The sequence below is a fragment of the Helianthus annuus genome, chromosome 13 (assembly GCF_002127325.2).
Source record: "Helianthus annuus cultivar XRQ/B chromosome 13, HanXRQr2.0-SUNRISE, whole genome shotgun sequence".
Classification (NCBI taxonomy): domain Eukaryota; kingdom Viridiplantae; phylum Streptophyta; class Magnoliopsida; order Asterales; family Asteraceae; genus Helianthus; species Helianthus annuus.
Genome location: NC_035445.2, coordinates 155,066,672 through 155,138,760, shown reverse-complemented (window position 1 = coordinate 155,138,760; position 72,089 = coordinate 155,066,672). Strand labels below are relative to the sequence as shown.

Here is a 72,089-nt window from a genome sequence, read left to right as displayed (position 1 = left end):
AGAACTAGCTAAAAGAGGAGTGCAGGTTGGGTCTGTAAGTTGTCCATTTTGCGGATATATGGAGGAAACAGCTAACCATATTTTTGTTACGTGTATCACGGCCAAAGCTATTTGGTGGCTCGTGGGCGTTTGGCTGAAAAATACGGATCTATTAGCTTGCTCGACGGTCAAAGAAATTCTTGCCGTGGCATGGGGAGTCAATCTACCGACAATACAAAAGAAGGCTTTCTCTTGTGTTATCATGGCGGCTATATGGACTATTTGGATACAAAGGAACGAGAGGATCTTCAATAATACATACAAGTCCTACACAAGGATTGTCGAAGACATCAAAGAATGCTCGCTTTTATGGCTCAAACATAGAGGTCGAATAATGGATATCGTGAGAGATTATTGGAATAGCTTGGGTGTGAACGAAATTCATATATAGGTGATGTTTGTTTGTTTACTTACTTGTATATCTTTCTAGCTCCTGGCTAGATACATTATTTGTAACTGTTTGAAGTAATGATATGATCCTCTTTTCCGTTAAAAAAAACAGCGTCACATGGAGGAAAACCACATGATTTACCTTGTTTCTAACATCACGATTTTCTAGAATTTGACACGTGCATGATTCTGCATTTTCTCTTTCCTTTGCGACTCAGAATAGCAAAATCGTTCCCCATACGATTCAGAATAGCAAAATCGTGACTTGTCGGCTTTCTATTGAACATAGAAAAACTAAAACCACATAGTCGAATTATAGAAAAACCTGAAATCATGTAAATTAAGCAATTATGGTGACAAAAGGTTGCACACGGAAGAAGGAAATCTAGAATCACACACCTAATAAGATTTAGGCTTCTCAAAGTTGTTATTTGTCTGAAAATTTAGAATCACTTGATTTATGTATTTCTTTAAACGACAAGGCTTTCATTAGACAACTGTAAAGAGACAAAGGTCGGCCCAACATGAAACTGAGACCAACCCAGCCAGAGTACAAACAAAAAAGGCACTACAAACGAAAACAAAACGTTCAAACCTTGTTTTAAACATTGGGTTCGTTTAAAGTGGGTGCGAGGTACGAAATTGAGGGAGAACGCTCGAGATTTGTGTATACTTAAGCTTAAGTCTCTATTTATAGTCTGCTAAGTCCACTCCTAGCGGACTATGTGCAACTCCTAGAGGTCCTCTAGGAGCTTGGTTTAGCTGAGTCACAATCCACGTCTCAGTGTTTGGTTCAACTGTTTCTAGAGAATCGTTTACGGCTCCTAGTGGTCCTTAAGCAACCAACCTTGTCGGACGTGTGTCACTTTTTTCGATGCGTCATTGCCACTTGTCAAAGTGTCTCAACGCCACATTTTCTTCCTCGTGAGCTCCTAGCAGACCTCTAATAACTCTACAATAATTTTCATTTTAAACCCCGGACTTTAAATATTTCAAAAGCATTAGACTTTTTAGTAATGAAATAGACCATACATGTGCAAGAGAAGTCATCTATAAACAATAGATAATAAAGACTATGACTAAGACTTCAAACTTGCATAGGACAACAAAGCTCGGCGTGAATTAACTCTAGCTTCTTTGTATCTCTCCATGAATGTGACTTAAATGATAGTCATGTTTGTTTACCCATAATACACCCCTCACAATTATCAATCCCCTTTACCTTAGGCAACCCAATCACCATATGTTTGTCATGCAAATATTTTAAACTGATGAAGTTCAAATGTGCATACCTTCGGTGCCATATGAAAGATATAGAGTCCTGATTATTGGGGATGCAAACTTCTGCTTTCGTTGTGTCTAAGAGGAACGTATTCTTATTTGATACAGTAATTTTCATGAGACCAACACCCTTGCTTCTTATTAAATACTTTCCATCTTCGAACAAAAGAGAATACCCCTTTTTTTCACGAGTTCCCTAGCACTAAGAAGATTGTACTCAAGAGATGGAGCATAGTAAACACCTCCTAGAAATTTGTAATTCTTGTTGTCAGTGTTAATTCAGACAGTTCCTTTATCTTTAACACTGAGCTTCTTCTTGTTTTCTAATTGTACTTCAAGTTTGAATAACTCATCTAATAGTAAAACTTTCTCTTGAACCTGTCATGTGGTTAGAACATCCTAATTCAATGAACCATAGACTATTGGTATCACTTATTGTTACATTAGTCATGAGTGCAAATGCTTCTTCTGTATGCACCATAAATAAGTGTTGTTCCTCTCCACCTTCTTCTTGTTCATTTACTTCAGTAACCACATTAGCATGCATTTATTCATTATGTCAACAATCTTTGGACATGAGACAAATTTTTTTTGCAAACCTAACATTGGGCTACACGATTTTTATCTAGTTCACGTCCTCTACCATGGCCCTAAAGGATCCTCATCCTCGTCCTCTTGTATTGTTCACAAGATTTGGCCGAGTAATTGCTTTCTTGAATTACTTGCAAACCATGTTCTTCAATATCACAACCCCCGACCCCTACCCCGGGAGCGGGCGACAGCGAGATCCAGATTAGTGGTATCGGTGTTTCTTAATTTGACAGCGGAAATTAAACATCAGGACCGTAGTTAGGAAATAGTTTATCAGAGTTAAAACACCACATTTTTATAAATAATAAATACATGGGAAAAACTCACGTTTCCATTACAATATGTTTATAGGGATAAACCCTAATTTATTTGAAATAAAACTCCTTTCTTATTTAGGTAACTTTTGTAGCCACTTTTCCAAGCCTTCAGTGCTCTCTAGCTGGCTTCTATTTGGCTTTCACATTTTGTTACTTGAAACGCGTTTTAAAAAGTTTTATCAGCAAGAAATACTGGCGAGTGCATCCCGGTTTAATCAAAACATGATTTTATATCTTTACAGTATTGATTTTATATGTTTTTATCTATCCAATTACCACCTACGGTACTGTCAATCCCGACTTGTGGTTATACTACTACTCATAGTGTAGTAGCAAGTAACGTATACAAAACCCCAACATACCGACAGTAATTGTAGAATACATAGACTCAATCACTGTTAAATATACTTTAAAATAATTGAAGTTTTGTAAAAGCAGTTAATAAAAATAAGATGTACTCACAAATATTGAGAAAAAAGTGAATGTACTCACATTGCTGTTTTAGATAATACTACTGCTTTCTGATGACTTCCTGGTTATAATTTATTAAAATTAAACAATGCACACATGTTTGATATAGGATTAATGGTTCCTCCTTTCGTGGTGCTGTTAGGGTTGGTAACTGGATCAGACATTCCTTCATTTGTTAGAAAGCTTTCTCCGCTTCTGGAGTCCATTGGAAATGACTCTTTTTGGCGCAGTTGCGCAACGTGCTGATGAATGGATAAGATTTTGCGGCGTGATTTGCCAAAAATCTGTTGAGTGCTGCTAATCGACCAGTGAGACGTTGCATCTCTTTGACTGTTGCTGGTGATGGCATTAGTTGAATGGCTTCTACTTTCTCTGGGTTAACCTTGAAGCCATCTCTGGTTACTATGAACCCTAGGAACTTGCCCTCCTCCATTCCGAAGGAGCATTTTATTGGATTCAGCTTCAGATTAACGCTGCGCAAGGAGTCAAAGGTGCGCTGAATGTTTGCAAGCATAAATTCTTCTTCTTGGCTTATGATAATGAGGTCATCCATGTAAACTTCTACTGTTACAACAATATCCTCTCCAAAAACTCTGTCCATCAATCGTTGGTAAGTAGCCCCCGCGTTGTGGAGACCAAAAGGCATTTTCATGTAGCAAAAAATACCTTTGTCTGTGCGGAAGGCCGTTTTGTCTTCGTCTTCCTCCTTCATTTGCACTTGATGGTAACCCTTATAGCAGTCTAAGAAACACTTCCAATGGAAGGATGCTAAAGAATCGACTTTCTAGTCTATTTCTGGGAGGGCGTAACAGTCCTTTGGGCAGGCCTTGTTGAGATCTTTGAAATCGACACACATGCGCCACCCACCGTTGTGCTTCTATACCATTAATGGGTTGGCTACCCAGGTTTGATATTGCACTTCGCGCAAGATCCCAGCTTGAAGTAATTAGGTTACTTGTTCGTTCATTGCTTCTGCTTTTTCTACGCTGAGGCTGCACCTTCCTTGCGCGACTGGTTCCGCAGAAGGTCGGATATTCAAACATGTTATGCTATGTCTCTTGGTACTCCAGTCATGTCCGCCCGGGACCAGGTGAAGATATCCATGTTGTTAGATAGGAGTTCTTTTAACTTTATACGAATTGCCGGTGAGATGGCGTGTCCTAACAAAATGGTTTGTTCAGGATATTCCTTGTTGAGGACCCATTTTTCTGGTTCGTATGATGGTGAAGGTTTGGCGACTTTTGCCGGTGGCTCGTCGTCCACATACATCACTTCTTTGCTGGAATACAGAATTGCTACCCCGGTTTCTGTCGGGAAACCGCAAGCGGCGTGTGGTATGGAGGTAATCATGCTGAATTCTCTCTGAGATCGTCTCCCTAGTAATACATCATGACGCGATGTTGCTGGGATGACCATAAAATTGACTGTGACAGTGCGCGTATGCTCACCGTCTGAGAGGGTTACAGGAAAAGCGATTTGACCCAGCGGAAAGACAGCTTCGTTGTAGAAACCAGTGAGAGGGAAATGGACTGGTTTTAAGCGTGCCTTATCCTCTGGGTCCAATTGCTTAAGACATTGCTCGTAAATTATATCCATGGAACTTCCTGGATCTATAAACATATAATCAGTATGGTAATGGTCGAAGATACCAGTGATGATTACCGGGCGTTCTTCTTGAGGACCTCCTGGAATGACAGGGAAGACTACTTGTTGCTCTCGCCAATGCTGATTGTGGTTTCGTTTGTGTGGCCTTCGTGAAGGTCCTCCTTGTACCATACTTATCTGTTGCACCTTGGTTTCCTGATGGTCGATGCCTTCTGAATTTTGTATATATTTAAATGGTTCTGGATATCCTTGGCTACTAAGTTGGATGTTCCACTGTTGTGTTGATTGTGGGTCCAAGGTTATGGTGTCAGATCTCCTTTTTAACACGTACTCTTCTTGATCGTTAGATCTGTTATGCAATGACTCAGATCTGGAATTTAGTGTAAAAATTTGGTTCATGGTGTTATGGAACCTGGTGAACCAGTACCCTGGAGTTTCCTCTGGGAGTAGATCTGTGGGATTTTGAGCTCCTGACTGCATATCGGAACTCGCTCCCTTAAAACAATTTCTGCTGTTAACTATTTTTCCTATGATTTCGTCGATCTGAATAACCTGGTTTGGATTACCCTTGTTTTCGGATCGAGGATTTGATGGGTGAATCGACGAATTCTCTGCCATGGAAAACAGAGAATGAAGAGAAATGAATCAAAACGAGAAGATGTGAATAGAACTGAGAAATCGGTGGGCGCCGTTGAAGAAACACTTGTTTAATCGACCGGAATCAATTGAACCTGGGGGTTTGAATGTGCATAAAAGGGTTAGGTCTTCTCGTTTGATTCAGGGGTGAATAATCTCCTTCTTCAAACACCAACTGCAAAACAAACAGCCGTTAGACTCGGCACGGGGAGAATGGGGGTTCTCTTCGTGACCACCATCCGGCGTGAGAATAAGTACAAGTTTTGATGAAGAAGAAGAAGTAATAATAAAGTGAAGTGAGAGTAACTTGAGAAATTGATACCTGAGTTGTCTTATTTATAGCCGAATTTGGGCGTGAAGGTCTGTTGATAGAAAAGATAACGGAAAGTAATTTCCATGAGCGGTTATTTTCTCCACCGTTAATCACTAACGGATGTGTGTGCACACGGCTCATAGTCATGATCGACGACTGGGGAGATGCCACGTGGAAAGTGGGCAAGTGTGGATCTTCCTTCAATTTGGTGCCATCATTGTGACTTTGGGGAATGCCCAGGATGATGCCACATGGCTATTCGGTTATAACCGAATGGTGATGCACGATGAAGCCTTCTAGAAGGCTTACAGTTGTAATCTCATGTGGCTTTGCTTCATGCTAATTCTGTTGTAACAGAGAGGTTATTTTTGTCCAAGTCTGGGTGACCTTTGCGCGGAGATATTGTTAGAATTTTATCCTATCTGTTGCATGAGAACTTGCGCAAGGATATGTTATATCATTCTCGGCACGCGGATGTTGGGGATTGCTTTCCTTTAAACTCTCTTTTTTGGAACCCGTGCGCTGCCGCACAAGGCTCTTTGAAAGAGGTTCATTGGTGATGAAGTTGCGGTATAGTCCCAAACACTCGTGCAAGATTTTTGGGACCTTACCCCTTTAGTGTTAGTAAGATAACCCAATTTACATTAGCTATACCACCGAGACAGAACTCCAACGACTGAGTCAGGCAGAGCCTTGACATGCGTTATGGAGCTCTAGATCAATCGGGCAGAGTAACTAATACGTAACCGGGGGTTATAATACTTACAACGAGGCAGAGCTTCGCCTTTTAGGGGTATTATATCGAGCAACACTATTGCTATTATAGGGACAGAGAAAGAAAAAGAATTGAGCTACTGAAGACTGAGGCATCAGCCTCCTTTTATAGGGCTGATCAGGGTTCTCTCGCGCCCCGCGAGAGCTATAAGCTTGGCCTTCGCGGCCCGCGAGACCACTAGGATAGGCCCTAGCTTGATCGAGTCAACTGTCTAGGTCCAACACCTATTAGACACGTGGCGCAAGGAGGTCCGGCCTGGTGACCCTTGGTCGCGGCCCGCGACAGACTGGCCTGTCTGGGTCACGCCCCGCTGCGACATATAATTTTGTTTTATTTGTTTTTTAATAATATAAAGGTATATTAGGTCCGTTTTTCGTATACGGGGTGTATTTTAGGACGTATAGGAGTATTTTAATGGTTTTGGGAGAGTTGTTATATCCTCCCCACCTTGTTTTACATCTCGTCCTCGAGGTCTATTGGAACAGGTGTGGATATTTCCTTTGCATCTCTGACTCGAGCTCCCAAGTGTATTCTGGTCCTCTCTTGGAATCCCATTTCACTTTGACTAGAACTAATCTCTTGTGTTTGAGATTCTTGATCTTTCTATCTTCAATTTGCAGGGGTTTCTCCACAAACTTAAGTGTCTCATTTACCTCTTTGTCCTTAAATGGTACCACTAATGATTCATCTGCTAAGCACTTCTTGAGATTACATACATGAAATACATCATCTATTATTTCCTCTGGTACAAACGGTCCAACATACATGGGGCTTAGCTTTCCCCTTTTTAAGAATCTGACCACTCCTTTCCATGGAGAAACTTTTAATAATACCTTATCTCCTACTTGAAATTCCAATGGTTTTCGTCTGTTAACAGCATAGCTCTTTTGTGGATCTCGTGCTGCTTTTAGTCTTTCCTTGACTTGAATAATCTTGTCCGTTGTTTCCTGTACTATCTCTGGTCCAGACAGTTGCTTTTCTCCAATTTCTGCCCAACAGACTGGAGTTCGACACTTTCGTCCATAAAGCGCTTCAAATGGTGCATCATTAATATTGGTATGAAAGCTGTTATTGTAGGAAAATTCTATTAATGGTAAATGATCGTCCGAATTTCCTCCAAAATCAATTACACAAGCTCTAAGACTATCCTCCATTGTCAGAATTGTTCTTTCGCTTTGTCCATCCGTTTGAGGATGATAAGCAGTGCTTAGATTTAACTTGGTTCCCATTGCTTTTTGGAAACTAGTCCAAAAATGAGAAGTACAATGGCTATCTTTATCAGAAACAATAGATAAAGGAATTCCATATAATGAAACTATTTCATTTACGTATAACTTGGTAATTGTTCCATATTGAAAGTTTCCTTTATTGGTAAGAAATGAGCAGATTTGGTTAATATGTCTACAATCACCCATATTGTATCATTACCTTTTCGTGTCTTGGGTAATTTAGTAACAAAATCCATTGTTATCAATTCCCATTTCATTATTAGCATTTCTAGTTGCTGCAATAAACCTGAGAGTTTCTGATGTTCAGTTTTAACCTGTGAACATGTTAAACACTTAGCAACATAGGCTGCTATATCCTTTTTCATTCCTATCCAACAGAAATTTTTTCTTAAGTCTTGATACATTTTATCATTACCAGGATGTATCGTATACTTAGACTTATGGGCTTCTTCTAAAATTCGGTGGCGTAGGTTTCCTTGTCTGGGTATCCAGATTCTTTTCTTATGGAACCTCAAAATTCTATCTGTTCCCTGTTCTAATTCCTTAATCATCCCTTTTAATTATTCAGTACCGTCCTTGATTACTGATTCCTGTATTTCTCTAATTTGCTCGTTTGAGAGAACGTACTCGTCTTGGCTTTTCATGATACTTTCGACTTAAAGCATCAGCTACTAAATTAGCCTTTCCTGCATGATACTTGATATCACAATCATAATCATTGAGAATTTCTATCCATCGTCTCTGTCTCATATTTAACTCCTTTTGTCCGAAAACATATCTTAGATTCTTATGATCGGTGAAAATAGTAAACTTGCTACAGTAAAGATAGTGTCTCCAAATTTTAAGGGCAAATATTATGGCTCCTAACTTAGATCATGGGTTGTATATCTCTTCATGATTCTTAGGTTGTCTAGAAGCATAGGCTATAACCTTTTGACGTTGCATCAACGCACATCCATAACCTAACTTAGAAGCGTCACAATAGACTATAAAGTCTTCAGTTCCTTCTGGTAACGCGAGTATGGGTGCGTTGGTTAATTTTTGCTTAAGAATTGTAAAAGCTTCTTCCTGTTTCAGTCCCCATTCAAACTTAACTGATTTGCAGGTCAGTTTTGTTAAAGGAATAACTATTCTAGAAAAATCTCGGATAAACCGTCTATAATATCCTGCCAGTCCAAGAAAACTTCTTACTACCGTTGGTGATTCAGGGACTTTCCATTTAGTAATTGCCTCGATCTTTGTGGGATCCATATGAATTCCTTCATGATTAACTAGATGTCCAAGAAATTGTACTTCTTGTAACCAAAATTCACGTTTTGAGAATTTAGCATAAAGCTTCTCTATTCTCAGCAAATTTAAAAGTATATACAAATGCTCTGCATGATCTTCTTTACTCTTAGAGTAAACAAGTACATCATCTATAAAGAGAATTATGAATTTATCCAGATTTGGTTTACATATCCTGTTCATCATGTCCATAAATGCGGCTGGGGCATTGGTTAAACCAAATGGCATGACTGTAAATTCATAATGACCGTACCTTGTTCTAAAAGCAGTTTTAGGAATGTCCTCTTCCTATACTTTCAATTGATGATATCCTGAGCGTAAATCGATCTTAGAAAAGAATCGAACTCCTTGAAAGTGATCAAACAGATCATCGATTCTCGGTAGTGGGTACCGATTTTTAATCGTGACCTTGTTCAGTTCTCGGTAATCAATTCACATACGCATTGATCCGTCCTTTTTATTGACAAACAAGATTGGTGCTCCCCATGGTGATGAACTAGGCTGTATGAAACCTTTCTCCAGAAGTTCGTCTAATTGTTTCTTCTGTTCTTGCATCTCCACTGGTGCTAAACGGTAAGGTGACTTGGCAATCGGTGCTGTCCATGGTATTAAGTGAATTTTGAATCCAACCTCTCTATCTGGTGGTTGTCCAGGTAATTCTTCTGGAAAAAACATATGAGAATTGAGATACTACGGGAATATCTTTCAATTCTTTTCCTTGCATAACTTGCTGTTTTCATCACAGAGAGGAATTTTGTGTACTTGGTTGGTTTATTTCCTTTAATTGTGATCTTTTCACCCTTTGGTGAATTTACTTGTATTGACTTTTGATCACATAGAATACTGGCATGATTGGCTACTAACCAATCCATTCCTAATACGATATCAAATCCAGCCAGATTCATTGGATAAATGTTAGCAATAAAATTATGGTTTAAAATTTCTATTCTTGCTCCCTTCAAGATTTCAGTGATCTTAATGGATTCTCCATTTGTTGTTTCTACCAGACATTCTTGTCGAAGTTTAGTTAATGGTTGATTGAGAAGTTTGCAGAACGAAGTATTAACAAAACTTTGGTTTGCACCAGAGTCAAATAATACTTTACCAAAAATATTATTAACTAAAAACGTACTGGCAATCACATCTGGAATCATCTTGGCTTCTTCAGCTGTCAGAACAAATGCTCTGGCGTTCTTCATAGTTTTGTTGTTTGTTGCTAGAGTTAGTTTTGGACAGTTTGGTTTGATATGCCCCGTCTCTCCACATGTAACGCCCTAACACGTAATAACTTAAAAACGATGCAGCGGAAAAAGAGCCTTAAAAATTTCTTTCACAATTAGACACATTACTTACATAAAGGCTCAATTACGAAATGTCAAGCATTAACTAAAGGAAATATACAACATTTGCTTCCAATTAACACTTTAAGACATTACATAAATAAAGCTAAGTGACCATTCTTTCCGTACAATCCTTTCTCTTGACTCGATCTATGCTCGCTTCTCTTCGTTAGTGGTAGAAGAAATCCGTGTAATACCTATGGACATCACATACAACATAACCATTAGTCATTAACAACATCATAAGACATGATTCTCATATAGTCTAATAATGAATGACATTTAACAATAGGAACTTTGATTCATTCAACTATCCTCTCGTATTTTCATGCTCCGAGTTCGACTTCGATACCTCATGAACCCGATGCTCTTATACCTGCATTACATTTCAACCTCAAAGCACACCATTAGCAATCGTTAATGCCCAAACATAAGGAAACCATTCCTTCATACATTTATAACATCTCGCATTCACAAACGTATACATTCCTAATTCCTACGTGCATTCATAGCAACCCACCTTCGTACATACATACGTTACAACATATGACCATACAATCTTATTTACCTATATGAGTGCATATATGGTTACGGGCTCCTGCTTACTACTTTTTCACACATACTCTTACGTTATCATGTCAAAATTTTAACTTTACTTAATAGAGGCATTATACATATCGACAAACACACTCACTTGTTTCTAGATACGTTTACTTGTAAATTTTCCTTCACTTACACGAGGGTAATTCCATACTTTTACTATCCGGAGAACAATAACATTCATTTATAACAAAACCACTAGTTAAGGTATTCATTTGCAATCATATACGCGTTTACAATCGAGTCCGGGTGCTGAAACGAACTAGAAAACAAGTTTTGCTAGCTTACTGGCTCTTGCAGGGCGCGACAGATACAACCCCGTGCGGTCGCCGGGCGCGAGAATACTCGAGCTTGCAAAAATTACAATCTTTTTATGTGACGTGCCCCTCGGAGGGGTTATCACTGTGTTAAATTTTTAGAGTCTAACTCTCTACTAAAAATTTATAATAATTCATTTACTAAGCTGCAATCAGATTCATCACTTCTGTCTGCAGCTTACAGAAAAATTCATTTAAAATTCCTCGTTTATCCGATTGACAAAATTCCAATTGGAGATTTTTGGAATCACCTGAAGCTACCTACAGTAAAAATTTGTGATCATAGCTCAATTCCTAAATTGAGTTATGACATTCGTAATGTGCTGCAAATTCTGTCAGAAAACGCAGGCCGAACCTTCGATACGGAAAAATTCATAAACGTTCATTTTTCGTCGAAAAAATGCAATTCCAGTTGGGTTTGAAAGGTTTTTCCTGGGAGTTCATCACAAACTCAATAAAAATCAGTTTTTGACAAGATTTGACCCAGTTACAGCCGATTACATTATGCTATAACTTTCTGGACATATTTAGTTTTCATCAAATCTTTTCTAAATATCTCTCATTCTAACTTCACCTAGACATTTCATCATACACCTTGTGTGCATACCACCAATAAAGCACATGATACAAGTACCTTATGCATTACCCTACTAGTTCTTTCATAATTCATCAATTACAACAAGAATCAACTTAAGTACATACTATAATCAACCTATCTAGCAATAATTCATTGCATATAACATATACATTAATGATTCAAGCTAGTTTTAACATGGGTGCAATCTCTTATGTCATCATCTTCACCACTAGAAAGGGGTTTAACTTCTATCATCCTACTACTCAAAATCTTTCACAATACATGTTCCATATGAGGATTATAACACTTATTCATGCTCAATTTTTGCATCAATTCATGGATTGACCATAACCCATATCATCAAACATTAACAAAACATAAAATTAAACTAACTTGATGTGAGAAACGCATAAGGGATCATCATTCTTGGTTACAATCAGCCCTCGATTTCCTTTTCAATTGATGATTTCTTGTGGTTAGGGTTTATACCCCCTTTTCCCCCCTTCTCCTGTGTGATCGTAAGCACACACAAACCTTGTGTGTGTGTGTGATTTTTTCGTTTTCATAAATTAAATTTCCTTTTTGGCAATCTAAGTCCCTCAAGTTTACCGTTCCATTATAGTTTCCACAAGTTTCATTCCTTAACTTGTTTATTAGGCATTTAACTAAGTTTGATAACATAGTTATTGTATTTCATTTAATTATACATGGTGACATTCCTACGAATTTAATAATTCGAGTTTTGGGGTGTTACACCACAGTTGAAGCATAGCTTATTGCTGGGTTTCTTCCAGCAATCTTCTTCCTTGTGTCCAGACATTTTGCAAAAGTTGCAATATATTGTGCATTTTCCTGAATGCTTCTTCTTACAGTACTTGAAATAAGGTGCATAAGTAGAACCTGTACCTTTCCCACGGTTGGAATTACTGTAGCGAAATTCCTAGGTAAGCTTTTGGGCTAGGTTCTTTCTCTGGTTCTCTTCTTACGTGCGTACCAATTCATCAGTCAAGGTATTGGCTAGTTCTACGGCTTCTTCTATGGTTTGTAGTCTAGCTGCCTTGACTACGTGTCTGATTTCACTAATTAATCCCCATATGTAACGGGAGATTAATACTGGTTCTGGTGAGGCTAGGGTTGACACTATTCTAGCTTATTCGACGAATACGGTAGTGTAACCTTTGCAGTCTATTCTAGTCATTTTAAGATTTAAGAACTTATTAGCGATTTATTCTTTTTCATGAGGAGGACAAAATTTCCTTTCAACCACGTTCTTAAAGTCCGCCCATTCCATATTATAAATTTTATCACTTCCTCTAGAATGGAGAATAGTATTCCACCATTCTAAGGCTGCATTCTTAAAAAGATTAGAAGCAAACATAATCTTATCTTCATCTGCACATTTGCTTATTTTTAAGACTGCTTCGGACTTTTCTATCCAACGTAGAGCTGCAATAGCTCCTTCATCCAGAGAATTCTATTGATTTGCAGGACCAGAATTCTTTGTAAGAACAACCATTTGACATTGGTCTTCTTCTTTTTGGAATAGGTAATTGAAGTAGCGGTCTATTATTCACGTTGTGACTGGGTTCAGTAAGTGTTCGTTTACTTCCACTATTAGTTTTATTATTTTTTGCTTCTTTAACAGTCTTGATAATATATGACATAGCGTCTATAATTCCTTGTGCGACTATATGTTGGATGTCACTGTCATCTATTTGGTTTCCATTATTATCATTATTCTGGTTTTCCTGATTTACTTCGTTGTCCATCTGGATTACAAACATTTATCAGGTATTAATATCACAGAATAAGATTTAATGCAAACAATCATGCAAATAAATTGATCAAAAACGTCGAGCATTGCCACTTTTACTCTTTTCATAAATATAAATATATATATATATATATATATATATATATATATATATATATATATATATATATATATATATATATATATATATTGATTACAATCTTCAACGGGAATTTAAACACACTACTAGTTATGCATCGATAGATATTAGGTTTTCTATTTTTAGTTGATTTTTTTCAAACTACACACATTTATATATATATATACATCTATATTTTATTATTATTATTACTAGGAGTTGTTCATCCAGAACTGCATTTCTCGCTTGTCATATTTCCACACGAGCTTTTCTCCTATTTGTCGTATCCTCTCTCCTTCCTCCACTAATTCCTCACCAAATGTGCGGAGTTCCTGCACATTCTCTTCACTCATGGATGGCAGTGGTGCGGGTACTGGGTCAGGGTACTAAGGTATAGGTTCTCCATATGGGTACGGGTTGTCTAACATATTCTGAATATACTGGTCGGCATTCCAATACTGTCATAATCCCCGACCCCTCCCTGTGAGTGGGAGCCGTGAGCCAGTCAAATGGTATCGGTGTTTATTAATTTGGCAGCGGAAATTTTCATCAGGACCATAGTTAGGAAATATTTTTATCAGAGTTAAACACCAAAATAATTAAAATAGATAGATGGGATAAAACCCAAGTTTTGCTGGTAATACGATTACAATAAACAAGTGGGATAAAACCCGATTTTCATTTGTAATATGTTTATAGGGATAAACCCTAATTACTGAAAACAATTCTCCTTTTGAATAAGGTAACTTTTATAGCCACTTTTCTAAGTCTTCAGTGCTCTCCAACTAGCTTTTATTGGCTTCACACTAAGTTACCTATAACACGTGTTTAAAACATTTTATCAGAAAGAAATACTGGTGGTTAATACCAGCTTAATTAAAACAGGTTTTATGATTTTACAACATTGAGGGCAATCCAGCAATTACATTTGTTTATATCTACTTTAATTACCACCCACGGTACTGCCAATCCTGACTTGTTGTAATGTTACTACTCACAGTGTAGTAACAAATTTTGTATACAAAACCCCAACATACCGACGATAATTTAGAATACAAATACTCAATCACTGTTAAATATAAATTAAAATAATTTAGGTTTTGTAAAAAAACATTTTATGAAAAGAGGAATCACTCACATTGCTAATTTAGGTATTTCCTTGTGACTTCCTGGTTAAAATCTATTAATTTAAACAATGCACACACGTTAGTATAATTACCCAATTTACATTAGTTATACTCTCCCCAAGATGGAACTCCAACGACTGAGTCAGGCAGAGCCTGGACATGCGTTACGAAGCACTAGATCGATCGGGGTGTATTTTAGGGCCGTTTCTCGCATACGGGGTATATCTGGGAGAGTTTAGGGTCGTTTCCGATTGTTGTTATAGGGTGACAGCTTAGAATTTGTTAATTGTTTAAAAGTGTCCATTCCGTTAAAGTATTTCTATATGGTTATTATCTCACTTTCTATTTTCGTATCCCGTAAACAATTAATTCGAATCCTTATATACTGCTCTTATTCTTGGTGGCCAAATAAACTCATATGTGGTGGTAACAGAAGGAAGTACGTGGCACTTAAATTATTAGATTTGTTGTCAACTCTATTTTCCTACCTATGTTTAGCTATTTTAGGACATATATATAGGGGTGTCTTAAGAAGTTTAAGGAGGGTTGTTATAAATACGGGTTTTAAGGATTAAGGTCGGTATACTGTGCTATGGGATTTGGTATCGGTTCTCCCTGTGGATAAAGTTCCTGATATTCCCTATGGTTATCTTCCCATGGATCATATGCTAAAGGATTAGGTGCTGGGATTCTAGGTATCTCGTTAGGTGCTGGTATGGGTAATTGGTTTCCTTGGGTAAGTTCTATCTCCATTGGTTGGGTTGGGAATAGTGGCAATTATTGTGGTGCATTATCTGATCTAGGGTTGGATCTGCTACAGTGGTGGCTAGTATATGAAAGTTTGCCAACCGTCTATTAACTGCTTCTTATGTTTGGGCATTTACTTCCCAATTGGCTACTGCTAACTCTCTTTGTTATTATAACTTTCTCATTCATTAATTTCTCCTCTCACGTGCTCCCCTACTAAACCATCCTCTCTTTTTCGAAGGGAATGATTCCTCGGATTGCGCCTTAAAGATGAAGATTCCTTCTTCAGTGTCAGCCGAATACCCCGAAGGAGTAGGCTGTGATGAAGTTCCATCACTTTTGGGAGAACTAGCTAGGTGACGACAGGCGTCAGACATACCTTGCTCACTCATATTGTAAACTAACAGATTGTCAAATAACACAAAACAATAATATACATATATACACATAATCACATAGATTATTTCCTAACACAACTGATAAACTCTTGGTGTCAGCAGAACACTTCTGTGGCTTAAATCAGTAGCTGTAGCTCTGATACCACTCTCTGTTGCAACCCCCGACCCCTACCCCGGGAGCGGGTGGCCGCGAGATCCAGGTTAGTGGTATCAGTGTTTCTTAATTTGGCAGCGGAAATTAAACATCAGGACCGTAGTTAGGAAATAGTTTATCAGAGTTAAAACACCACATTTTTATAAATAATAAATACATGTGAAAAACTCAAGTTTCCATTACAATATGTTTATAGGGATAAACCCTAATTTATTTGAAATAAAACTCCTTTCTTATTTAGGTTACTTTTATAGCCACTTTTCCGAGTCTTCAGTGCTCTCCAACTGGCTTCTATTTATCTTTCACATTTTGTTACCTGAAACGCGTTTTAAAAAGTTTTATCAGCAAGAAATACTGGCGAGTGCATCCCAGTTTAATCAAAACAGGATTTTATATCTTTACAATATTGAGAGCAATTACAATGTTTTTATCTATCCAATTACCACCCACGGTACTGTCAATCCTGACTTGTGGTTATGCTACTACTCATAGTGTAGTAACAAGTAATGTATACAAAACCCCAACATACCTGCAGTAATTGTAGAATACATAGACTCAATCACTGTTAAATATACCTTAAAATAAATGAGGTTTTGTAAAATCAGTTAATAAAAATAAGATGTACTCATAAATAGTGAGAAAAAGTGAATGCACTCACATTGCTGTTTTAGATAATACTACTGCTTTCTGGTGACCTGCTGGTTATAATCTATTAAAATTAAACAATTCACACGTGTTAGTAAGATAACCCAATTTACATTAGGTATACCCCCGAGACAGAACTCCAACGACTGAGTCAGGCAGAGCCTTGACATGCGTTACGGAGCTCTAGATAAATCGGGCAAAGTAACTAATACGTAACCGGGGGTTATAATACTTACAACGAGGCAGAGCTTCGCTTTTTAGGGGTATTATATGGAGCAACACTATTGGTATTATAGGGACAGAGAAAGAAAAAGAATTGAGCGACTGAAGACTGAGGCATCGACCTCCTTTTATAGGGCTGATGAGGGTTCTCTCGCGCCCCGCGAGAGCTACAAGCTTGGCCTTCGCGGCCCGCGAGTCCACTGGGGTAAGCCCTAGCTTGGTCGAGTCAGCTATCTAGGTCCAAGATGTATTAGACACGTGGCGCAAGTAGGTTCGGCCTGGTGTCACTTGGTCGCGGCCCGCGACAGACTGGCCTGTCTGGGTCGCGCCCTACGAGCGATATATAATTTTGTTTTATTTGTTTTTTAATAATATAAAGGTATATTAGGTCCGTTTTACGTATACGGGGTGTATTTTAAGACGTATAGGAGTATTTTAATGGTTTTGGGAGAGTTGTTATATTCAACCTTCTCTGTCTTTTCACCGTTCCTGCTATTCATTCTTTCTTATTGTGATTTTAGTGAGCCCATTAGTTTCACAGAGGTATGTCTAGACATATCATAGGCTACCTCAATTGAGGGAACCACAAATTAAACTTTGAAGTGAGACTACGAAGAATCTTACCAACAATAACTAGATCGGTCACATCTTCCCCATAAGAACAATTTTTCGCTAACAAGTGTCATAACTTGAGAGAAGTATTCTCCGACTAGTTCACCTTCACGCATTAACAGGTTCTCAGATTCTCTTCTAAGGCCCTAAAGATTGATTGTCTTTTTAGTTTCTCCTTGAAATTCCATTTTAAGTATTTCCCAACTTTCTTTTGATAATTCAGCAGCAACAATCCTAGAAAAAAAGATCATGAACAATCTGTTGAATGATGGCCACTGCATGAACATCCTTTTTTCCTAGAACTCTTGAGTTTTCCTTGACCTTTTTCGGCTTGATTGACTCCACCTTCCACCAGATCCCATAGACCACGTGATTCGAGAATTGTCTTCATCCAGACACTACAGTGATCATAGCCTTCGCCTTTGAACACAGCGATTGGGGTCGGAGCAGTCGGTAATGTGCTTGTTTGATTGGCCATTGAGAAAGAACAAGGATTACACTTTTCACTATATTACTCACATAGGCTTTGATTGATACCACTAATGGTGTAGAGCTATGAAATTCTGAATAATTATTGAACACAAGAAACGAATTATGCAGGAAAATATTTGTGTAGAGCTATGAAATTCTGAATAATCAGTAAACAACTCGATCCCATAAATAGGATAAAGATTAATGTAAACAAAAGATAATAAACAACTCGATCCTATAAATGGGATAAAGACTAATGTAAACCAAAGATAACAAACTCCACTAGACTCGGACTAACAACGGCCATATATATATATATATATATATATATATATATATATATATATATATATATATATATATATATAGGTTTATTCAAACAAATTTAAAAGATAACAAAAAAACCATATGCATAGTGTAAAGAATAATGGTATGAACAGAAAACAATCTCAACACAGAGTATAATGACAAAACATGACCAAAAATCTTATTAACCCAAACCAAAAATCCCCTCCCCCCCCCCCCAAAAAAAAACCTTAGATCTTACAACTGTAAGATCTACATATGTTCAACAAGATTAACTGATTACAATATCCGCTGATCATCAACATACAAAGGAAATCATGATCTCGCAGGATCAAACAACTCTCTAACAAACCCTAATAATGACCAGAGAGAGTGAAAGTGTATAACAGACTCAACAACAACCACAGTGAACCCTAAGTTCACTTATATACCAGCCCTCAATAATATTACACTTAGAACCTCCAACATCTCAAAATGTTCGCAACCCTTATAGTCTTCACACATGTATACAGATGCCCTTCCAGTTATATCACCATTTTACACTTAGAACCTGTAGGATCGGTTTTGACTCCCGAACGATTGCGAACCGACTCGTGTAACGTGCGGAATCCGTACACGAATGTGACCAAACACACACGACGTAAAATAATCTGTGATTCGATAAAAGATCTGAAAAGTACAAAGTCACGTGAATCACCTAGAACACTATCTCTCTCTACTTTCTCTCTTTAAGCACCAAGCTCTCCAAAGATTCAAATGAGCAAAAGTCTCTAAACTAAGGCATAAGCCTCCTATTTATAGGCCAAGGCTTTAATGAGAAAACTCATTAATTACAATATTGCCACCTTTCCTTTTCCTTACTTATTACAATATAAAGTCTAGACTTCTTTAGTTTCTGCTACGATTTGTATTGACGGAGGCGATATACATTACTACACTAACAGACTCCCCCTTGGATATTGCCGCAGTCAATCAAATAGCGTCCTGTCTTTCTCTCTCTGATTCTACTTGAAGCTTTATCATATCTTCAGAAACATAGACTCCCTCTTGCTCGAACAGAATCCCCGTGGATCTGTCTTCAGCTTCAGCTGCTCCCCCTTTTGGTAGGCTCTCTCTTCAGGCTCCCCCTTTCGTCAAGCTTCTGTGCTTTTGGGATCGACACCTGGTTTTCCGGTTACAAGCTCTTTCAGCATAGTTACCTGGCTCCTTGAATGCACGCTCCCCCTTGCATTGAGCTCGTCTTCAGACTCCCCCTTAAACTCGGCTATCGGGATCGTAATCTGGTACAACATCTGCAAATCTCAAACATTTATATGTAAAAACATTTTGAACATCCAGGATTGATTACCTGGCTCTCAGTATAAGCTAAAACATATCTACAGTGAAAGCTTTTTCGATTGTCTAGGAATCGTGACCTGGCTCTCAAAACTTTTAATCAAGAACCTGGCTCTAAGATGTAATAGTATGAATATATCCAGGATTACTTGATTCTCTCCCCCTATCAACAATCTTCATAGATTTGGCAGTATTAAGTATCCAAAATCAAAACGTAGTTCTTTACAATAGATTTTAACAATTTAAGAATCCAAATCCCTCGTAGTTAATCATCCAAGTCCAAATTAATGACCTTGGAGATTTCACAAACTGTTTTGATTTTTGATTTAAAGACTTCAAGTTTCAACTTAATGAACTTGTTTTATTTTCAGAAACACGGTCAGCATACTTAAATTTTGAAACTCAGCTCTCAGACATAGGTTGTCGAAAATAAAGATGAAATCAAAATCTTTTTTGGATTTTTATGAAACATAAGCAGTAAAGAAATATTTACAAACAAATATTTTTGTTTGAGTTCGCATCAGAGGATCATATCAGTTTATGACAAATCACTAGTACCGTTGAGCTTTGAACACTTTAAGTTCTAAATGATTCACTTAGATTGTCAGTATACTGATCCACTTAAATTTTCACACAAAGTTCAATCGATTCGAGATACGCATTAGTGTTTTAAAGACTTAAACTTATTCGCGTGTTCCACCTCAGAATATACTCCCGTATCAAAATTCCCTAGATTCAGTCTTACAGGTGAGTATACCAATCTGATATCTGTATCTGGGCTAGTGCGAGACCTTGAGAGCTCAGGTATGAACTTCCGTTCAGTCAAAGAGATGAAGGCTCGACTTTAGGTGTGTTCCATTTAGGGAATCTTTTCTTCAACTGCAATTGATTCATATCTTTCGATATTTTTTCAATTTTTATGCAGAGGGTAAGCTCTAAAAGCGCGTAAAGTATTATACGAGGTCTAGGCCATTGCTTCCGCAATATCAGAAGACCAAGTATAATACCCCAGATATCAAACAGTATAAAGACCTAGTATCTCATAATCAGGCAATTTCTCAAACAAGATTTCGAGGGTTACCCATATATCCGAGAGATGTTCCCCACGAGATAAGTAAGTATTTTATATTTAGATTTATATCTCGACAACAATCTACTAAGCGTGTAAAAACCTACTGGCATATCATCACTGAGACCGTTTATCACATTTTAGCTTTCCATTTCTTTAGCGTACTGTGATTGTTTACTGATGTACTATCATTTCCTCTTTTTTACACAAAACTCGTTTTTGAATTTTATCATGTTTTTGGCTTTTTCAATTTTTCTAATGTTTTTGGATTTTCTGACAATTTCTTACTCCCCCTAAAATTCAAAACCATTTAAAGAAAATATTGACAACCCGATACTAATAGCTTTGTCTCGCCATCCATTTTCTGCTTCTTATGCACTGATTTGCAGAAAAAATATAATGTACCCCCATGATTTACAACACATTGATATTTTACAGTTTAAAAACCGTTTTTCAATATTGTGAAATTAATCATGTTTGTTCCGCCGTGAGGGTTTCTGCATATTCAATCAACATATTTTATGATTTTTGAATTTTTGACAAAATTTAAAAGCAAACATATTTTTGATTTTTCAAATTTTTGACAAAATAAAAACGTATTTTTGGTTTTTAAATTTTCAATTTTTAGGGTTTTTGAAATAAAGTTTATTTATGTACAAAACTCAAACAAACTCCATGTTTAACAGTCGCAGGGATCAACAGCCTCTTCCTTTCGTGCCAGGCTGCTCCGACACTCTTCTTGTTGACATTCAGATTTCTTCGGAAGCACCTGCACATTCAACTACTGAATTATTTGAACAATTAACCCAGGTTTGTTTGACCTTAGGCATTTCAACACAAAATGCACCATTTAACTTCAGAAAATCTTTGTCATTTTGTACAAAGACTTTGTCAATTTTGACTTCAACGTTTTCATCATTTACCGAAGCAATTTGTTTCTTAACAGACCATGTTTGACCTTTTGGAGTACCTCTTTTGTAAAAATGTGAATATTTTTGAACATTTTCATTCTGAACAACAGTTGGTTTCCAAAACTGTTATGGTTTTGTTGCATCGACATTTGTTCTCCAACTTTGTGTTGTTCTAAATCTGGGTGTGTGAAAATTCCAGGTTTGTCTTGAATCAAACCTATTTGGATTTGATTTCCAAGTTTGATTCGAAGCAAACTTGTTTGTGTTGTACCTCCAAGTTTGTTTTGAATCAAATCTGGTTGACCTTTGTTTCACATGCTCAGATTTCTGTTTATTAACTTCAAACTTCTTTTTGTCAACATCAACAGGTTTCGGATTTGGACACTTGCGTGCAAGATGTCTAGTTTGATCACATTTAAAGCATGTTCTCATGGACACATCTTTGACCTGTTGTTCTTGCTTTTTCTGAGCATAAAACTCTGCATTAGACTGTCGTCTAACTTGGAGTTCTTTCTCTTCTTCGTAACTTGTTCCGTGAACAAAATTCATCTTTTTCTGATAATTTGGTGTTTCATTTCTTTTCCAATTTTGTTTCTTCTTATAACCCAACCTAGCCTTCATGTTTTTCTTTTTGAAACCAGGATTGTTACAAAAAGTTTTGTGACTCTTTCCAGCAAACTTTGGAATTTCAGATTTTTCAATTTCAACCATTTTGAAAACTTTATCAATCTTTTCTGAAATCACATTATGAATCGGGAATACAATATCTAAGAATAATTTGTCCGATCCAATCATGGTATAAACCAATCCTTTTGAATCATCATTCAAATTTTTCTCTGATTTTGAGTTTTTCAGATATTCTTCATGAAAACTACATTCATTTTCATCCTGTGATTCAGATTTACCTATTTCAGCCGACTTTTCTTTCAACACACTTTCAACGACCTTACCTACCACCTCTGAATCACTTGAATCATCAGATTTGGAATAGGTTACATCAATATTATCTGGCAATTGATCGGCCATGTTGAAAGCCTTTTCGACTTTCTCATCATCATAAAATGCAAACTTTTCCGGTGGAGGAACTTGATGATACTCAGAACCAATACCCTTTTTGTTTTTCTCAGAATCATCATCACCCGGTTTTATGTTGAAAATTCTTTCAAGCACATATGATGATGCATGATAGATTTTTAACTTGTTTTTATCCTGTTCTAAATCGGCTATTTGACGCTTCAACTTAGCAACATCCTCAATATAAGAATTAACAACTTGTTGCTTTATTGAATACTGTCTCTTTAGCGTATCAGTTGTTTCAGAACAGTACCTCAATCTAGATTGAACACGTTTCATTTGACTCTTCACATCTTCATATGATTGTTTTATAATGTGGTAAGCCAGTTTTATTGAATCATACTCCTTTTTCATTTCCTGACATGCATTTTCTTTTTGAACACATTCTTCTATCATTTTCGAAACCTTATCTTTCAAAATTCCATTTTCTTTTTCTAAACTTTTGCACTTTTGTGTTAGTTTTTCATCATTTTCTTTTAAGACTTTTTCATTTTCTAACATTCCTTTGCATTTATTTCCGAAAACTTCTTCGATTTTATTAAATTCTAGATTTCTTGTTCTGAACTTTTCATCTTTTTCAGTACAAGCACTGCATGTTTCCATGCATTTCTTGCACTGTTCAATCGTTTTTAAGATCTCAGATTCAGTTTTTACCTGTGATTGGCACTTCGGCTTTTGCTTCTGTCTGTGTCTGGTCAACTTCACTTTTGTTTTGTCCCTCACCAACACCTTTAGCACTATCATCCACTACAGCTGAGCTTTCAAGCTTCTCATCAGCTTCTCCTTTCTTCTTCAGATCATCTTCATTTTGCTATTCTTCAATAACAGCTTTATCAACGTCTTCTTTTGTTACTTTTTATTCTTCTTTTACTTCTTCAGCTATCTTCTTCAAATCATTCACCAACTCATCAACATTTTTCTTCATTCTTTCTTCATCCCTCTTTCTCAGACTTGACGTCATGGCATCTCTGATGATTTTATACAGCTTTTTCTTATAGTGTTTATCCTTTTCAACATTTGAGTAGTATTCGCCGGATAGAGGAATTACTGCAAGAACTTCATCAAAAATCACTTCTTTTGGATGAACGACTGGTTCACCATTGCTATTGAAATAACACTCTCGCTTCTTGTCCCATCTTTTATTGCTTCTTGCTTCTTCATACTCTATTTCCATCTCCTCAACGATGCATCTTTCTCTGTAAGTTTTATCTTTTAGAATCTCTTCTCTCGTTTTCTCTTTTATCTCAACGATGAAAGCATGATGTTTGTTCAATGCTTCCTTTTTGGCTTTTGATTTGAACTGTTCATCAACAACATCATCTTTTGGAAGAAACTCGCTCCAGTCAAACCCTTCATCATCATGGATTACTGCACATGCTCTTGACTTCTCTTTGGGATTATTTTCAATCAGTTTAGGTTCTTCTTTGCTACGGTGGTAAATCGCCTTTCGGTAATAATCATCATTGAAAGGTTTCTCAGTTTCGTCAACTTCAGAATTTTTCCATTCTCTTTTGAAATGACCTTTTTGCTTACATTTGAAGCAGGTCACTTTGGATTTATCGAATCCCAGCTTTGTTGACGGACCACCTATTGACTGCTTCCCAGTAATCTCCATATACCTCTGAGCTCTTCGAATGCAACTTGCTAAACACCAGCGTATGTCAATGAGTTCCATTTCTGCTGGGTCAATCTGGTCGTAGTCTTCCTTTGTGAGCTCTGAGTTTCCAATTTTTCCAGATACGAGACCATCGTATGACTCTAACACAGATGCCAGAAAACTCATTTGTTGTTTTGCTGCATTGATGCTCATAGCCGGAGAATTCTTTAGTTTCAAAGCAATTTTGCAAAGAATTTCTTCTGATTCTTCAGGATTTGCTTTTGCAGAAGATGAATGATATCCCGGATTATAGCTAGATGAACCTTTCTATGGTTCTTTTGTCTTTTCAACACTAAATGCTGTCTTTGGTGATTCACCAACTTTCACCGAAGGTATGCTACCTTTGTAATAAAGACCAACATTCTGTTGATGTGAGGAACTGTTCATCTTGCTCTGTTTCTACAATTCAAGCTCATGAGTTTCAATCTTTTCAATCAGCACATCAAGAGTAATTGTATCGTATAACACATTGTTTTTTCATATAAACACGAACGTTTGCCACTGATCAGCTCGTGGTAACACTTCAATGATTTATCTATAATTTCTTCTCGTGTTTTTACTATTCCAAACCTATCAAGCTAAATTTTTAAATGGCAAAATCTCTCAATCATTTACCTCACCGACTCTCCTTTTAGACTATCAAACAAATCAAACTCTTTCTTTAACAAAGCAATTTTGTTTTTTCTTTATTTGTTTACCCCCCTCAGCCTTAATCCTTAAAGCTTCCCAAACAGATTTTGATGACCCGTCATGTTCAAGTAATGCAAAACTGTCATCTCTAATCGATGATTGGATTAGATCAATCATTCTCTGTTTATATGAGAAGTTTTTCTTGTCATCAGTGGTTAAGCTCTTGAGTGGGATTTCTTCGCCTTTGTCATTGACAGGTCTATCATATTCAAACTCTAAACAAAACCAACTCTCATGCGCGTACGCTTTGGCCCAGTTGATGAAACGCTCCTTCCACCAAGTATAATCTTCAATATTATCCAGCTTTGGTGGTTTTGAGTGAGTCCCATAAAAATTATCATGATTGATATTTTCTGTTATTGCTTTTGAGATGCTTTTCGGTGCGACAGTCGACGTTTCAGACGATTCGGATGTAAACGCCTTGTAGAACGTGTTTTAGAATTCTTCAGCCATGATGTTATCTCCTCGAATCACCTAAACAAACAAACACGATCAGTTCAAACACTATCAAATAACTGGATCGGACGGGTATCCGATCGAGTGAGTCAACAAAAGTCAAAAGAATAATGATGATCGTTTGATAACAAATCGGATGGTGATCCGATCGAGTGACGATCCGATGATTGACAATGTGCTTTGGATCGAGTGGTGATCCGATCGAGTGACAATGTGCCTTGGATCGGGTGGTTATCCGATCGAGTGAGAGGCTGTCCGATGGCGTAAGGGGTTGTCCAATCGGGTGAGGTGCTGTCCGATCGGGTGAGGTGTTGTCCGATTGGGTGAGGTGTTGTCCGATCGGGTGAGGTGCTGTCCGATCGGGTGAGGTGCTGATACTTGTACCTGAGACACAAACAAATTAAAGTATTTAGGATCGGAGGGCAATCCGTTCGGATTGCCACTCGATGCTTACACTTAAAACTTGAATAAACAACTTGTTATGAATCGGATGGTGATACGATCGGGTAGGTCAACAAAGTCAAACTTTTTAATGAAATGCAATGAATCGGGTGGTGATCCGATCAGGTCACAATCCGAGACTTGACACTTATGAATTAAACATATCAATGTTCAATCAGATCGGGTGGTCATCTGATCGGATTGCCATCCGATTAGTGAACATCAATAACAATAGTGATGAACATGTTTAATAGATCGGATAGAAAAATCTTGATTTCTCTCAAAACACTTGGAATTTTGATCTGAAATTTTATAGGCTTAAAGATCAATGATTTTCGCACTACGTATCCAAAATTCAACGATTTTTAACCGTAAAATCTCGTTTAATTTGGTGTTTTTCAGTCAAGAACGTGAAAGAGATGAAAAATGAAGAAATTTTGACAAATCTGGATGAAATTGGATATGAATCCACTGAATTCGTGTGAGAATCTGTGTGTTTGATCCGTGCAATCGAGCTCCTGCTCTGATACCACTTGTAGGATCAGTTTTGACTCCCGAACTATTGCGAGCCGACTCGTGTAACGTGCGGAATCCGTACACGAACGTGACCGAACACACACAACGTAAAATAATCTGTGATTCGATAAAAGATCCGAAAAGTACAAAGTCATGTGAATCACCTAGAACACTTTCTCTCTCCACTTTCTCTCTCTAAGCACCAAGCTCTCCAAAGATCCAAATGACCAAAAGTTTCTAAACTAAGGCATAGCCTCCTATTTATAGGACAAGGCTTTAATGAGAAAACTCATTAATTACAATATTGTCACCTTGCCTTTTTACTACGTATTACAATATATAGTCTAGACTTCTTTAGTTTCTGCTATGATCTATATTGACGGAGGCGATATACATTACTGCACTAACAGAACCTTCAAGAACTTAATACTTCACACATCCAACACTAAACTTTATATCAACAACAATAACAATAATATATGAACATTTGAATTAATAGGGTATATATTATTTCAACACATAGAGGCGCTTTCAACTTCAACTTAATGTGCATGATCACTAGCCTACATAGACCTAAGTGGAGTATGGAATCACATTTTAATAACCATTCCCTAAATCCATGTGTAGTGGTCAAGCCTCATGGAGTCCCTATGAGGGGTTATGTGACAAGTGGTAAAATGTGTCAGAAAGGGGGGGGGGTTATATAACTTGATTATATAGTAGGGGTTACGTAGATGTAGGGTTATACACCTTCAATCTTAATTATATGTATGCATATGTGCGTGAGAGAGAAACCGTTCTATAGTGTCGTTATGCTCATCGCGGCCCTTCAAATCGATGGTGTGTCTTGTGTTAATGTAACTATTAAAAAAGTACACATTGATATGCAATACCCAAGCCTTTTGTAAAAGCATTTGCCAGTTGACTCCCATAGTCAACCTTTTCAGGTTCAATTATACCAACTGCAACTTTTTCTCTCAGAAAGTGCAGATCAATCTCAAAATGCTTAGTTCGCTCATGAAACACTTGATTTTGTGCTATAGATATAGCAGACTGACTATCACAAAAGTCTTTTATAGGCAGAATACAATCAACATTTAATTCTTTTAAAACTTTCATAATCCACAACAACTCACAAGTAACAGAATACATAGCTCTGTAATCTGCTTCTGCATTTAATCTGGACACGGTGCTTTGTTTTTTATTTTCCAGGAGATTAAGGAATCTCCTAAGAAAATACAAAAACCAGTCACAAACTTCCTTATGACCAAGCATTTAGCCCAGTCGAAGTCTACATAACATCTTAAATTAAATCTTTTACCTCTTTTAAAGCATAAACCTCTTCCAGGTGACAATTTAAGATATCTTAACAAACTTAAAGCAATTTGTAAATGAGACTCTAAAGGAACATGCATAAACTGACTCAGATACTAGACAACATAACTGATATCTGGTCTAGTTAATGACAAATAAATCAGCTTCCCAATCAACTTTTGATATAATGTTATATTCTTTAATTTTTCTTGACTTGTCTACTGGTTTTAGAAGTAACAATATGACTCTGTTCAATAGGAGTATGAACAGGTTTACAACATAAGTATCCAAACTCATTTAGCAATTCCATACAATATTTTCTTTTATTCAAACATATTTCAGTTTTGTCATATAAGGCCTCTATTCCTAAAAAGTATGTCACAGCCCCCGACCCCACCCTGGGAGCGGGACTCGTGAACCAGTCAGATGGTACCGGTGTTTATTAATTATGCAGCGGAAAATTTTCATCAGGACCGTAGTTAGAAAATATTTATTAGAGTTTTTTTATAATAAATAAATGGGATAAAACCCATGTTTTGTTTACAATACAATTTATAGGGATAGACCCTAATTATTGAAAATATAACCTCCTTTTTATTTAGGTAGCTTTTATAGCCGTTTTTCTAAGCCTTCAGTGCTCTCCAGCTGGCTTTTATTAGCTTCACATTAAGTTACCTAAAACGCGTTTTAAAAAGATTTCATCAGCAAGAAATACTGGCGAGTGCATCCCAGTTTAATCAAAACAATTTTATAACTTTACAGTACTGAGAGCGATTACAATGTTTATATCTACCCAATTACTCATTCGGTACTGTCAATCCTGACTTGTGGTCATGCTACTATTCGCAATAGTAACGAGTGTCAAGTAATGTATACAAAACCCCAACATACCAACAGCAATTGTAGAATACAAAGACTCAATCACTTTTAAGTATAATTTAAAACATTTGAGGTTTTCACAAAAAGGTTTACAAAAAAGGGAATGACTCACATTGTTAACTTAGGTGATACTATTGTTGCTTCCTTGTGATTCTCCTGGTTATTATCTATTAAAATTAAACAATGCACACGTGTTAGTAAGATAACCCAAATCACATTAACCGTATAACACGAGATAGAACTCCAACGACTGAGTCAGGCAGAGCCTTGACATGCGTTACGGAGTTCTAGATCAATCGAGCAGGGTAACGAATACGTGATCGGGGGTTATAATACTTACAACCAGGCAGAGCTTCGTGTTTTAAGGAGGTATTTGGTTAGAACTTTAGCCTACAGAATATTGAGAGAGAATCAGGGAAAATGAACGAGAAACAAATGAGCTGATCGATCCCTTTTATAGCCTGATCAGGGGCGGCTTGCGCCCCGCATTGATCTTCTCTTAATCTCTCGCGGCCCACGAGCCAGGTCTAGCTACGGCTAGGCCTGGTGAGTCACAACATAGGTTTGATGCGTGTGTGGGACACGTGGCTTAACAGGTGATCAACAAGTAAAGGGCCTCGCGCCCCGCGAGACCTACGGCCCACTGGGTCGCGGCCCGCGAGCGGCCCGGTTTACTTGTTTTATTTGCTTTTTCATAATATAAATGTTATTCGGGTCCTTTTATCGTATATGGGGTGTATTTAGGAGTGTTTAGGGGCGTATTATTAGAAAGAAACGAAGATACAGGAGAACAAAGATTTCGAAATTTGATCGAAATGGTGCAGGAGATTAAGTCCTAGGCCAGGCTTTATATACTCAAAATTGAACGCTCCTCTTTGTCGCGACAGGATCCAAGGATCCTTCTGCGTGTCGCCTGAGAAGTCTATTTTTCCTAGACCTGCCTTGCTGTGTTTCTAGCCCTGTGGTGTCGATATCTTCTGGTTTTGACACGTATTAGTGTCTTTCGCGTGTCGCTGAATGTTTAAGGGTACCCCACATGACCCCCCAAAAACCATAAATCCTGATTTTTGTTTCGGGTCATGTCGTAGATGTTTTGGATTTCAATTAGGGTTCCTTATAACATGTTTTTGAGTGTTGTTACAAAGTACTTTAAAATACCTAAGTCTTTTATTTGAAAGTTTTGACTTAAAATTTTTTTATTCTTTCTATTCCAACATTATCATTACCTGTCACAACACATAAACAAGGATAACAACAAAAACAAAACCCTTAGACAAAATAAACATGGAATGATCACACACACTTTGTAATAAACCAATACTTAACAACACATTTGTCAGTTTTTCATTCCATTTTATGGGAGCTTGTTTCAGTCCATAAAGGGACTTAACAAGTTTACACACTTTGGTCCCATTTTCAGAATAATAACCCTGTCCTCAATAATAGACCCATAAAGAAATGCTTGTTAATATCTAACTGGAAAAGACTCCAACAATTTTCAATAACCAAACTTATAACAGTCGTAACAGTAACCATTTTAACAACCGGTGACAAAGCTTCACTAAAGTCTATACCTTCTCTCTAATTAAACCCTTTGGCAACTAACCTAGCCTTATACCTCTCAACCTCACCATTAGACTTGTACTTTATCTTATAAACTCATTTACACCAAATGGTTTTTCTACCGGCACGTAGATTAACTAACTCCCATGTTTTATTTCTAAACAATACTTCCATCTCTAAATTCATTGCTTCTACCCACTTGGGATCTTTAATAGCCTCATTAAAGCATTTTGGTTCAATAGATTTATTTAAACTAGATACATAACACATATTTTCAACTAGATAAGGAGTAGTTAACAACTCTATCTATACCATATTTAACCTTCCCATCCATTTTTTTTGGAAAAGACACAATCCTAGATGACCTTCTAAGATTAGGTACATTTCCCTCAAATGGTTTGTCTTAGCATCTATAGTGTCTGTGTCCTTAACCCTACCATGATCTTCATCACTACTACTCATTATCCTAGGTTCTAAGGACTAACCCTGCCTAGAAGTGGCAGATGTTGAAGAATGATAAGGCTACTGATCATCACTAGACACTTCATGAGAACCTAAATCCCTCCTTCATCTTTAGGAATAGTTACGTTGTCATCTTTAGAATCACTGGATGTTAATGTTTCATAGCAATAAAAAAAGTTTAAATGATTTAAACCAGATTCAAAAACCATTTCTTTTTCATTTACAACTTTAGACTTGAAAGGATATACATTTTCATACAATTTAACATCTCTTGAATAAAATTCATCTTTATCGTCTAAATTTCACAGTTTATACCCTTTCTTCACATTAAAATATCCAATTAAAACACACTTATTTGCTTTGTAAGAAAATTTATCTGACTTATTTAAGATTGTACTAAAACATGAACATCCAAAATTCATTAAATGACCAAGAGAGGGTTTAAACCCATTAACTAATTCATATGGACTTTTTCCTAGAAGCATAGAAGATGTTATCCTATTAAAAAGTAAACAATAGTTAATACACAATCGGACCAAAATTTTAAAGGCAACCCTCCTTGAAACAATAATGACCTACCCATATTCAGAAGATGACTGTGTTTCCTTTCCACCGCACCATTTTGTTGTCGTGTATAGGTACAAGATATTCGGTGCAGTATACCTTTTAACTTGAAAAACCATTCATTTGGGAATTAACAATCTCAGTTTCATTATCACTTCTAAAACATTTAATCTTAAACTTAGTTTGTAACAACTCATAAAAACTGCCAATATTATCAAACACTTCACATTTTGTTTTTAACATATAACGCCAAACTGTTCTTGAATAATCATCAACAACAATTAAAAAAATACTTGAAATCTTCTCTGCTGACCACCTTATAACAATTTTCAAGTGACTCAACTCTCCTACACTTTTATTTTTATGTTTATGAAATGGAACCCTAACTTGTTTAGCCCTATGACAAATTTCATATGATAAATCCTCTACTACACCAATATCTAGACTATTTATTAAAATAGCTAGGACTTTTTTTTGAAGGGTGACCAAGTCTACTATGCCACATATTAACATTATTTATACTATTGAAACACATACAAGCAGAATTACCATTCATATTCACAAAAAAACAACCCATTATGCTGTCTACCAATCGCCAGGACTTTCTTTGAACTCAAATCCTGAATAGAACAAGTATTTTCATTAAATACAATAGTTAACTTATTATTTCTAGCAAGTTTATGCACAGACACAAGATTAACATTATAACTAGGAACAAAGAAAACATCATATAAGATAAGATGACATCAGTAGCAAATTTAATATTTCCAATTTTAATTACTTTAGCACTTGTTCTATTAGGGTGAGTCACTCTAAGATCATACTCAGATACATCAACACAATCATACATATCCTTATCAATCATAATCATATGTTGATTAGTACCATACTCTATAAACCAGTTATAACTAAATTCACGATTAGTTACACTAGAACAATTAACATAACTGCTACACACATTATGAATCACGGAACTATTTTCTATACTTAATGACTTACCTCCCATATTAGACACAGGTGGATCTGGCAAACTTTTCTCTTTCTCATTGACCAGATTAAGAAGTTTGGAAATCTACTCAGAAGTAAAAGGCATAACAACAGCACTAGAAGATGAATTAGACTTTACATTGTTAAAACTATTATTACTAGTATTACCATTATATCTCTGATTTCCAACCCTTCTCTTAAAACCTTGTGGATATCATGTTATTTCAAAACATCTATCAACAGTGTGTCCTAACATACTTCAATGTGTACATTTTAAGTTTGGGCTAGGACCTCTAGACACCCTTCTTTTAGGATCAAAAGGTTGATTTGACTTTGTCACAAAAGAAACATTCTGACCTTTTGATCCACTACTAGACAACCTATGAGACTCCTCTCTAGAAATAATAAAAAAACAACCTTGACAGAAGGAAATGGTTCTCTAGTTAATCAGTTTGTTCTATCAGGCTGATATAAATCATCAAGACCCATTAGAAACTGCATTAATTTTATCAAAGTAGTAAAATCGTTATAATCTTTTGCTGCCTGACATGAACAAGTAGGCAAATGCAACATAGCATCAAATTGTTTCCACATTATAGTTAGCTTATTATAATACTCAGCAACAGTGCTACCATTTTGAGAAATGCTATTTATCGTTTATTACAAATCATATACAATAGAACCATCTACTTTATCATAGGTTTCTTTTAAATCAACCCAGACCTCAGAAGCAAGTTTTGAAAAAAAAAAACTTGCCCTAAAACAACTCTCCAGACCCAAAATTTAAAAACCAAGTAAGAACAACAAAATAACACCTATCCCACTGATTAGCTAACACCTCATCATCTTCAAATTCTATACATTTACCATCAATAGATCCATATTTATTCTTTACTTCTAAAGCTAATTTCATAGCACTAGACCAAACTAACAGTTTTCTGTTCTTTTAAGTATTATACTAATTATAGTCAAGGCACTAGAATCACTGGGATGTAAATACAATGGATCCCCAATATCAATTTTACTAATAAAAGTCACAGAAGGACAAGTATCACCCATATTATCAGAAACAAACCATCATCGGCAACAACAAAATAAGAACCGAATATATAACAAAGTTAAACCAATCAAGAACCCTAAGGCTAAATTGTGTTAGGGGCCAGATTCCAGGTTCATCACTTAAATGGTTCCTGGACAAGTCTTAACACAAAAGCCACAAACTACACAATTGACACAAGACACTACAATGCACAAATAGCACAAAGAATCGATTAATAACTGGTCCACACTACCCCGAAAACAAGAATGCATAGAAACAATAGATACAGTGTAAAACAAAAGAAAAAAGAAGGAACAATTTCACAACGGCGTTTAACTCCCTCCTTTAAGCAGATCTGAACTGTAACCTTCTAGGGTTACAAGATCAGATCAAAAAACACACAGATCTGCTCACAATTGATGAAGACTTCAAGAATCCAACAAACCCTAAGTCAGGGTTTCAAGATCTTTAACAACCGCGAACTCCAAGCACGCTCCGATCTAATCTACATATGGTTTCCTAAGTACGGAAACCCTAAACAACCCAAAGATGAACACACCATAGATAATACCCAGCAGAAAACACACTGATCAAGAGCTAAATAGCTCTCGTACCATGTAAAGAACAATGGTATGAACATAAAAAAATCACAACACAAAGTATAGCGACAAAACATTACCAAAAATCTTATTAACCCAAACAATCACAACTGAAGATCTACGACGAACAAATGTTCAACAAGATCAACTGATTAAAATATCTGTTGATCATCAACATACAAATGATATCATGATCTCACAGGATCAAACAACTCTCTAACAAACCCTAACAATAACCACAGAGAGTGAAAGTGTATAACAGACTCAACAACAACCACATAGAACCCTAAGTTCACTTATATACTAGCCCTCAATAATATTACACTCAGAACTTCCAACAACATCTCAAATGATCGCAACCCTTATTGTTTTCACACATGTACACATAAGCCCCTCCAGTTATATCGTCACTACACTTAGAACCTTGAGGAACTTAGTTCTGCACATCCAACACTAAACTTTATATCAACAACAAGTACAATAATATATTAACATATGAATAAATAGGATATATATAGTGTTTCTACTCATTGAGGCTCTTTAAACTTCAACTTAATGTGCATGATCACTAGCCCCACATAGACCTAAGTGGAGTATGGAATCACATTTTAATAACCATTCCTTAAAACCATGTGTAGTGGTCGAGCCTCATGGAGTCCCTATAGGGGGTTGTGTGACAAGTGGAAAAATGTATCAGAAATGGGGGTTATATAACTTGAGTGTGTAGTGGGGGGTTATGTAGATGTAGGGTTAGAGCATTCACATCCAAAGAACTAAATTGTGAGTGTGGGGTTTTAAAATATAAAGAGTATAAAAAATGGTTGTGAGTGGAGGAGAGAGAAAATGTTACTGTTCATCTGTATATTTGGGGGGACACTGTTCACCCACTATAATATATATTGAAAGTGGTTGTGAGTGAAGGAGAGAGAAAAATGTAATGATAAAGGTATAAAAATATTATTTAATTGAAAAGGAGAGAGAAAAAATATTTGTTTTTAGTGGAAATATATTGATATAGGAGTTGTTTTTTAGTGGAATGTATGTATAATTTTAGGGGGCTGGATGTGAATGCGCTTATAACCCTTCAGTTATAATTATATGTATGTATGCATATGTGTGTGAGAGAGAAACCATTCTACAACGTCGTTTTGCTCATCGCGACCCTTCAAATGGATGGTGTGTCTTGTGTTAGTGTATCTGTTAAAAAAGGTAGGCATTGTTATGCATCAAGAAATTTTTGAGTGAAAGCTTCGCTTGTTAAGTAAATCTTTAGATGCATTGTTGGCCATTTGTAGTTATATATTATATAATTTATGAATTGGGTTTTGATGGTTATCTTCTTTGTAGCTGGATTCGGGTTTCGTATGAAAAATTTGGCAAATATTCAATGTTTCTCATATATGTCTTTAATGTTGTGTTCCTATATATTCATTTTTTAATGAGAGAAGCGAAAGAAAGTGGAAGAAAACCAGAAAAAAAAAACTGTGTTGCTGAGTTTTTTTATTGGATGAATATGGAGACAAAGTAATAAATTACATTATATTTTTCTCGTTTCCTTCCTTTGCTTCATCTTCTTAATTCCATTTCCTTCAAACTCTAAAACACAAATGTTAAAATGATATAAACCTTATACTTAGTTCATTCATTGGGCTTTGTTATAAGTTGTGTTATAAAATATCGTTACTGGGCCTATTACAAGATATTGGGCTGTTTTTTATTGTTTTGTTAAGCTGTTAAAGTTGTTATGGGCTGATTGGTTTGTTAGCTGGTTTCCATAAATATCTACAGGGGTGATTGTGTAACTTTGAGGGCTGATCGTTATGGCGGTGTATTCTTGGAGGGCTACAATGAAAGTTTCTATTTTACAAGATATAAAAAGGCTTCCTTCGATCACTGTTGTACTTGAAATCATTTCATCTTCTTCACTTGTACTCCGTTAGGGTTTCATCATCTTGTATATGAACAATCTCTCATCTGTATCTGAGAGATTGTTCTGGTAGTTTGTTCTGTTGTTGATCATCATCTGTAGATGATCTTCTTTCTTATTTCTGTATTGTTTGTACATTTGATCTTACTGTTGTAAGATCTGATCTTACTGTTGTAAGATCTTTGGGTATTTGGGGGGCAAATCCTTTTGGGTTGGTTTAATAAGATTTTGTCACCTGGTTTTGTCGCTATTTCTGTTGTTTTGTTTGTGATTGTGTTAAAATCATATATTTCTACATGGTATCAGAGCTCTTGAGCTCTTGATCCGATCTTGTTTCCGCTGTTCTTTTCTGATCTGATTTGATTGTTCTTGGTGTGTAGGTCTGCTTCAAGTTGCAGATCTGTGCTTATTGTTGAGGGAGATCTTCTGGATCTTGGGAGGTTGTTGATATTCAAACCCTAGCTAGGGTTTCTATATCTTATTGAAGAACTGTGTTGGTCTCTAAACCCTCGAAGGTTTAGGGCAAACTGACCAGTTTGTTTGTTCTTGATATTGTATAAAAAACTTCAGATCTATTTAGATCTGGTGTTTTTTGGATAGCTTGCACCCACTGTGAGATCTTTCTTTCTCCTCTCTTTATTTCTGTTGTTGGTTGATTAGTTGAAGTCGGGGTAGTGAGGACCGGCATTTGTTTGTTTGTTTGGTTTCTTATCTGTGGTTTGTTGTTAGTTGGTTATTGGTCTTAGGTGTTGTCTCCTGTATTAAGACCTGTCCAGGCACTATAAGTGACGAACTTGGAATCTGGACACTGATACAGCTTCGCCTTAGGGTTTGTTGTGTTCTTATCTTGCTGTGATTATATTTGTTGTTGTGTTTGCTTTTATTGGTTGTTGATCATGACTGGTAAAGATGATAATGCTGGGTCTTCTCAGACTTTGATTAGTAAATTGGATATAGGAGATCCTTTGTTTTTGCATCCTAGTGATTCTAGTTCCTTAACTATAGTTGGTATAAAGCTAAAGGGAACTGAAAATTATAGAGTTTGGTCTAGTGCTATGAAGTTGGCTCTTGAAGCTAAAAACAAGTTTGGATTTATAGATGGTAAATGTAAAAAGAATTCTGATGATGAGGTTTTAAGTAGTCAATGGGACAGGTGTAATTCAGTTGTTCTTAGTTGGCTGTTAAACTCTGTTTCTGAGGAACTATACTTAGGGCAAGTGTTCTCTAAGTTAGCCTCAGAAGTTTGGATTGACCTAAAAGAAACTTATGACAAGGTTGATGGCTCTATAGTTTATGATTTGTATAAAAAGATCAATTGTATTACTCAAAATGGGAGTTCTGTTTCTGAATATTATCATAAGTTGAATACCATGTGGAAGCAGTTTGATGCTGTGCTTCAACTGCCCACATGTTCATGTCAAGCTGCAAAAGATTTCAATGACTTTTCTACTTTAATCAAATTAATGCAGTTTCTTATGGGCTTAGATGATGTCTATCAGCCTGTGAGAACTAACTTGTTAACTAGAGAGCCATTGCCTACAGTCAAAGTTGCTTTTTCAATTGTTTCAAGAGAAGAATCACATAGAAATTCTAGTGGTAATTCAAAAGGTCAAAATATGTCTTTTGTATCTAAAACTAATCAATCCTTTGAACAGAAAAGAAAAGATTTTAAAGGTCCTAATCCTAATCTAAAATGCACACATTGTCATAAGATTGGACATACTGTTGATAGATGTTTTGAGTTAGTTGGGTACCCTTCAGGTGTCAAAAAGAAACCTGGAGGTCAAACTGGTAAAACCTTTTCTAATTCTAAGTCAAATGTGTCTTCTTTGCCATCTGTATCTCCTTTCTCTCCTGAACAGGTTGCTAAACTGTTAAGTCTTCTTGGTGAGAAAACCAACTCTGAGTCTAAACCTTCTAATATGGGAGGTGAGTCTAATTTTGTCTTCAATTCCTCAAATAATTTCATGTGTTGTTCCAGTCAATTAAATTTTGAATTTGATTGTAATTGGATTTGTGATTCTGGTGCAAACCAGCATATGGTTAAAACTGATAGTGACATGTTCAATAGTGTTGATGTGTCTGAGTATGATCTTTCTGTGTCTCATCCTAATGGAACAAAAGCTAAAGTTTCTAAAATTGGTAGTATTAAATTAGCTGAAAATGTCATTTTAAGTGATGTGTTCTTTGTTCCTTCTTACAGTGTCAATTTGTTGTCTGTCTATAAACTGGCTAAAGATAATAATATAACTGTTTTGTTTAATGATAGTAATTGTGTGCTTCAGGATTCGAAATCAGGGAGAATCCTGGTGACTGGTAAACAGGACAATGGCCTGTATTTTGTTAGGAAGAATGGTAATTCTGTAAACTTTTGTTTTAACAGTTTAAATAATAGCAGTCTATGGCATAGTAGGTTAGGTCATCCTGCTGACCAAGTCTTGTCAATTTTAAAAGATGATCTGGGTGTTGGAAGTGTTGGAAAAAATTCTTGTGAGATTTGTCATAGAGCCAAACAAGTTAGAGTCCCATTTCCTTTAAGTGAGTATAAAACTAAAAGTATAGGGGATATTATTCATCTAGATGTTTGGGGACCTTATAAGGTCACAAGTAGGGATGGTTTTAAATATTTTCTGACTGTTGTTGATGACTTTACTCGTACTGTTTGGTGTTATTTACTAAGAAACAAGATGGAAGTGTTTGAAAATATTGAAAGCTTTTATGAACTTCTATTAACTCAGTTTAAAGTGAAAATTAAAACATTTAGAAGTGATAATGGGACTGAATTTGTTAATAATAAAATGGAAGTTTTTTGTAAAACTAAAGGAATTTTTCACCAAACATCTTGTGCTTACACACCACAACAAAATGGTGTGGTTGAAAGAAAACATAGACATCTTTTAAATTTGGCAAGATCCTTGTTGTTTCAAATTGGTGTTCCACTAAATTTTTGGTCTGATTGTGTGTTGACTGCTGTTTATCTTGTTAACAGGTTACCTTCCTCAGTTTTGTTAGGTAAAAGCCCCTATGAATTAATGTTTGGCTTTAAACCCTCTTTTGCTCATCTTAGAGTGTTTGGTTGTTTGTGCTTTAGCACTATATTAAATAATTCAGATAAACTATCTTTTAATGCTGAGAAATGTGTCTTGATTGGTTATTCTAATACAAAAAAAGGTTATAAACTGTGGAGTTTAGATAACAAAAAGGAATTTTATTCTAGAGATGTAAAATTTTATGAAAATGTTTTTCCTTATAAGTCAAATAGAACAGTTAACCAAGGTGTTAGTTTAACTGAAAACTTAAATCGTCTGAATTTTTTTGATAGTGTTGAGGTATTAACAACTAAACCTGTAGCTCCCAATGATGAAGAGGGGAGTAATCAAACTCATGAGGTTACTGGTGAAAATCAGCAACCGATTCCCTCTACATCTGCCTCTCCTAGCAGTGCTGATCATCAGCATTCTGTAGTTGGAATAGAGAGTAGTAGTAGTGATGAATCTGGTAGGGCAGAAGAAGCTAGTATCTCACATGATGAGTTTAACCCATCTGAGGGAACAAGTCCTTCAGTTAGAAGGTCTACTAGGAAAGTTGTTGTGCCTAAAAAATTTGAAAATTTTGTGCTAAATAGTAAAGTTAAATATAGTTTGGATAAAGTTGTCAGTTATTCTTGTTTGTCTTCTGATAACTTAGCTTTTACTACTTCTCTAAATAAAATTGTTGAGCCTTCTTCTTATGAAGAAGCAGCTAGTAATCCCAAATGGGTTGAGGCTATGAACAAAGAAATGGAAGCTTTGTTCAGAAACCATACGTGGGTTCTAGCTGATCTTCCTAAAGATAGTGTAACGCCCCAAAATCTGAATGTTAATATTTGTCGGATGTTCCTTTATGACACGTCATGAAATAAATAACTAGGCTATTTAACATAGTTAAGGGTATGGTCAAAAGTATTAAGTAATGAAAGGTAGTGTCATTTATGTTTTAAAGGAAAACCCGAGGGGCTAAAGTGGAAACAAATGAAAGTTGTTTACTAATTAAAAGGTCAACACACACACACAAACACACATACGTGTGTGTTCGTGAAGCTTCAGGAGCTCTCAAGAACTCCAAACCCTAAACATGAAAGATCATCCAAATTGAAAGGCTAAATGATGCTTAAATCTATAACCGAGCATGGATTAATGATCACCAACATGAGGAGATCATAAGGTATGTTTTAAATTTAAGATTGGTGATCATGGGTGAAGTCGGTTATGCTCTAATCCGTGAGATAATATGAAATCGATTATGTATAAGGGTTAGAAACATCATATAGAACATGGGTTATGTAAGATTTGGGTTAATTTGATGTTTATATGTGAAACCCATTTGGTTATGGTGATGATAACAACTTGAATGATCACCCATGTCCAATTCTTGCTTAATATTGATGTATTTTGGCATGCATGGTAGATTCTTGTTAGAGGAATTGAAAGAAATGTGATTCTAGTATGATTAATGATTATGTAGAAATGATTCATGATGATTAGAAGGAAGAATTTTGGTGAATTATGTATGAGGTTAGAAGGATATGCATGAATTAGTTGTACATTAAGCTTAGATGGTAGTACGCACACAAGGTGTTTGATGAAATGCCTAAATGACAAAAATATGTGAAATCCGTATCATACGCTTGAATGATGTGATGAATATATATGGAATGTTTGATCGTATTAGTTTCAACTTAAGAATGGTTATGGAACGAATGAGAATCCTAGAAAAGAGTAAACTTAATTGATATTGGCGTTAACTATAAAGATGTTGATATGAACGGAATCGTATGTATATGTGTATATGTAACTATTTGATTATGCGGCCAAATATGTCCTACAAAATGAGTATGAAGCATAGATGGCATAATGACTATATTCTAACATGTTAATTTGTGAATGAATGTGTGTCCAAGTTGGAAGTTGAAATGCTTGATAGTTGACTTTCTGGAAAGTCAACAATGGTAGGAATGTTGTGAGGTAGATCTCTTATCATAAACGTACGGTTTAGGAAGTCAAAGTGATGCACGAAATATTTATAGCAAGATATGAAATGGCGTGTTTATATTATGCGAGTAGAAAGGATCTCATTGTTAATCTATGCTATGAGTTGCAAGAAATCCATTAATGAAAGTCAATTGTTGAGCATAGATTTATTGTGATTGATGCTTTGTGTGGCCTTGTTTACTAACAAGGGTATCAATGTATGGTCATGTAAGGATAGATAGCATGTCTACGGGCTCAAGCACGGAGGCTAATGGGTCAAAAGAAAGCATGGAACCTATGCTTGAACTTGGACGCTCAAGGTAAGTGATTTCCGTAATCACTTCTTAGTTCAAGTAAGTAATAAAGTGTTGAAATTAATTAAACATGATGTTTGAGGTTAAATATGTAGGAAAGTCTTTCGTCGTAAATGATGGGATTAAAGTTGACCAAAATGCCCTTGATGGGTATTTTGGGCAAACGATCTTAATAAGTAGTTTAGAAGCAAGTTATTGATTAGTGTAATGTCTTGGACAAGTATGGAAGCGAAGAGTATGGTCTTGGTATGTCATAAACCATTTAACGCGCAAATACCCTTAACGGGTCAAAACTAAGTATATGAACGATAATGTGTTAAGAGGATGCTAAATGTCTAAGAACTTATTATTTTATGATAGATGACACTGATATTATTAGGTTTATAAGAGTTTATGGTAAAACAAACAAGTTACGTTGATGAATGCATGAACGGGTCGAATTGTGGGTAAGAGGGTAATAAGCCGATAGCGTGTAAGTTAAGATTTTCCTTAAGGCGGTTATGGGATTTTAAGTTCATTTGATAGGATGTGAATTTACAAGCATGTAGGAAGAAACGGGAGGTTAAACGGGTAAACGGTTCGAAAGTTACGTGCGTTTTAGTGCGTACGGACGACGAAACGAACCTGCAGAAAACTGCAAAAAAAAGAAACTAGAGGGCGTCGCCGACGGGTAGGGGGCCTAAATGTGGGATCCTAAAGAATATGTAGTAATATGGTACCTAAATGTGGGATCCTAAAGAATATGTAGTAATATGGTACCTAAATGTGGGATCCTAAAGAATATGTAGTAATATGGTACCTAAAGGTGGGATCCTAAAGAATATGTAGTAATATGGTACCTAAAGGTGGGATCCTAAAGAATATGTAGTAATATGGTACCTAAATGTGGGATCCTAAAGAATATGTAGTAATATGGTACCTAAATGTGGGATCCTAAAGAATATGTAGTAATATGGTACCTAAAGGTGTGATCCTAAAGAATATGTAGTAATATGGTACCTAAATGTGGGATCCTAAAGAATATGTAGTAATATGGTACCTAAATGTGGGATTCTAAGTTAAGAATTTCCTTAAGTAGATACGTATGAAGGTATGTATGTATGTGTGAATATAAGTGGTATGTATGAATGAATGTATGTATGTATGTATGTAGGTGTGTATGTAGGTAGTATGTGCATGTGTATATATATCCAAGTGAGTATGTACGAAAGTGTGTGCACGTATGTAGGGTTGTGAGAAGGCATGTAATAGGTATGTATGTAGACATGTATGCGTGTATGTATGTAGGTATGCACGTATGTAGGAACGTACGTATGAATGTAGGTACGTAGGTTTGTAAGTAGTTATGTGTGAACGGATGCACATATGTAAGTATGTATGAAAGTATATACGCATGTATTCAATGAAATTGAGTATTGACGATAATAATAGTGTGCCTTGTGAACGAAGTGTAACGCAGGTACAATGAGAAAGTCTCACCACGGAATGTACGATCAGATGGAAAGCTGGGATGTAAAGAGTTAACGGAACAAAAAGTAAACGTGAATAAATCTTGTATGTTTATAATGCGTACTAATGTTATGAATTTAATGTGGTGAGCGCAGGTAGTACGAGTTATGCGGATCATCAAGGAACAGAGATCGAGGATCGAGTCACTAGTGAGATTGTACGGGAATGTTGATGTATATAATGTAGTAAACATAAGCTATGTTTTTACTTAGTAAATAAGTCGATTGATGGATTTATGTGAAAGAGTTATGATAAAGTTAATTTTTAAATAAGTTAAGGTGTTTATAATGAAAGAAAGTTTATGGCTTGAACTTCCGCTGCGACTTTTAGTCAAATACGTATTAGGGTCTTACAAGTTGGTATCAGAGCCCTGGTTTGAGGGAATCAAGTACGAGAAGGTAGGTACTTGAACTCAAACCTATGTGCTCTTGTGATAAGGAACCTGTACAATCCATGACTCGATCAAGATCTAAAGGTAGAAATGGTATGAAAACGTATATGTATGTATTCATATGAAGAAGCTAACGGTTTGCTATGTGCAAGGTAAGCTTAAAAGTTTGGAGAGGATGATCCGTGAATGCAGTCTAAGGTGGATGCTAAGGCAGTCAAGGATGCGAATGGACAGACGGACCCCAGGTACACAATGTTGATATGTATGGGTACCGTTGTTAAAAGAAAAAGGAAGAAGTCTCCTTGGGAGGGTAAGTACTAAACGGAAGACAACGATATTGTCTTGGTAAAATTGTAAAAATGTAGCACGAACTGAGACCCACTAATGCGGACATAAGGCGATGATTACCTGAAGGCACGGAATTAGTATGTGAATTGCGCACCTGGCCAGTACGCAAGAAGCATATGACGTTCGTGAGACCGTGGTAATTATCGCAGGTATGTCCGTTAGAATTGGGTAGCAGGTGGGCGTGCGGGTGAAGTGGGTAGTAAGGCTCTCGGGAAATTGAGAGTACTATGTAAGAGTGAAAAGTATGAGTGATAAGAATGAAGAATGTTGAATCCGTAAGACAGTACGGGTCAGCAATGTATGAATGAAATGTTTGAATCCGCGAGACGGATTCAAAGAATGAAAGATGCGAATGCAATGTTTGAATCCGCAAGACGGATTCAAAACATAGAAGGTACGAAAGGTATGAATAATGCATTCGAATCCGCGAAACATATTTAAGGTATAAAAGACGAAACTAGTCTACATAAGAAGTGTCGATAGTCTGACCGTGATTGTGTTAAATGAGTCATATGGGCAAATGTAAAGTAAAGAAACAAAAGAATGATCGTAATGAGCATGCAGACCTAAGTTATAAAACGAAAGAAGGAAGTTTTGAACAAGGTATGTGTTAAATGTGTTAGAAATCGACTCTTAGAAGTCAGAATGAATGACGGGCTATGACCCAGACAATGGTTTAAGTATGAACAAAAAGGGTAAGTTTGTTAAGAATACTAAAACGATGTGATGAATGTCTTTGTAAGTAAGCATGAATGGAAGGAAGCACGAATGTGTACTTCAATGCATCTATGATAAGTAAGAAAATTCGGTTTAACCTTAAAAGGTTAAACTGCAAAGGTTGACGAAATAAGTAACTAAAATGAAAGAATTGCGTGTAAGAAATGGAATGTAAGATATCTTATAGCATGTACGCAGGAAATATGTAACAGAATTATAGGTGTGTAATCACCTAGTGTTATGAATGTTTGAATGACATATGCTAACCGCCGATGTTGTTGATGATAATGTTAGAACTATTGATGCGATGAAACCAATCGTATTGGTGAAAGGACGTGCACGAGCGGAAGCTCACAACACGAAGGAATGAAACTTGGCCTGTACGGCTAGTGCACGAGGAGAAGATGATCGATCAGGGTTGCGGATCGTGGTTGGGAAATGAAAAAGAGGTTAGTAAAATGTCTAACTCATGATTGGAGGGATATGAACTGTCTATACCCGTGAATTAAGTAATGCATGAAGTGAAAGCGATAGTAATGTGAAATGAACGGAATGATTTAAAGATACTATAAAGGTATGCAAGGTATACGTAAATGTAGAAAAGGTAGAATAAGGTTAACGTTAAAGTTAAGCATATATGAGTATGTATAGATTTCGGGTAATGGTTAAATTCTCGTAAGATGAACTACATGATACACATACGTATGTAAACTGAATAATGCACGAAGTGAGAATAATTGTAAAGTGAAATGAAAAAGATGGTTAGAAAGTAACGTAAAGGTATGCATGGTACAAGTAATTGTAGAAAACGTAGAAGGATGATCACGTTAGAGTTAAGTACATAGGTGTGTGTGATTACAAGTCAAAGAAGTATGTATATTGAACCGTGGTTGTCAGACCAAGGAAATGAAAATGATATGCGAAATTATGATAAGGAAGGTATGGAATTGTTAGGGAGAAGTCAATGATATGAATAATGAAATAAACATGAAAGAATCATTAATAGGAATGTTTTTGAAATTGAATGATAGTCATTGTGATGAGCTCGTGGTTGTGTCGAGTGTATGTAGAGAAGGAATAATTAGTGTTAAATAAAGGTAAGAAAGGTTTCGGGGACGAAACCTCAATTAAGGGTGGTAGACTTGTAACGCCCCAAAATCTGAATGTTAATATTTGTCGGATGTTCCTTTATGACACGTCATGAAATAAATAACTAGGCTATTTAACATAGTTAAGGGTATGGTCAAAAGTATTAAGTAATGAAAGGTAGTGTCATTTATGTTTTAAAGGAAAACCCGAGGGGCTAAAGTGGAAACAAATGAAAGTTGTTTACTAATTAAAAGGTCAACACACACACACAAACACACATACGTGTGTGTTCGTGAAGCTTCAGGAGCTCTCAAGAACTCCAAACCCTAAACATGAAAGATCATCCAAATTGAAAGGCTAAATGATGCTTAAATCTATAACCGAGCATGGATTAATGATCACCAACATGAGGAGATCATAAGGTATGTTTTAAATTTAAGATTGGTGATCATGGGTGAAGTGGGTTATGCTCTAATCCGTGAGATAATATGAAATCGATTATGTATAAGGGTTAGAAACATCATATAGAACATGGGTTATGTAAGATTTGGGTTAATTTGATGTTTATATGTGAAACCCATTTGGTTATGGTGATGATAACAACTTGAATGATCACCCATGTCCAATTCTTGCTTAATATTGATGTATTTTGGCATGCATGGTAGATTCTTGTTAGAGGAATTGAAAGAAATGTGATTCTAGTATGATTAATGCTTATGTAGAAATGATTCATGATGATTAGAAGGAAGAATTTTGGTGAATTATGTATGAGGTTAGAAGGATATGCATGAATTAGTTGTACATTAAGCTTAGATGGTAGTACGCACACAAGGTGTTTGATGAAATGCCTAAATGACAAAAATATGTGAAATTCGTACCATACGCTTGAATGATGTGATGAATATATATGGAATGTTTGATCGTATTAGTTTCAACTTAAGAATGGTTATGGAACGAATGAGAATCCTAGAAAAGAGTAAACTTAATTGATATTGGCGTTAACTATAAAGATGTTGATATGAACGGAATCGTATGTATATGTGTATATGTAACTATTTGATTATGCGGCCAAATATGTCCTACAAAATGAGTATGAAGCATAGATGGCATAATGACTATATTCTAACATGTTAATTTGTGAATGAATGTGTGTCCAAGTTGGAAGTTGAAATGCTTGATAGTTGACTTTCTGGAAAGTCAACAATGGTAGGAATGTTGTGAGGTAGATCTCTTATCATAAACGTACGGTTTAGGAAGTCAAAATGATGCACGAAATATTTATAGCAAGATATGAAATGGCGTGTTTATATTATGCGAGTAGAAAGGATCTCATTGTTAATCTATGCTATGAGTTGCAAGAAATCCATTAATGAAAGTCAATTGTTGAGCATAGATTTATTGTGATTGATGCTTTGTGTGGCCTTGTTTACTAACAAGGGTATCAATGTATGGTCATGTAAGGATAGATAGCATGTCTACGGGCTCAAGCACGGAGGCTAATGGGTCAAAAGAAAGCATGGAACCTATGCTTGAACTTGGACGCTCAAGGTAAGTGATTTCCGTAATCACTTCTTAGTTCAAGTAAGTAATAAAGTGTTGAAATTAATTAAACATGATGTTTGAGGTTAAATATGTAGGAAAGTCTTTCGTCGTAAATGATGGGATTAAAGTTGACCAAAATGCCCTTGATGGGTATTTTGGGCAAACGATCTTAATAAGTAGTTTAGAAGCAAGTTATTGATTAGTGTAATGTCTTGGACAAGTATGGAAGCGAAGAGTATGGTCTTGGTATGTCATAAACCATTTAACGCGCAAATACCCTTAACGGGTCAAAACTAAGTATATGAACGATAATGTGTTAAGAGGATGCTAAATGTCTAAGAACTTATTATTTTATGATAGATGACACTGATATTATTAGGTTTATAAGAGTTTATGGTAAAACAAACAAGTTACGTTGATGAATGCATGAACGGGTCGAATTGTGGGTAAGAGGGTAATAAGCCGATAGCGTGTAAGTTAAGATTTTCCTTAAGGCGGTTATGGGATTTTAAGTTCATTTGATAGGATGTGAATTTACAAGCATGTAGGAAGAAACGGGAGGTTAAACGGGTAAACGGTTCGAAAGTTACGTGCGTTTTAGTGCGTACGGACGACGAAACGAACCTGCAGAAAACTGCAAAAAAAAGAAACTAGAGGGCGTCGCCGACGGGTAGGGGGCCTAAATGTGGGATCCTAAAGAATATGTAGTAATATGGTACCTAAATGTGGGATCCTAAAGAATATGTAGTAATATGGTACCTAAATGTGGGATCCTAAAGAATATGTAGTAATATGGTACCTAAAGGTGGGATCCTAAAGAATATGTAGTAATATGGTACCTAAAGGTGGGATCCTAAAGAATATGTAGTAATATGGTACCTAAATGTGGGATCCTAAAGAATATGTAGTAATATGGTACCTAAATGTGGGATCCTAAAGAATATGTAGTAATATGGTACCTAAAGGTGGGATCCTAAAGAATATGTAGTAATATGGTACCTAAATGTGGGATCCTAAAGAATATGTAGTAATATGGTACCTAAATGTGGGATTCTAAGTTAAGAGTTTCCTTAAGTAGATACGTATGAAGGTATGTATGTATGCGTGAATATAAGTGGTATGTATGAATGAATGTATGTATGTATGTATGTAGGTGTGTATGTAGGTAGTATGTGCATGTGTATATATATCCAAGTGAGTATGTACGAAAGTGTGTGCACGTATGTAGGGTTGTGAGAAGGCATGTAATAGGTATGTATGTAGACATGTATGCGTGTATGTATGTAGGTATGCACGTATGTAGGAACGTACGTATGAATGTAGGTACGTAGGTTTGTAAGTAGTTATGTGTGAACGGATGCACATATGTAAGTATGTATGAAAGTATATACGCATGTATTCAATGAAATTGAGTATTGACGATAATAATAGTGTGCCTTGTGAACGAAGTGTAACGCAGGTACAATGAGAAAGTCTCACCACGGAATGTACGATCAGATGGAAAGCTGGGATGTAAAGAGTTAACGGAACAAAAAGTAAACGTGAATAAATCTTGTATGTTTATAATGCGTACTAATGTTATGAATTTAATGTGGTGAGCGCAGGTAGTACGAGTTATGCGGATCATCAAGGAACAGAGATCGAGGATCGAGTCACTAGTGAGATTGTACGGGAACGTTGATGTATATAATGTAGTAAACATAAGCTATGTTTTTACTTAGTAAATAAGTCGATTGATGGATTTATGTGAAAGAGTTATGATAAAGTTAATTTTTAATAAGTTAAGGTGTTTATAATGAAAGAAAGTTTATGGCTTGAACTTCCGCTGCGACTTTTAGTCAAATACGTATTAGGGTCTTACAGATAGAAAGGCAATTGGCTGCAAATGGGTATTTAGGGTTAAATATAAATCCAATGGTGAAGTTGAGAGATATAAAGCTAGACTTGTGGCTAAGGGTTTTAACCAAAGGGAAGGTCTTGATTTTGGGGAGACTTTTTCTCCTGTGGTCAAAATGGTTACTATAAGAACTGTTGTTGCCTTAGCTGTGTATTTTAACTGGTCTTTATATCAATTAGATGTTGATAATGCCTTTTTACATGGTACTATAACTGAGGATGTTTATATGAAGTTACCTCAAGGGTACTATTCTAAAAATGAATCTAAAGTTTGTAAACTGGTCAAATCTTTATATGGCCTAAAACAGGCACCTAGGAAGTGGAATGAGAGGTTAACCACTGTTCTATTAGATTTTGGATTCACACAAAGCAAGTGTGATCATTCTTTGTTCATTTTGAACAAAGATAATGTTACTGTGTTTTTACTTGTTTATGTGGATGACATTGTATTAACAGGTAATTCTGTTGTTGAGATTGAAAAAATTAAAAAGGTTTTAAATGATACATTTAAAATTAAAGATTTAGGAATTTTAAAGTATTTCCTAGGGATTGAAGTCTTGTATAATAAAGGTGAGGTTTGTTTTAGTCAAAGAAAATATTGTTTGGAACTTTTGAATGAATTTGGATATTTAGGATGTAAGCCTGTCAATACTCCTATAGAACAAAGTTATTTAGTTAAGTCTAAACTTGATAAAGATCAAAAGTTGTTAAACAATATAACAGGTTTTCAAAAATTGATTGGTAAACTTATATATCTGTCCTTGACAAGACTAGATATAAGTTACACAGTTCAATTTTTGAGTCAATTCATGCACAAACCTACTGAAGTTCATCTAAGTCTTGCATTGAGACTGTTAAGGTATTTGAAACAAAGTCCTGGTAAAGGACTAAGTTTCAAGAAAGGTTTAAACCTTGATTTACTTGGATATGCTGATGCTGATTGGGCTAAGTGTTTGTCTACCAGAAAATCTGTCACTGGTTATTGTATTTATTTAGGTGATTGTCTTGTTTCTTGGAAAAGTAAGAAACAAAGCACAGTTTCTAGATCTTCAGCTGAAGCTGAATATCGTGCTATGTGTTCTGCCACTTGTGAAATCATGTGGTTGAAAAATTTACTATCTGAATTGTCTGTTAGTTGCTCTTTACCTGTTGTTTTGAAATGTGATAGTCAATCAGCCATGTCCATAGCTGTTAATCCTGTTTTCCATGAAAGGACTAAACATTTTGAGCTGGACTTACATTTTCTAAGAGAGCAAGTGTCAAATGGTATTGTAAATCCTGAAAAGGTTGACTCAGAAAGTCAACTAGCTGACATTTTCACTAAAGGACTTGGTGTTGATCAACATGTTCAATTTTGTGAGAAATTAAAGTTAGTTGATCTGTTTAAGCCAAATGAATGAAGGGGGGGTGTTAAAATGATATAAACCTTATACTTAGTTCATTCATTGGGCTTTGTTATAAGTTGTGTTATAAAATATCGTTACTGGGCCTATTACAAGATATTGGGCTGTTTGTTATTGTTTTGTTAAGCTGTTAAAGTTGTTATGGGCTGATTGGTTTGTTAGCTGGTTTCCATAAATATCTACAGGGGTGATTGTGTAACTTTGAGGGCTGATCGTTATGGCGGTGTATTCTTGGAGGGCTACAATGAAAGTTTCTATTTTACAAGATATAAAAAGGCTTCCTTCGATCACTGTTGTACTTGAAATCATTTCATCTTCTTCACTTGTACTCCGTTAGGGTTTCATCATCTTGTATATGAACAATCTCTCATCTGTATCTGAGAGATTGTTCTGGTAGTTTGTTCTGTTGTTGATCATCATCTGTAGATGACCTTCTTTCTTATTTCTGTATTGTTTGTACATTTGATCTTACTGTTGTAAGATCTGATCTTACTGTTGTAAGATCTTTGGGTATTTGGGGGGCAAATCCTTTTGGGTTGGTTTAATAAGATTTTGTCACCTGGTTTTGTCGCTATTTCTGTTGTTTTGTTTGTGATTGTGTTAAAATCATATATTTCTACAACAAAATCATATTATATCTTTTTTTTAATCCATTTCTTTTCTCTCATTAATTTCCTGTCCCTTCTTTTCTTTTATTTATTAAACTCGAACGTGAACATACTAAAAAAACCGAGAGAATAAAGCTTGAAGTATGAAGGTGAGAAAGGAGGTGGGTCCAAATTTATTTTACTATCGTAGTATACGTTTACAATTGGTAGATCCAAAGTAAACTAAATACAATTATGTAGAGAGGGGTGAATACGTGAGTTGACACCCACTTTAACCTCCATCCATTTAAAGAACCAAATTTGTTACGTTGAGTGAATAGTAAGGACCAAATCTGTTACGTTGAGTGAATACGTGTGTTGACACCCACTTTAACCTCCATCCATTTAAAGAACCAAATCTGTTACGTTGAGTGAATAGTAAGGACCACCAATGTAATGTCTCAAAGTAAGGGACTAAACTTAGAATATGCACATACCAGGTACACCATTGGTGTTATTAAATCATAACTAGTAAATTTCCCCACATGATGTGGCGAGTCCAAATGAAAAGTAACTCGGATTTGTGCAGTAAAGACTTGAATTGTTGTTGAACAAAAGTTACGTCAAAACGTAGATAAACTGAAGATGTACATAAAAATAAGCACGTAAAGTAAATGTATTCTATATGGCCTGACTTATTTGCGAAAGAAATTTACGTCGAACACCAACATGAACTTATATCAACACGTCCATAAAAATAAGTAAAAAATACGTTTTTAAGTTAAATATGGTACCGCGCATTAATTGTGGTGGGGCCGAAACGTAAATTAAGTCGAATTTATAAATTCTAATAAAAACATATTATATTTGAGCCGACTTGTTGTAAAACAAAATTTATGTCAAAATGTAAATCAACTAAAAGCGTACAAAAAAGGGGAAAAACATCTTATATCTGAGTGTACCCATTTTCAAGGGAACGTAATCAACTTAAATTTATATTGAGACGTAAATAAATATAAGCACACAGGGGCGGATGTACATTATAGTAAGGGGTGGCGCCCGCTACGGCTTGGCGTTCCGGCGGTAGTGTAAAACTAGTGTAAATTTTGGAAAAATTTGACGATTTTTCGATTTCGTTACCGCTTATTTATAAAACGTTACCGCTTGGCGCGAATCCTAGATCCGCCCTTGTAAGCACGTAAAAAATGATTATAAAGCTTTTATAAAGTTTAATTGTTGTAAGTGTCAATACTAGATGTTGAAGGGTAAAGGCTAAAATAAACAAAAACTTACTAAAAGAAAAAAACGTAATCGACTTTAACTTTATATCGATACGTACATAAATATAAGGACGTAAAAAATGATTATAAAGTTTTTCGAAAGTTGAAAGGTTGTAAGTGTAATAATAAATGTTAAAAGGTAAAAGCTAAAATAAAAAATTCTTACTAAAAGAAAAAAAAAAGGTTAACCAATATCCAACTTATGTTTGTAAGTATATTGAATGAATAAATAAAAAGAAAATTTATTTGTTTTTTATGGCACCATGGTCGTAATTTTTTTTTCTGGCACCAAGGTCGATTGAAATTAAACTGGAAACATAGGAAAATGTCAGGAAAAGACATAAGGGAGTCCGGGGCGCTTTGCAGGGAGGGTTGTGGTGAGATGAGTCCCTGAGCGGGAACACCGTCGTCATCGACTCGGAGAGCCTAATCGGGGAATGGGAGCGGTGGGTATTCACCGATGAGAGATCCATGTTAAAACGGCTATATAGCCGTTATATATATATATATATATATATATATATATATATATATATATATATATATATATATATATATATATATATATAGGATAGGAGTTGGCCAGAAAGTCCAAATTTCCTAAAAAGTGTAAAAAGTCATAAAAACCATAATGTCAACCATAAAACACACCAAAAACCCACAAATAATATGATGAAGATTACTAAAACATCATGTATGTGGGTTTTGTGTTGTGTTTTAGATGTTAAGGCTCTGATTGTGGAATGACAAATATTATTGCGTTTTATGTTGTTTAGCATTGTGTGTTTTATATTCATAGTTCTACGATGGTGTGTTTGAAGTTTTTATGGACTATTAGAGTTTGAATATGGTGTTTTAGTAATATTCATTCTATTATTTGTGAGTTTTAGGTGTGTTTTATGCCTGAAATTATTGTGTTTTATGACTTTTTACACTTTTTAGGAAAAACACACTTTCCGTAGGATCCCCACTCTATATATATATATATATATATATATATATATATATATATATATATATATATATATATATATATATATATATATATATATATAAAATTCTCCTAAACCCTATAAATACTAACCCAATTCAATATTTTTATTTTTCAAACCCAAAACAACTCTCATTATATTACTCTCATAAACACTTCAACTCATCTAATTTTTTTTTACCCAATTTTTAAAAAAAATGGATTCCAAGTTCCCGTTTTTTTATCTCCTGCCCGACTTTCCCGACAATGAAGATTCATCGTCAAGCGATAGTAGTTTAATTTTCTTCCAAAATCTCATCCAACAAGCGGAGCTACTAGACGCGGCATCGTCTAATAAAAAAAGTTGTCCGTCGAGATCGTGTGGGAGGCCACGAAACACTCATGGCCGATTATTTTGCCATAATCCAAAATTTAATACCGGTATTTTTCGTCAGAGGTTTCGTATGTCCAAGTCTTTGTTCCTAAAAATTGTTAGTGACGTGGAAGCGAATAACGAGTGGTTTCAACAGGGCTTGGACGGGAGAATGAAGAAAAGTTTCACGGCGTTGCAAAAGGTTACTTCTGCGATTAAACAACTTGCAACCGGTAACCCACCAGACCAAAACGACGAGTATTTAAATATGGCTGAAAGGACCTCTCGTGAGTGCCTTGAATATTTCTGCGAGACCGTCTGTAGAATGTATGCCGGTGAATTCTTACGTAGACCAACGAGCCACGACGTTGCGCTATTGTAGGCTCATGAGGAGAGACATCACCTACCTGGTATGTTGGGTAGTCTGGATTGTACACACTTCGTCTGGAGAATGTGCCCCACAGAATTGTGTAGACAATATATGAGAGGCGATCATCAATACCCGACAGTTATGTTAGAGGCGGTGGCGTCTCAAGATTTGTGGGTTTGGCATGCTTTTTGTGGCCCGACGGGTTCACAAAACGACACCAACGTGCTCCAACAATCTCCGTTATTTCTTACTCAACGAAACGAAACGAAACGGAACGGCGCCAAATTGTCCATTTCAGGTGAATGACCACTTATACAAACGCGGGTATTATCTTACTGATGGGATCTACCCTAGCTGGTCCGTGTTTGTGAAGTTTTTTCCATATCCTCACATCCCGAATGAAAAAAAGTTCAAGAGACAACACGAGGCCGCAAGAAAAGATGTGGAACGGGCGTTTGGTGTGTTAAAGGCGAAGTGGGGAATACTAAATCGTCCATTGTGTTCCAAAACGGTGAAAAAGATAAGGTCCATCGTGTATACGTGCATTATTTTACATAACATGATTATAAAAGACGACGGAAGGGCGATAGCACCGGTACACATTCAAGATCCTCCAGTCGAACCCGTCTTCGATGATACAGTCGAACCCATCTTCGATGATACAGCTTTTAGCGAGGTCATTGACGAAGAAACACATTGGAGACAAAAACACGATCTCGTTGAGCATCTCGGACGTTTAGATCTACCTCACCTCGAAGTGAATTCCGACGACGAGTAGTTTGTTTTTTTATTTTTCTAGTTTGAATGTAATTTTTATTTTTAATTTAATGAAATGTCTTTTATTAAATTTTATTTAATTTTTATTAATATTTGTTTAATTTATAAACATGCATAATTACAACAAATAAAGAAAACAAGTCCCCCGAGAGAGGAGTGCCGCCATCAAATTGAGGGTATGGGAGGGAGTTGACGTGGCACGTGCTGATTGTGTGTGTGTGTAAGAGAGGTCACTCCCCTAAGAGAGGAGTGCCCCTCTCACCCTAACAAACCAATACGGAAAATACTATTCTCTTGTAGCTAAATTGAAAGCAAAGAAAGCATAACTCTAGAGCCATGTTATTCAAGAATCGAACGTGCGTTTCTTTAAGACTGCGGGGTATGGGGCGGGGGGTTTAGGCGTGGGTGGGCTGAAAACGCCCAAGCCACCACCCCGGGTGGGCATGGGTTTGGGTGTGGCCCCTTTTTCGTGGGTTTGAAGCCGGGCGTGGGGCGGGCTAGCAAGGTGACATGGCAGACTCTCAATGGCTGTGTGTCAACTCATGCCCCCAACCCAAGCTCCCAACTCAAGCCCCACCCCCAACCCAAGCTCCCAACTCAAGCCCCACCATACCCCATGGGCGTGAGTTTTTTTTCCATTTTTTCCCATTCCACGTGTCAACAAATGCCCCAACCCATGCCCCAACCCAAGCCCACCATACCCCACAGTCTAATGAATATAAACTTCTTAATCATAAAACCAAGCTATTATTTTGTTCCAGAATACCGACAATACAACGCAAATATGTAGGTAAAGCGGAAAAAAAATGAATCCATGCTGCCGCCCAAATGGACCAATAAGAGCATACGTAGTGGGGCGCTTTCCCCCTCCATAGCGCCACCAAAACGCCGGCAACACCAAAACTCCGGGCGCTATCAAACGAAAAATGGGGTGTGGCGCAATGATTTTCGCGGCGTGATGTGTGTGTTTTTTTGATTTTTTTTTTATTTTCTGGTTGTTCCCTCATATATATAATGCTTTGTTTTTATTTTGTGTTGTGTTGTGTTGCAGGTAGACATCGAAGAAGAAGGAAGCCAAGGAAGAAGAGGAATATAGGGTTTTTAATTTATGGGCTTTGAGCTGGTTTTGGGCTGGTTTTGTGTTTTGTTTTTATGGGCTCTGGTTTTCCACCAAAATTTGAGTTAATTATTTTAATTTAGTGTAAGGTTTTTTTATTTATTTTATTTTAACGCTTTTTTTTTATTTTATTGTAATCTTTTTTTTATTTAATGAAATGGTTTTTAATTTTATAAAGTTAGAAATTAATTTAAAAAACGAAAATTAATTAATTGAGTAATGATGAGGTAGGGGCTTTATGACTACGGGCTCTAGTGACATAACGCCCCATAAAGCCCCTGTGTGACGTGGCACGACACGTGTCGCATAACGCCCACAAAAGGGCTTTATGACTACACATGGCCTAAATAGAAGGAGACACTGTTGAAATATATGTACATAGTTTTCAATTCAATATTCAAACATATAATATTGTTGTTGATTTTACTTACTGAAAAATATTTGCCATTTTCTAACAGTGTTTTCAATTGTTTTGTATGTTGGGCCTGAGTTTAAGAGATTGGATTGATATCTCTCGTTTTACAAAGTCTTTCTACATGTTGTAGGGCATTTGGTACTGTTAGATTTTAGTATGAGATACGGTCTGTATTTGTGCGATTGAGAGTAGATCTAGTTGATCGTGTATGGTCCGGTAAGGTTTGGTGTAACCTTTGGTTTAATAAAGTTTCTTCAAGTTTTGATCCATGAAATTTGACAGACACTGTAGACATCTCTTGTTATTGTAGCTATATACAAATTATATTATGAATACCAAAAACGAAGGCAAGTAGTTAGGGAAAGTTGCATAGTTACATATAACATTTAAATTACAATAATTATTTATCCTAGACAAGGAAATTCAACTTTTTTTTTCTTTTATTTGTAACAGGTTATGACCTCAGTATGGAATTGTGTGGATGTATATTATATTGTAAGGAATATGTTGTCCTATGTAAATATGTTGCATGGAAGCCCGGAAACATTGAAAAAAAACTCACTGTTTATTCAAACTTTAAGAGTACATAAAAAGATGATAATCAAACTTAACACCTGTACACAGTTTAGAAATATGAAAACACATGAATAAAAATTTGACTACAAAGGACTTGGATTCACTGAAGCAAATGATAGAAGCTCAGGATGACACTTAATATCATCCATCACCTGTTTTTCCAGTGTCACCCAAGCTTCAATTCCCTCATCACAACAAGAATCCACCAACAGGATCCTGTTTGTAAAGATGGGAACATCTTCATTCAGCTGGCTACCAATACATGACCATACCGGCTTTCCCCATCCGAAATCAGCTTCCTTAGTTCCAAGATTACACAGACTCGATGTCATATAATACTCGGTTTTGTAATCAGAAAACGCCTCTTGGGAGTTTCTCAAGCTTTCTACGAACCCAACATATCCGTTTTCGCTTCTCAGTTTATCAACAGATTCAGCGTTAACGGCCTCTATTGCATTCTTCAATTGACTGGCCATAGACGCTACTTCAGGGTTACTACTATCCGAATCGAACTTTGCGTATGCTCCCATGATACCATTTCCAACTGAGTTTTCAGACAACTTTGGTGAACATTTTGACCGAATGTTGACCGGAAGATGTAGAATAGAAGGTTTGGATTGTGTTACATCTGTAACACATTTCCAAAGCATAGCAAGTACAGCCAAGACTCGGCTGACTGGCTGATGTTTAGATGCTTTGGCCTTAAGTTCCCGCAAGGCCAAAGCATTAAAAACAAATCTTGTAGTTGCCGATTTCCCATGCTTTAAAAAAGCTGGGGAAGTCTTCAAATACCATATCGGAATGTATGGTGAAAATGGCAACTGCGGATTTTGTGGGAACGTCAAAGACCCCACAAAGCTAGGATAAACCCGATTAGGATCTTGTCGGGCTATCGAACTCCAAGTATTCATGAATATCATACTGCTACGTCCATCTGCAAATCTATGATTATGTTGCACGGTAATAGAAACACCACCACATTTAAAGTGATTAACTTGCACCATTGAAACATAATATCCCAAAACTTGTTCACTCGAATCAACAACTGGTATCAATTGTTGCAAAAAATTGTTATCCGGTTTCTTAAGCACATTATCGAGCCGATCATCAACTCTTGTTTCAACGTAATACACGCCATCATCGTTACAGTCGACATGAAGCTCACTAGCTACCTTTCCAGCAAACGGGTAGATTCGGGTTAAGGTTTCTGATAATGATCGCTTCAAATGATTTGATCGAGCCTGTATGACAGCTTCCTCTACATTCTTATTATCGTTATCAGTAGGATTCTTGTAGAAGAACATCAAGGGATTGTATATAGGGGCTTCGACCTGATCAAGGATGGAAAGCTTGTAACATCTAAGGTTTTGAGGTGTTGGAGATGATGGTTTTATGTGTTCTCTGGAAAAAACTTCAACTCTAATGGCATCCCGTTCATCATCCTTCATGTGTGATTCATTATAGCTACATGAGTTGAATTAATGAAAAATCAATATAACAACTTACAAAAAGAAAACGAAGCATATACGATTTTTTATTTTATTTATTGTTTTAAAAAAATCATAATGTGTAACGGGTGCCACATTAACACCACGCCCATGGAACACTGTCTTTTTTAGTTTTGTCCTGTCAATGTATTCTAGAAGTTCGCTTGCAATGACAATATTTGGTGTCAAATTTATTTGAAGTCTGCCACCCGTAATTAGCGAACTCTCTAGAAACCAAAACACTTAAAGAATCTATTAAAAACAATAATCATTTTGCTAAAACACCTAGAAATATAATAACTACATATGTATATAGAAAAAGTGTATCGTACAAAAAGTCTTAACGTACGCTGTGTATGCGATGACAAGTTCTCATGTTATAAACCCGTAGATGAAATATCGCATGTTATAAAAACGAAAGTTCGCACGTTCAAAAAACTAAAATTCGCATGTTCAAAACAAATACTATTTCGCATGTTGTGTTTAAAAGTCGAATGTTGTTAAGGAAACCCAATTCCGCATGTTAGTTTACTAGATTTCGCATGTTGATACCCAAATTCGCATGTTAGTTACTAGATTTCGCATGTTGATACCCAAATTCGCATGTTAGTTACTAGATTTCGCATGTTGATAATGCATCGCGTACACATTGTACGTTAACCGGCTCCTCTCTCTCTCTATATATATATAGGTATAGAAGTTTAGAACCATGTTAATTAAGCAAGGGTAAAACTAAGAGTGGTGTTATGAAGCTATACCTGCTGGTAGTATCTAGAAGATTTGCTTGAGTTGACATAAACCAATGGTGTTTCTGCTGTGGTGGCGTTCTGTCAGATACGGTGGTAATGCTGCGGGAGAAGACATAACCACCATATCGGTGATGGTGGTAAGATACCAGTCGTGAGGATGAAGAGGATAAAGTGGAGATCATGAAACGCCTCATGGTGTTGTTTTTGAGTGTTTGATCCCAAATGACCACTTCTCTATTTATAGGTAATTTATACGACAGCTGGCTTATTTCACAAATTATTTTGAACTTTAAATATTCACCACGTTTGATTTGATTGAATTAAAAATTAATAGCATATCACATTAAAAAAAGAGATCGATGGTCAAACTAAGCATGATATATTGGGATCCTTAGTGAGATATGCACATGGTTCAGTCAGCTTATTTCGAGATATTGCAAGATTTTATAGGTTTTGTTTATCGCGGAAAATGGAAGCTTGTTTGTACGACAAGTAGTTTTATCTCATGATTCTTCATATTAAAAAAGTGAAATCTTAAGGTGAATAAGGCTTAAAAACTATTAGGTTCTCACTTCGATTCTTATAAAGGGTTTTTATTAGATTTATTGTGTTTACTTTTGAATTGGTGTGTATGCATTATTGCTTTGTGGAGATGGATATGATCATGTGGTTCCGCTAATAACACGATAATACTTCAGTGGTGCGTCAGTAATTCAAATATGTCGATAAAAAACATATATGCTAAGAAAATTCTATTTAATACAATTCACTTATATTAATAAGAAAAAATAACAAATCTAGGCGCTAATAACCATATCTTAACAATTTTAGATGCTCTATGTTGTCAAAATAGAGAAGTTACTTTCTTGTTTTTGAAAACGACATGTTGATAGAAATAAGGACGAGAGAGAGAGGACTACTGGGGGATGAATCGAATGAGGGAGATCAAATGATACAGCGAAGGAGATAGACTGAAGGTTGTTAAACTAAATAGTCGATCATTATGGGTTTCTTGCTATGTGAGACGTTCGAGGACGGGGATGGAAAAATAAAAGGTGGATAATTGGGAGGAGGGAAGTATAAAGATATATAGTAAAATACCGTACTTGTTGAATTAAATTACTATACTTGAAGAATTGATGTAGCTAACATAAAACTATTCACTATTTTAGGCTTTCAGGTATATTTTACGCCACTATACATTAATGGTGTCATGTGGAAGGGCGTTAAATATCACTCCCTAAAGCGTTAATAGCGTTAAAAGAGTAATTCGTAGTTAACCTATTAACAAGCGTGAAAAACTCTTGGGTGGTCCTTTACACACGCCCAAAGAATTGAACATGTATTTTTAGAGCGGCATTAACTGAGGGGGGGCACTTTTTTAAGGGGCGTGAAGAGCATTATGGGGGATGTGGTTGTTAAAGATGTATACGTGGAATAAATGGGCGTTAGAGTATACCCAATGACCATAGAGATTTCAAAGAAGCAATCTAATTTCTTTCATTATTATTATTTTCTCTATATTTTGGAGATAAGATATGCATAGAGACTCCAATGAGAGTGCTCTAATGAGTAATGGATTCAGTTAATGCTTCAAACTAATTCTATTTTTGTTTCCTAATAACAACGATCCTTTTTATAAGTCACTACTATATGAATCAGTGACAAAAAAAGGAAATATTTACTAAATCCATGACTCATTAGAGAACTCCCATTCGAGTTTTTACCTATATATTATCTCCAAAATATAAAGAAAATAATAATGCTCCATTGAAATCTTTAGTTTTATAGTAGCTAGAGTAATTTTTCAAGTATAGTAATTTAATTCTTCAGGTACAATATTTTATTATGAATTATATTTATCTCCTAGAGTTGCATCTTTCTGAGGACATGGTCCAAGATAGGACTTCGTGAAGGCATAGGATTAGGGTTAAGGACTTCTAGAGGATATTCCAGTAAGGTCTTAGGGGTATTTTAGGGACGTAGGTTTTTCTTATTCTTTAAGTGTCTTTACCGGTGATTGATCTCTTGTGTTTGCCGGAATGAGGTTGTATGTTATTATACATGATTTACATTATACTGTGTACCTCTGATCACTTTCTTGGTATAGGTGACTTCTTTTTTCTATATTCTATTTGTCTATATTCTTTGACTTGATGTGTTGGTATGCCGTTCGTTTGGAGTCGAGGGACTCTTCTGGAAGCAGCCTCTCTATCCCCAGGAATAGAGGCAAGATCTGTCTACATCCCACCCTCCCCAGTCCCTATAAGTAGCTTTGCTATTTGTGGGATTTACTAGGTATGGTTGTTGTTGTTGTTATATTTATCTCCTCCCTATAATCCTATCTTTTATTTCCTCTTCCCGCTCATCTTAGTAATTTAATTCTTCAGATACAATATTTTACGATGGATCTCTATACTTCTCTCCTCCCAATTATCCCATCTTTTATGTTTCCTTTCCCACTAGCAAGGAACTTCATAATCAATCGACCTTTTAGGTTAACAACCTTCAGTCAATCTCCTTCCAGGTTTCATTTAATCTCCTTCGTCCGATTCATCTCCCTCTTGTCCTAATTCATCCACAGGTAGGTTTTAAAAAACAAGAACTAACACTAACTCTTTTATTACTCTACTAGCTTGCAAATCCGTGTATTACATGGGTTGAATATCGAAAAAATGTAAATTATAAATTTCTATATAATCCATATCACTCGGTTAAAAAATATAATAATATTACAAATCTTATACATTTATAATTTATGAATTTTATCATACGGGTTGTGGAAATATAAACTCTAATAAATGTAAGTTTAAAATATTGAACAAAGAATTGATGTTACATTTTTATAAATTTATTCTGTGAGAATGTTGGGTAGAAGAAATGAGGATTCGGGGTTCATTTTAATATATGACTTTAAAAGCCAAAATATATAATAATTACAATAATTGTTTGTGAATATGTAAATGATATATAATAATCATCATAACTGTTTGTGAATATGTGAATGATGTTTGTTATTATTGTTCTTTTTAGCCCCATTATTGACAGGTAACTATTTGCATAAATTATTATTATTATTATTATTATTATTATTATTATTATTATTATTATTATTATTATTATTATTATTATTATTATTATTATTAATATTATTTTTATTATTATTATAATAAGTATTGTTATTATTATAATTATTATTATTTTTATTTAAAAACAGGTTAAATATAAAAAATGTAAATTATAAATTTCTATATAAATCTTATCACACCGTTAAAAGTATAATAATACAATCGTATACATTCATAGTTTATGAATTTTATCGTACGTGTTGAGGAAATATAAATTCTAATCGTATAAAAATTTGTAACATGATTAATATATGAAATAATATTATAAGCTTATTACACGATTGAATACAGTTTATTTCTATGGGTATATTAATTGTTTTATATATTACAATATTATTTACATTTTCTTGTGATAAATTCAATCGTTTTGTATTTATAAGATTTATGTCGAGGTGGCATATTATAAATTAAAATTATAATGTTATTGTTCGTCAGAACCCTTACGAACACGAACACAATGATAAACTACGAACAATCGAATGAGTAACTGTATTGAATGTGAAAGTATAAGTGATTCTGATGTTTACAATTAAAACATACAAACCCTATTTATACTAAACTAAAAGGTGCGAGTTGTCACGGCCCCCGACCCGGTTTTACCCGTTTCAGGAGCCGTGGGACAGAAATCCTGCGGTATTTAAATTTTAGGCGACAGCAGAAGTCTTGTAAAACAGGATCTTTCAATAATTTAATCTGCCCGTTTTATAACTTTAGGGATAAATTCCCGTAAGGATAAATTACACTTTTCATCCTTTATGTATGTATTAGATTGCAATGGATACCCTTTAATTTTAATAATTACAGTCAAGGTCCTTTTTTTGTTAAGAGCATTACACCCTTGGTCCTTTAACACTAACCCAGTTAAAACTATCAGTTAAATTTGATCATGTGAAAGGCATATGAGGGCATTTCGGTCATTGTATTTAAAAGTATATTTATAAATAAATAAACAACTTTAAAAACACAAAAAACAAAAAACTTTCCATCCTATCAGATCTAATTACAATCCTTCCCCACATATTTTTGTTTCTAGAATATCAATTGCTAGTTGCTACCTTGTTCTTTCATTCCATTTGCTGCAAGTTTTGAGCACCCAAGCATTTGAATGCCCCTCTCTCTACCCGACAACCTACCAAAATTTCTTCACTAAACTGAGGATTCAAACCTAATCAAATTCATCCAATTTTTTTTTCATTAAATTACAACTCAATGCCCTTATAATAAACCTACCAGATACACAAACATCATCTGCAGAAGAAACTCACCTGATTCAACAAACTTAACAGCAACTTCAACCTCTTAATTATATTCTGCAGTTAAAATTTCACATCAAATTCTCAAAACTCAAGAGTAACTTTTGGAATTGACATATGGTAGAAGAACAAAACAAAACGGCATGTACACACAAGAAATCAACATTAAAAATTGTAAATTCTTCATCTAGAACACAAGTAAATGGAGTATTTATCATGTGAAATTAACCTTCGAGTAAACACAATGATTAAATAGGTATGAACCCATGACAAAGGATTTCAATAACAGCGTTCTTCCGACGTGGCGGCGATTCCGGAAAATTACATTGTCTTCTTTGATACCCCACAGCGTTCTTCCGGCGTGGCGGCGATTCCGAAACCATCCTTCTCTTTCAGCCTCTCTCTCTAACTTAAGGTCAGGTGGTGGTGGTGACGGCGACGGTGGTGGTGATAATTACAGTCACAAATCGACACTGTGTTTTTGGGTTACAGCGAAGGGCATGTGGTGGTGGGTTTTGAGAGAGAAAGGGGGTGATATACAGAGATGGTTTTGAGAGAGAAAGGGGGTTAGGTCTGATTTGTTTTATTGTTTAATTTTTTTAGAGTTAAATGCCCGGATAGTCCCTGTGGTTTGGACTTTTTTCATCTTTAGTCCCTAACTTTCTAAAATTACAGCTATAGTCCCCAAGTTTTTCAATTTCGTTCCCAGATAGTCCCTGGCACGGATGGAGGTTAGTCTTTTCAGTTAAGTGGGTGTGAAATGACTTAAATACCCTTAATATTAAAAAAATAACTTTAAATCAATAACCACCTTCAATCCAAACACACCTCTTCTTCCTCATATTCAGATTCATCTTCAATCCAAACATACATCTTCTTCCAAATTCTTTACCACCATCTCCATCTTTCACCACCACCATTCACCGTGCCCTTGCCTATCCTTGTTATCAGTGTTGTTGTAAATATGGGGATCCCCATCAAAATGAGATTTTAAATATAAAAAAAGTTTCAACAGTGGGGTTTAAACTTTTAAATCGAAATTGATAAATGGGTACCTGCAGAGGGGGACTTTGCATGATGTATCGGGTGATTGATCACAAATTGAGGAGTGGAGTTTGAAGAGCTGCCACATACGTTTACACCGAACACAACCTCCGTTAACTCTCTTCTTGCAACCTTCTGTGCAGATATGGTATAAAAAATCCATGGCTTCACTTAGTTGGAAATACAAAGTTTGTGCTTGCAGATGCTTCTTAGTACTCTTCTCCTCTGCACATTTAGATCACATTCAACAATCAGCAAATAACAAATTACAGCTTTCAGATAATCAGAATTAGGTCTGTTGATATAGCTCGTGAATCAAGACTTGCTTAAAGCTCGTTTAGAATAAGTTCACTTGAAATCGGCTCCAGAATAACGAGGTAGCGACAATTCGGAGTGAAGGGTGGGGTATGGTGGTGAAAGGTGGATGGTGGTGGTGGTGAAAGGTGGAGATGGTGGTGAAGAATTAGGAAGAAGATGTGTGTTTGGATTGAAGATGAATCTATGAGGAAGAAGAGGTGTGTTTGGATTGAAGATGGTTATTGTTTTAAAGTTTCTTTTTTAATATAAAGGGTATTTAGGTCATTTCACATCCACTTAACTGAAAAGACTAACCTCCATCCGTGCCAGGGACTATCCGGGAACAAAATTGAAAAACTTGGGGACTATAGCTGTAATTTTAAAAAGTTAGGGACTAAAGGTGAAAAAAGTCCAAACCACAGGGACTATCCGGGCATTTAACTCATTTTTTTAGATAAATAAATGAGTAAAATTACCAATCTATCCTTATGTGCAAAACATATTTTATATTTAACTGAAAATTTTAACCATGTTAGGGTTAAAGGATGTAAAGTGTAATGGATTTCGCAAATAAAGGACTGTGACTGTAATTATTAAAGTTAAAGGGTATCCATTGCAATCCGGTATATACATAAAGGACGAAAAGTGTAATTTATCCTTCCCGTAATTTACAATAATGTGATTTCCCAGGGAAATCTTTATTTTTTCAAAACATGTTTCTTTTATTTATTTACACTGAGCCACTTTTCTAAGCTGGGAGTGCTTCACGGCACTTCTCTTTCTTTGCTCACAACATATCACCTGAAACATGTTTGAAAAAGGTTTTATCAGCGGGGAAATACTGAGTGAATCATTCATTTTACTAAAACGACACATTAGTTATAATTCACAGTATTAAGAGCGATTACAATGTTTCCGCTTATCAAACCAACTACCCACGGTACTTTATCACTCGACCCACTGGCCCACCTGTCCAGTGGTGTCTGTGATTATGGTCATATCACCCATTGGCTGCCCCAATGTTGAAGATTATCAAGTAATGTTTACAAAACCCCACATACCGGCTGTAACTTGGTGATTACAAAGACTTAATCCCTGTAATTATAACTTTGAAAATAACTTGGAGTTTTGTAAAACAGTTGTTAAAAAGAGAATGACTCACATTGCAGATTTTACGAGCAGAGTTTAAGCCTTACTGATTTGCCTGTGATTGACCTAATTTAATTAACAATGCACACACAAACGGGTTAGTAACTAATTCAGCAGTTACGTCAATTCACGAGATTAAACCCTCACAACAATTAATAAGTGCAATACTTAATAATTCAAGGGATTCACAACGAATGACAGAGCATAGTCCGAATTCGAACAACACTCAAACATTCAAGTCGAAATCACAATGAATAACAAAGTATCAGCTCAATTTGAGCAGCACTCAGACAATCGTTGGATAGTTATAATCGATCGGACGTTGAATCGTAATAGCGATCGAGTTATTACCCTGATTGCGGCAGCACCTCGTGATCGTGTGTGTTTAATTGTACGGTAACTGATCTAATTTGACGTACACAGAGAGTTTGTGCGTCGTTTCAACTTCTTCAGGCAAGTCCCAATGTCTGCTATTTATAGTAATTTTTGAGACTTGCTTACGGACCGTAAGCCCTTTCCCTTGCGGTCCGTAAGCTAAGCAGTCTAATTCATAGGCTGCCTAGGCTCGGGACTAGCTTTGGTGATTCAAAAATTTGGCCAATCAGATGCTAGCAACGTTTTTAATAGATAATTATTCAACTAGGGTTTGCCCCCCTTGAGTTTTAGGGGCCCTGATCCTGATTCCGATTGTTCTGAAAATTTTAGGGCTAATGCAGAATTACTTGGGTGTCTCAATTAGGGTTTTCTTATTGACTAATTATCGTCCTAATTATTGATTTTAGTGACAGTTGTTACACGAGTGAACCATCGCGTCTCCTCTGGAATCATCGCGTCTCTCCTTGTTTCTCTTGATTGCCGCCCTTTGTGAAGAGTCGTGACTCATTGTTGAATAGACGGATCAATGCTTCCAATAGAGACCATGCCTTCCAATCAACATGAGCATGCCCTTCTTTATACGTGTGACCATGCCTTTGTTTTTGCTCCCTTTAGGAACGTCGCAACCATCTGATGCATCGCCTCCTTTGGTATGTTGGTTGTAATCTTTAGTTCTTGACACAATACACCCTTATACTATATACTATTCACATAATGACCCCTATATTTAGTTTAAACATCAATATTCCCCCTTAAACTAAATATAGTTTAGCGAAGGTCTTCAACTTGCTTGACTTGCAATAGCATTGGTTCTTCTTCCAACTCGAGATGAGCCTCTTCGTCCTTCTCTTTTTCTTCATCTTTTCGCTTGCTACATTTGTATGCGAAGTGACCGAATTCACCACATTCGTAGCATTGAACTCGCTCTTGTCTCTATTTCCTCGATCGATATTTCATACTCTTCTTCTTCTGAACGAACTTCATCCACGTCCTCTGCCATGATCTTGATCGCCACGTCCTTTTGCATGATGCCAATTTCCGGAATGATTGTCAGAACTTGCCATTAAGAGATTATTGTTCTCCGGTTCGTTTTGGCTCTTGAGGCGTTCTTCAAATGTTGTAATCCTACCCACTGCTTCTTCAAACGTCATTTTATCTATTTCTGAATACTGCTCGATGGATGCTACAATCGGTAGAAACTTCTTCGAAACAGAGATAAACAATTTCCTTACAATCTTCTTATCTTTAATGGTGGTAGCAAGGGTTGGATTTTATACCACCCAACTTGCTTGCGAAACGACTTATTCTTTCGTTTTCTCCCATCTTTAAGGCTTCTAATTCACTTCACAAAGTTTGAAGATGCGCTTTCTGAACCATATCGGCTCCAAGATATCGAACTTTGATTGCATCCCAAACTTCTTTTGCACTCTCGTATTGCGTAACTTGCATTAGAATATCTCCCGGCAACGTTTGGAAGATCATTGCTTTCGTTGTATGCACCTTTTTGTCATCTACCCCTTCTTTTGAAACAACCGTATCCCAAAGACTATATGCCTTCAAGATCGTTTCCATTAGAACTGGCCGCCGAGTATAATTCAATTCAGTCAACTTTGGGCATTGAAGGGATATATTTTCTTGCTCTCGAATTGACGTTGACTTGCTTTTGTTGTCGTCTCTTCCTGACATACTTCCTTTCTGATTTGCTTTCTTAGAATTTTTTTGTACTATCATCCTTGCTTTACTTCAATCTTTTTCTTGCTTGCACCACACTGGATTTTCAACATGCTCGCACCACACAGGTTTTTGATTGCCACACAGTTCTTCTTTGCCACACAGGTCTTTCTTTCTTGCTTTGCCAAACAGGTCTTGTCACCACGAAGGTTCTTGCACCACGAAGGTTATGTACCACGAAGGTTGTATCACGAAGGTATTGTACCATGACGGATTTTTTTTCATCACGAAGGATTTGTACCACATAGGATTTTGTACCACACAGGATTTTGTAACACACAGGATTTTCTCGAATTTCTAGCTTGCTATTCGTTTTGAATTTAGTTCTTTTCTAAAACTTATTTTATGTTCCTTTTGAAAAACAGATTTAATTCGAGATTGAATTTCAAAAAGAATTCAAACGAACGAAATCTTTGATTGCAATCAATCAATTAATAAAACTGCAATTCAATTTTGAAACGAAGAAAAAAACCTTAAAAAATAAAATTTGAGAGAACCTGGTTATGGTGTTCCAATCGGCTTCTTCTTTTTCTTCCCAGATTTGAAACGTGTGCTCTGATACCACTATTGGTTAGAACCCTTACGAACACAAACACAATGATAAACTACGAACATTCGAATGAATAATTATATTGAATGTGAAAGTATAAGTGATTCTGATAATTACAATTGAAACATACAAACCCTATTAATACCAAACTAAAAGGTGCGAGTGAACCATCGCGTCTCTTCTTGTTTCTCTTTATTGTCGCCCTTTGTAAAGAGTCGTGACTCCTTGACGTGCTCATGCTTCCAATAGACGTGACCATGCCTTCTCATCAACAAGACCATGCCCTTCTTTATACGTCACCATGCCTTTATTTTTGCGTCCTTTTGGAATGTCGCAACCATCTGATCAGTGGCGGACCCAAGAATTTTTCCTGGGGGTGCGGAATATTTTAAAGATTTTAAGCCCCTTTCCGTATAAAAAAAAAACTCGATTCATAGCGGGTCGGGTCATGTAAGACAAAAGAACATCAAACTAAAATTTATATAATCATCAAAAACACGTCAAACATCATTACAACCATATTTAAAATTTTGCCCTGCAGGTTTTCATTTTTTTAAATCTATCCAAAACATTATCTAGAGATACTAAACACACCATAAGTTCATTACATTCCTACTCATGGCTCCTGGCACATATAAATCGCTCCATAAGTTCATAGAACAACTCTAAACACATAAACAAAATAAACAATCATGTTCAAGCATAATCCATAATTTTCAATTTTATTTTCAAACATTCAAGCCCTAGTATTAAATGTTGATTACTTGTAACTAATTAATTAACAAACAAAGCTATAAATAAAACAAAAAATCATTTAACTACAAGTCTAGAACAACTAAAAAAACATAAAAATATCAAACCCTTAAACATCTATATTTTCTCCTAAACATCACAGAAGACAACAAAAAAAAAATCAATAAAGAAACCATACTAGTTCTATATCGAAATTCTGGCGTAATATGGGTCGGTCTTGCCAGAATTTTGGTTTTTCCAGCAAAAAATGTCGTCCAGTCGTGAGCAGTGGTGTCAAGTCGCTGGAGGTTTTTTTTTGGCGGGATTTGGAATTGGAATGGGTGGATGGGTTTGGGTTATTTTATTTAGTTCAAATTTCTTTGGGTTGGGTATAACAACCCTCCAAAATATTTTCGACCCCCCTAATATATTAAAAATATCTCAATATGTCCTAAAATACACCGCATATACGAAAACGGACCTCGAATACCTTTATTTTTATTAAAATTAATTAAAAACAAATTTCAAAAGGCTGTCGCGGGGCGCGTAGACTTTGGCTACTTCCTACGCGGGCCGCGACCTAGTGCCACCAGGCGAAACCCTAGCTCGCCACGTGGCAGGCCACCCGGAGAAGCTAGTTTGTTGAATCGACGAAGCTAAGCCCTACGCACCTACTACGCGGGCCGCGAAGGACCCCTGTGTAGTCTATGCGGGCCGCGAGGGAAGGCGAAAGGTCACCTATAAATAGAGACCTTCGGCCTTCGGTTTCAATTCGTCCCAAATCTCTTTCTCTCTCAAAATTTCTGAATCGTAGGCATAATCTCGGGCATAATACCCCCTAATTAACGAAATTCTGCCCCGTTATAAGTATCATAACCCCGGTTACGTATTAGATACGCTGCCCGATTGATCCAGGGTTCCGTGACGGCTGTCGTGGTTCTGCCCGACGTAGTCGTTGGAATGCCGTCTCGAGGAAGGAATTACTAATGTAAATATTGGGTTATTATACTAACGCGTGTGCATTTGTGTAAATTATATATAATCACCAGGAAATCCTTACAGAAAACCTAACACAGCAATGTGAGTAATGTCCGTTTTGCAAATTATTTTTACAAAACCTCACTTAATTAACATTATGTTAAACAGTTATTAAGTATTTGTATTCTACAATTATCGTCGGTATGTTGGGGTTTTGTATACAAAATTTGTTACTACCTTGCAACGAGTAACATGACCACAAGTCGGGTTGACAGTACCGTGTGTGGTAATTGAATAGATGGAAACAAATGTAATTGCGCGACTGCCCTCAATACTGTACAATGGTTTTTATTAAACTTGATTAAACTGAGATTCACTCACCAGTATTTCCCACTGACAAAATGTTCTTAAACGCGTTTCAGGTAACAAAATGTGAAAGCCAAATAAAAGTCAGCTAGACAACACTGAAGGCTTGGAAAAGTGGCTATAAAGTTACCTAAAATAAAGAGATGCTGTATTAAATAAAATAGGGTTTATCTCTATGATAATGTGTGTATTTAAAACTTGGGATTTTTCCAACATGTTTAATATTATGAAAGTACGGTATTTTACTCTGATAAAATATTTCCTAACTACGGTACTGATGAAATTTCCGTTGCCAAACTGAAAAGCATAAGATACCACTGAAACTGGCCGCGGCCGCCCGTTCCCGGGTTTGTTAGGGGACGGGGGTTGCGACATTGGGTTTGGGTTTGGGTTAATGAAAATAGATTATAGATTCTTAAGTAATAAAGTGAATAAGTGGTTAAAGATATTATATAAATTGTGTTATATACTTATATATTAAATAATAATCAGTGTTTATTTTTTTATAAATTCATAACATTTTTTTTCTAAGTGGGGCGGTAGAAAACTTCCAAGGGGTGCAGGGTGAAAATTTCCAAGGAGTGCGGTCGGAATTTTCGGTAAAAAATAATACTAAAAAATATTTTTTCAAGTGGTGCACCCGCTCACCCACGACTTGGGGTGGGTACGTACCTGCATCGGATGCAACGCCTCCTTTTGTATGTTGGTTGTAATATTTAGTTCTTGACACAATACGCCCTTATACTATATACTATTTACATAATGACTCCTATATTTAGTTTCAATATCAATTGTTATGATAATACAGTATATATCAAATTATAACCTTATGCTTGTGTTATTTGTATCATTATATTAAGTTTTTGTTATGTTATAATATTATTTTATATTTATATTATTCGGAAGTTTTACGTATTTCTTAGGATAAAAATTAATTAATTTCCATAATATAAATTAGCAACACATTGTTGCATTGTTTTGTTGTACCCTAAGCATTGGGTGTTTTCCAAAAAAATTTTTGTGATTTTTCACTTTTAACCCAAAGGTTATCATCTTTTGTATTTTAACCCTCTTAATTTGTTTGCTTTTAACCCAAAACTTTTATCTTTTTGTAATTTAACCCAAAACTTTTTTTATTTACAACTTTGGTCCCTCATACTTTTTATCTTTCGCAAGTTTTCGTTTTACGGTTCGTTCTAAAATTTGCGAGTTAATATGTCGCAACGTGTCACACCCCATTTACCACGTGTATCACCGGTGGGCCCGGTGGGGGATTACCGTGATGTAGTTGGCAACAATATAGTCAAACCACACAATTATATAAATGCACAGCGGAAGCTTTAAAGATAAATATATATACTTCAACCTCTGGTGGTAATATCAAATATATTACAGAAGTCAAATGTATCCACAGCGGATCAAAATAATAAAATATTGTTCATTCAGATACGGCATCGAGTTTGCGAGACTATTCGTGATGCTTAGGAAGCTAATACCAGCCAATTTTCGTATAGTACCTGCACTTAATCTTTTTGGGGAAAATACGTCAGTTTACACTGGTAAATACATTCAACTGACACATTTGAAAATGTTTATTAAAATTGATTTGAATGCACAAGGCACAAACTCTTTTATAACTTGGGAAAATTATTAAAATCTTGTGAACGTATTACATGTTCTTTTATGCGTTCAGTAGCCCGGGTCGTGCCGAGTTAAAGATTAATAGACACACCACATTGCGT

General features: G+C 36.0%; 1 protein-coding gene and 2 long non-coding RNA genes across 5 annotated transcripts in view; 1 reads left to right on the top strand and 2 right to left on the bottom strand.

The window, feature by feature from the left end:
* The window catches only part of LOC118485501, a 1,644-nt gene extending 1,521 nt beyond the window's left edge, over positions 1-123 (top strand). Inside the window, exon 2 of the long non-coding RNA XR_004876396.1 lies at positions 1-123. This exon is cut by the window's left edge and continues 986 nt beyond it. This is a non-coding gene — a long non-coding RNA (uncharacterized LOC118485501).
* Positions 124-56,495: 56,372 nt separating this feature from the next.
* On the bottom strand, positions 56,496-58,928 carry LOC110899811 (stemmadenine O-acetyltransferase). The gene is made up of 2 exons (XM_022146702.2): positions 58,754-58,928; positions 56,496-57,972 (listed from the first exon to the last, which is right to left on the bottom strand). The coding sequence occupies exons 1-2, from the start codon at positions 58,924-58,926 to the stop codon at positions 56,592-56,594; spliced, it is 1,554 nt and encodes a 517-aa protein (XP_022002394.2). The 5' UTR covers positions 58,927-58,928; the 3' UTR covers positions 56,496-56,591.
* Positions 58,929-62,779: 3,851 nt separating this feature from the next.
* Positions 62,780-64,690, bottom strand: LOC110899812. Of its 3 annotated transcripts, none has more exons than XR_004876394.1 (3): positions 64,181-64,690; positions 63,355-64,065; positions 62,780-63,182 (listed from the first exon to the last, which is right to left on the bottom strand). It is a non-coding gene; the product is annotated as an uncharacterized LOC110899812 (long non-coding RNA). The 3 variants fall into 3 exon arrangements; XR_004876393.1 differs by having other exon boundaries at positions 63,355-64,060; XR_004876395.1 differs by lacking the exon at positions 64,181-64,690 and having other exon boundaries at positions 62,782-63,037; positions 63,138-63,182; positions 63,355-63,699.
* Between the last annotated feature and the right edge of the window lie 7,399 nt (positions 64,691-72,089).

What these genes read in the sequence shown, in the direction of transcription:
- LOC110899811 (XM_022146702.2), bottom strand. Translation starts at nt 58,926, where the DNA reads ATGATCTCCACTTTATCCTCTTCATCCTCACGACTGGTATCTTACCAC. An exon ending in CTTCTAGATACTACCAGCAG is followed by an intron (nt 57,973 to 58,753) that starts GTATAGCTTCAT and finishes CAACTCATGTAG; the next exon opens with CTATAATGAATCACACATGA.